At 52.7% G+C, this 72,089-nt stretch overlaps 1 long non-coding RNA gene across 1 annotated transcript; it reads left to right on the top strand.

The window, feature by feature from the left end:
* The first annotated feature begins 8,608 nt into the window (after nucleotides 1–8,608).
* Nucleotides 8,609–50,258, top strand: LOC144737880 (uncharacterized). The gene is made up of 7 exons (XR_013589094.1): nucleotides 8,609–8,804; nucleotides 9,622–9,782; nucleotides 14,109–14,310; nucleotides 42,303–42,329; nucleotides 44,183–44,209; nucleotides 45,855–45,937; nucleotides 49,804–50,258. It is a non-coding gene; the product is annotated as an uncharacterized LOC144737880 (long non-coding RNA).
* The last annotated feature ends 21,831 nt before the right edge of the window (nucleotides 50,259–72,089 follow it).

Raw genomic sequence — 72,089 nt, forward strand, 5'->3', positions numbered from 1 at the left:
AGGGTTCCGCCTCCCCCCTGTCTTTCTCCCTCTCATTTTTGTATTCGCCTCTCTCTCACTCCCCGATCCCGCCGCAGGCTGGCGGCGTGCTGGGAGGAGAGGCGGGCTTCGCTGGGGATCCACCAAATGGTGGATGGCGAGGAGAGGCTTCTGCAGTGACGCAGTCCAGACTTGAGGCTTCACATACTGACCACGAGTCCTCCCCTGCCTCTGCTTATACAGGGTGTTTGAAAAAGTTGGTCACGATTTGAAATCACTATATCTCTGCAAGCACGAACCGCCCATGAATGCAACTCTTACCACTTGAAAGGGCGAGGCATAGAGTTTCAAATGATTACCGCCAAATGCCTCTCCCAGTGCACAAACAGCCCCTAACCTTGTTTTATAAATGACACACTGCCTCAATATTGGATCGGTCGCACGGAACCTGAAGACTTGGCGGTACACTCTTGGCCCCAAGATCCCCAGACATCACATCCTGCGACTTTGTGGGGATACGTCAAAGACCGTGTTTTTGTGCCACCATTAGCGACTAATCTGGATGGCCTCAAAAACAGAATCACGGCAGCGGTGACTTCAGTGGAAGAAGACACTTTGAGAGGCGTTTGGGACTAATTCCACTATCGTCTCGATGTTGTCCGTACAGCAGGTGGAGGGCACATAGAGCATTTATAAAATGGTTAGTAAAACTTAATAACTCATTAAACCGTTTGTAACTTTTTGTTTAATTGTAACATGTTGCCATCGTGAAATTTTGAAATTGGGTTCATTTTTTTAAACACCCTGTATTCTTTAAGCTACGCTCCCTAGTGAAACGTTCCCGATGGTTCCCGCACGTTCCTCTTGATTCCACCCATTAGCCTTGGCGCAGGTATATCCCCGCTTAGGATTGGATACCCGTTATCCAGTGATGGCCGTGCAGTTACCATTTTCCGCCCACTAGATGGCGCTCTCATTAAATCACCCCCCCCCACCCCCAATATAGTTATGAGTAATGGAGAGACGCGGTAAAGGAACCCAGCGGTAAGTAACATAAGGCCATACCCAACAATGATGAAGGCGATAATATCAAGAATTAACTTTGAGAGTAAAATAAGTAAGACGAATGCCATAACGCAGGTAGAGGAATAACATGCGGCAACGTCAACTAAACCGAGGCGTTTTGGAACGAGTCCATGACGCCGCACCATCCGCGGTCGCCGTATCGCGGTCTGCATTGGCCGGCATGTCGGGAGGCAGGACCGCCGATGGAGGATTAGAAAGGTCCGTCGCAGTTGGGCTGGTCCGGGCGGGGTCGCCCGTAATGGTGGTCAAGGGTCCGGATGCTGTGGGCGGCAAAACAGAATCCCTCGGGGGATCACCCTGTAACCGCACCGGCCTCGGTTTGTCAGATACGTCAGACCCCGGCAGACCAATTACTGGAGATGAAGAAACGACATGCGGGGAAATTAACTGTTTCAACTGAGATGGGTGGACGAACCAACGACGACAACCCACCCGAATGCATACACATTGCGGACGTCTAATCTCAACCATCTCAACAGGACCGTGCCACGGATAATGTAATTTGGGAGAGATGCTAATGGGCACCTGAGGGCAATGTAGCCAAGCCCTGTCGCCAAAGGACCACGGCATATCATGGCCGGACCTGCGCGCACAACGCTCATTGCGCGCCTGTGTCTTTTTAGAATAAATTCTAGCTGCCTCCCGAGCCTCAGAAATCCGGCGCAAGGAGTTCTGAACATGGTCAGGGCAGGGTAGATTTCATGCCACCAACAGGTGCCCCCAATTGAGCATCTATCGGCGGCACATTTTCCCTCCCATACATAAAAAATGGCAAAAATCCCGTGGAAGCATGCGGGGCCAACCTGTACGCGGCAAGCACACTCGGAACATGCAAATCCCAATCGGCCTGTTTAGCATCCACAGTCTGACAAAGCATGGCGGGTCAAGGTCCGATATAGCCATTCGACCATGACATCGGTCTGACTTTCTTGGTGGCCAGTGCATTGCAAACATCGCGTAACAATTTAGAAGAAAAGTTTGGTCCGTAAGCATTTGTTCCGGAGCACCTTTGTCCATAACATAACCATTCAAAAACTCATCAACGATGGAGGTCGCCGATTGGTCAGGCAGTGGCCAAGCTATCGGCCACTGAGAAAAATATTCCACTCCCACCAAAAGATGTTTATTTCCCCTAGGAGTGATCAGAAAGGGGCCTATTACATCGAGAGCCACTAACTCGTTGATACGCGAGACCGAAATAGATTGCAGTGGCGGATGACACTTCTGCTGCGGCGGCTTCCTCCGAATACATTCAGGGCATGATCGGATTAATTTAGAAACATCGGCAATCATACCAGGTCAATAGTATTTTTTTGGACACCGCGGTGCAACAATTTTTCCCCGTGCAGCACGTGAATCAAGCCATCACAGAGAGCAACGGGAACGATGATCCGCCAGTGATCCAGCATATCATCCCTCCACATCAAAAGGCCGTCATGAACAGCCAATCGGCCACCCTCATCCAACACAGAAGACTTATGTGTGTGTTTGCTAGACGCCACAAAGTCCATAAGGAGTCGTCCAGCAGCTGCTTGCGCACCCACATGGAGTGCGGAAACCGCAATACATCGTCAACCGGAGCATCCACGCCGTGCATAGTTGGATCGGCCACTGGGGACATGACAGTTCACGGTAACGAGGCAACAGGTGCACAATGACTCGTTCCGGAAGAACATGCGCAGCAATGCACATGCGGCAGTCGTGACAGGGCATCCGCATTCCAATGCCGGGAGCCCTTACGATCAACCACATCGAACGAATACTCCTGCAATATCACGAGCAAACGAGATAGCTGGCCGGCTGGCTGCTTGGCTTTCAGGGAGTACTGGAGAGTCGCATGATCAGTGCGGACAATGAATATCCTGCCGTAGAAGTAGGGTCTGTATTGTCGTATAAAATAAACAATCGGCAATTCCGCAGGGGAGAGGACACGGCTGCCATAAGCGACCACCTTTTCAACACCGTTTTTCATTTGGGATAAGACAGCGCCGATGCCTGTATCGCTAGCATCAGTGTGAAGGGTAAATGGAAGAAAAAATCCGGATATTCAAGCGTGGACGCATCCGACAATCATTTGCGGAAAGCCATGAACACAGCTTCCTCCTCTGGACCTAATCTGAACCTCTGATTTTTAAGAGTTAATGCATGCAAGTGTTTAGTGACCATAGCAAAATTTAGCACAAACCGACGGTAATATGAAGCAAATCCGACGAAACTGCACACATCACCCACGCACGTGGAGGTTGACCAATCACGAACACATGCAGTTTTCACCGGGTCCGTGGCGATGCCGCCGGAAGTAACAAAATGGCCCAGATAACACACGGAATTTTTCAACAAATGACATTTTTTCGGCTTGAATTTCAAACTAGCAGAGCGCATCCTATCAAAAACGGAGCACAGGCGGCGGAGGTGCTCATCAAAAGTACGACTAAAAACAATAACATCATCTAAATAAATGAGGCAAGTGTCTCACTGCAACCCAGCCAAAACGAGCTCCATTAAGCATTGAAAGGTAGCCAGAGCCGAATTTAAGCCTATTGGAAGGCAATTAAACTGAAAAGTCCCTGAGGCATACGGAAAGCGGTTTTCAGCTTCGACGAGTCATCCAAAGGTAATTGCCAGAACCCGGAGGAGAAATCGAGAGTTGAAAAACATCGCGCCCCGGACAAAGTATCAAGGGAGTCATCCATGTGTGGGAGCGGATACGCGTCGGCCACCAAAACTTTGTTCAACTTGTGGTAATCAACGCAGAATCTGAGGTTACCAGGCTTATTATTGACGGCGAAATAATATCTGCGGCCAGCATGCCATTGACAGCGTGCTGCATGCGTTACTTCTCCCCCGGACTCAATCGATGCGAATTTTGACGGATGGGGCTGGTTTCCCCCATATCAATATGATGTGACAAAAGGGACGTGCGTCCCAAATCGAAATAGTTTTTACTAAAGACATCTGAAAATTCACACAAAGCGAACGCAACTTGTTCCGTTGCTCCGAGGACAAGGATACATTCTCCCCACATAAATCTGCGACCCATCGATCGTCCAAAATAGAAGAGGGATGAGTCGCACCCACCAATGGAATTGACTCAACCTCGTCGTCTTCCAAAAAGACGGTGGTGGCATGGGCCAACACCGTGCCAACAGAAACAACAACCGCCCCCCATTAAGAACTTGCATAAACGGGCCTGCTCGGAACGAACGATCGTCTTTGCGCCGACAAGCATCAGACCTTGGGTCGCAGTATTAGATGGGGTCAGAATGACCCCAGCCACCGCATTATCGCATCGTATCCCCTTACGATAACGCAACGGCACTAGCATTTGGGAACCAGGCAGAATCGCAACTGTGACATCAGCTAGCGCCTTCATGACGGCACACGGCAGCATTTCCAAGCAGCCCTGGTCCACTAGGATATTAACAGGCATCCTTCGAAGGAAATCAGCACCTAACAAGCAGGGCACGGCCAGCGACCTGGAGATCAAAACCAGCCCCGACGCAGCGACATCTCCGATCGCAATATGGGCGTCCACCTTGCCGATGATGCCCATGCTACCGCCGTTCACAGCAACACAAGCATCAAAGGCTGGACGGACTTGCGAAATGCAGATCGACAATAATTGAAAGATAACATCAGAAATAATTGGAGTGGAAGCCCCCGTGTCCACCAAGACGCGAACATCCACCCCCTGAATCGAACCAAGCACAGCCGAGGATCCCACATCCGCCACGACCACGCGACGCGCTAGATTTTTCCATTGCATAACCGAAACGGGCCATTCTCTAGCGACCGAACCCGAACACATAGTGTCAACACACGAACCACGATGCGAATGAATGTGCCCCGTGTCATGAGATGCATGAGGTGGTGAATTTGGCCGGGTGTCCGACGCATACCGACTCGCCTGTGGGGGAGGATGTTGAGCCGTCGGAGAGTTGTCAGGAGCTGGAGCAGCAGCCGAAGTCGGTGAACGAGGGCGACCCCGGCAATCTGTCGCATAGTGGCCCAACTGGCCACACCTGAAGCAGGTCACGGGTGGTCGTTGAGCTCCCCAGTCATCACCCCGACGTGGCCTGATGAACCCTCGGCGACGTGCAGTGTCGCCCCGTCTTCGATCCCAACGAGGAACTGCCGCCGCGAGATCACCCTCGGAAGCGTGTCTTCAGGCAGAATGTGTACAACTTTATTTGGTGACCAACCCTTAGGCTCCCCGTCCCGGCTAGGATCACCCATCCATACAGACCACCGCTGCAGGCTCTCGTGTGCGCGAAGGCATCTGGCGGCCCATCAAAACAACTGCACATAGTGACCGCACGCAGGCAGAACCACCCCAATGTCCCTTGCTAGAGCCAACATCCGTTTCATGACCAACAAGTCAAGGGCCTCTTGTTTAACATCAGGGTAGGCGGCCACAGCCAACGCCATCAGAGCACTACGGTAGGCGAGAGGAGACTCGGAGCTCCCCCGCCTCCATTGCATGAACTTTCGTCGAGTATCGGTAGGTGGTTCGTAGACTTCTGCCATCTCGGCATATGCATCTTTTTCTCAGGGGGAATCGACCTGAACACCGCCAGAGCCTCATCATCCAAGACGGTCGGCAGAGCGACCAACGCCTATTCCTCTGACCAATGTGTAGAGGTGTTACGGAGGGGGTGTTATAGAGTTGATACGGATGGGAAACAAACACACTGGGCGTGGCTATGTCTGTACGCGAGCAGGTGCTTACATCGACGTCCGCGCCGTTTAGCCTGGGGGGCTAATACGGCGCTGGGATCCCCCACGGCCCCACCCCTCAGGGCCTATGGCCTGGCCCCTCGCCAACCAGTCGGCAGCAGCCATCGCGGAGGCCTTTGTCCAGGGCTACGTCCTCGACTAAGGTGCTCCGGAGCGGCTGCTGACCGACCAGGGTAAAAAAATTTCGGCAAAACTTCTCCACGAAGTATGCGAGCTCCTGGGAACGAAAAAGATTCGTACCTCCCCATATCATCCGCAAACTGACGGGATGGTGGAGCGTCTGCATCGGACTATCACGTCCATGCTGTCCCAACAGGTCTCCGAATCCCAGACCGATTGGGACCTTCAGATTCTGGGGGTTTTGGCGGCATACAGAATGGCTCCCCATGCGGCGACCGGATTTTCGCCCTTCTTCCTAATGTACGGCCGCGAGCCTAACCCACCTGTTCCGACTCAGCTGCAGATCTCCACGCCGCATGGTAAATCTAAATTGACCGAACATGTTAAATTCAACATCGCTAAATTGACAGAGGCACGGGAGGCGGCCATGCAGAATTCGGAACTCCGCCAGAAGGCTAATGAGAGGCTCAGGCTGGGTCGGGCGCATGTGCTTCAGTGGAAACCGGGTGACAAGGCGTGGTTGCACTGTCCCCAAGTACCACTGGCGACCTCGTCTAAGCTGGTGCGGCCGTGGCGGGGGCCTGTGGAAGTGGTGCAGGTTTTGCGGCCACAATGTGTGCGTGTCAAATGGGGGAAGCGTCGGTGGTTCGTGCACCCCTCCAGATTGAAACCGTTCGTTGCGGCCCATGTTCCTACTTCACACACGCGTGGCCAAACATGTGAGGAGTCCACCAACTCCCGGAGTCCGACTTCGCTGCTTTCGCCTGACTTGACACCGACTGTTCCACCTCCAGGTGCACCAGGAGTGACGTGCTCACGACCGCCAACCCCTTCAGGGGGGGTCAGGGGTCGCTCAGCAGCGAAGCCAGACACTCTCACACCCAGACTGTTGACACCCGCCACTTGGCAAGCCGGGGCTGCCCCTTGTGACGGCCCCGCCGCAAGAACGCGCGCCAAAACGCGCAGACTTTTGTGAGGTCGGCCGTTGGGGGGCCCTTGTGGGAGGGCGTCCTGGGTACTTGTATATATGTTGGTTTTACGGGATGGGGTATTTATTCGGGGGGGGGTGTGTCGGGTTGTTGTTGTTGTTATTGTTGTTATTGTTGAAAGTTTCGTGAGGCACACACAGATTTGGGGGGCATGCATCTTTAGTGTGATTTTGTTGCAGCCGGGACGGCTGCGGGCTGTACAGGGGGGGTAATGTAGAGGTGTTACGGAGGGGGTGTTATAGAGTTGATACGGATGGGAAACAAACACACTGGGCGTGGCTATGTCTTTATGCGGGCAGGTGCTTACATCGACGTCCGCGCCGTTTAGCCTGGGGGGCTAATACGGCGCTGGGATCCCCCACGGCCCCACCCCTCAGGGGGGAAGTTGCTATATAAGGCAGTGAGCCAGAGGGCTCGGGGTTCAGTGTTCAGCTTTAACCAGAGAAGCAAGAAGACCTGCTAGATAGGCCCTGGGACTCCCTTGGATCGCTGTCCTTCTCAGGACCGACCAAGGCCAGCCAGTGGCGTGGCCCCAAGAGCCCAGAGCCGATGCTCTTGTAAGAGCCGGTCTGGGAACTCAGGGTGCCGTAATCCCAGCTTAACCAGGGCTGGGTTAGCTAGCCTCCCCTAGCCCGATAGTGGAGGACCTAGGAATAGGCTAGCTGTGACATAGGTTGTCGATCTCCCAGTTAGACGGGTGGAGGGGCCGATACCCCTCCAAGTGTTGTATATCTCGGCCTGTAGATACAACTGTGTTTAATAAATAAGTGTGCCTCCGACTACGTTGTCCAAGCCTCCTTGAACCACACTACAAATTTACTGACCGGAATGCCGCCTCGAACTGCCACGTAAAGGCGCTCCAATCGCCGCCAGCAGCGACAAATTCATTGACGTGCGGGAGCCAGCGGTTGCGCTCGGCCCCGTTACGTCCAACTGTAGGAGCGGCTTCCTCTGGTTGCGCACCACGCGGCTCTTGTGAAATGGCGGGTTCCTGCCGCGCCCTTGCCGCGCCGCCCCCCTCTGTGTCGCTCCCTCTCCCGGGGCTCCTCCCCTCCTGTCTCTCTCTCCTGGGACCCCCCCCCCTCTCTTTTTTCCCCAGGGTTCCCCCCCCCCCCTCTTTCCCTCTCCCCCCCCCCCCACTCTTTCCCTCTCCCGGGGCTCCTCTCCCCCCTTTCCCTCTCCCGGGGCTCCTCTCCCCCCCCCCCCCACTCTTTCTCTCTGCCGGGGCTCCCCCCCGTTTCCCTCTCCCGGGGCTCCTCCCCCCTCTTTCCCTCTCCTGGGACTCCCCCCCCCCCTCTTTTCCTCTCTCGGAGCTCCTCCCTCCCTCTTTTCCTCTCTCGGAGCTCCTCTCCCCTCCCCTCTTTTCCCCTCCCGCCCCCCCCCCTCTGTCCCTCTCCCGGGGCTCCCCCCCCCCCCCACTCTTTCTCTCTGCCGGGGCTCCCCCCCACTCTTTCCCTCTCCCGGGGCTCCCCCCCCCCCCTCTTTTCCTCTCTCGGAGCTCCTCCCTCGCCCCCTCTTTTCCTCTCTCGGAGCTCCTCTCCCCTCCCCTCTTTTCCTCTACCGGCCCCCCCCCCTCTGTCCCTCTCCCGGGGCTCCTCCCCCCCCCACTCTTTCCCTCTCCCGGGGCTCCCCCCCCCCCTCTTTTCCTCTCCCGGCCCCACCCTCTGTCCCTCTCTCGGAGCTCCTCCGCCTTGTTCCTCACCCTCGGCTCCTCCCCTTACAGTCTCTCTCCCTTTCACGCAGAAGGGAAGCGGCTTGCTTCGGAAGCCCTGCAGCAGCATAATATTCCAAACAAGGGCAGAATGTTTTTTCGGCTGGTCCCTGATTTCACGACAATGAAGCAGCAGCAGCAGCGCACGCTGATGATGATCATCGGCTTCGTGCTCGTTTTGGGTGAGTGCGCAGTTTTAACTGTCACGGCGCAGTCACACCGCTCGCACTGTCACTGCACCTCCGATTAGCACGTTTGCTTACATACATGCTGTATTCATGATCCCGCTGACTTTGGGAGCTCATACAACCGAGTATTGTGCGTGTCAACAACATTTAATTCGTTGAGCTGCTGTAGCAGCTCTTTATCAGAAGCGACTTGGCCATCACAAATGATAGCACCTCAACCACGTGGGCTCATCATCATCAAGTGGACATTCATAGTAGCAGCCAAATACTCTACACGCGTGACGTTGATTATAAATGTAGAGGGAAACCCCGGCGAAAATTCCGGGGAGAGACGCAAGGGTGGGGATCGAACCACGACCTCCTACATACCAGGCGAGGAAGATAGCATCTCCTAGCCACCGTAGCGGCCCAATATGAGACGGCATCACCCAAATGCTCCAATCCCTTTTACCCGGCTCCCAATTCAATCCCGGATCAATCTGAAGGTCGCAATCAACATCTGCAAGATCATCCACACACTCTCCTGCCTCTCCTTTCTCATCTCACTCCACTCTCCTCTACGCACTCTCTGCCCCAGCAGCCAAGAATTTCTACTCAAGCTCCCAGTCGATCTTGACTAAGTGAGACGTCGCTCTTTCTCCTCTGCTGCCCCCATAGCCAGGGACTCCATTCCCCCAGCTACCCATGCTGTTAACTCCCTGTCAATATTCCATGTATCCTTTATGGCAAATGTATGGATTCTGGCTACCCCTTGTATGGCTTGGAGAGGTTCCACTGTGTATACTTATGTTGTGGTTTGCCATCTTTACAGATTACACTACTCTCCTTGAAGCAGTGAACGTTTTCGTCACGGGCCCAGTGACGGTCAATCCTGGACAGAGCTTAAATCTTTCCTGCAGCTTCTCATCAAGTGCAGATCCTGGTCCACTCACTGAAATGAGCTGGAATTTAGAAAATGGTCACCAGCAGCAGGTGAGTTTAGTGATATGCAAGATTTTGATCTGGTTTTCCACAGAAGCTTAAGCGATCAATACTGTGTTTCATGATTTAAGTTTGGATCAGAATTGTGAACATGTTATGAGTGAATATCCCTCCAGAATTCCCGCTGTTGTGCTGAAGCAATAATATATTATGCACGTTTGTTCTCGTGACTACTTCATTAAATGGCTGTGTTGGGTGGAACAGGGTTTATGAGACGATCTAAGCCAAAAACTATATTCTGATTTTATTTTTATTCCTTGACTCGTGCATTATGCATGGCCACCGGTTTACATTTAATGGTGAAACATTTTAAATATTGCATTGACGGTTGGGAGGAGCGGTAGTGCAGTAGTGCTGCGGTGATCTGAGTTCAATTGCTGGCGACGGCTCACATCAGCGGCTAAGAGTAATACACGAACTGGTCCCGGGCACCCATCCTCCATCAACAACCCAGCACTGACCAGTGTCGTGAAGTATGATCAATCTCAGATCCCTTTCCCGTGAGCAACGCGGGGTGTACAAAGGCCTTCATCCAGCAGTGGATTGACAAGGGACTGCCACTGATGTATAATGCAGGCGTGTGTGGCTTGACAAGTGAGATAACACTGAGAAAATCGTCCGGTAAGGAAACTTGTTAAACGCTCGTCGCATTCCCATTGACTCCCTCCGATGTTAAAAGCTGAGTTACGTTTCAGCCCCACATTTTTTACCACTCTTGAATAGCTTTTTCGTGACAAAAAAATAACCACAGTGCAAGATCCCCCATATAGCCGATGATGTCACCTCCTTACAGCCACACATTTGAAATCAACACTCACAATATCGTATTGATGATATTTGATCAACCTGGAACCAATGCAAAACTCGATACCCTGCCACCAACATCGGTGACAGGGGTGTCATTGTTCATCACACGGCTGCCAAATAAGACATCACCGCTCGACTACAACCACACGTCAATTCCCAAATCATGGTCAGACGTGCTTGCGCTGCTGATTGTTCACCTGGAAAATCTTCCATTTGGCGAAGGGCTTTTTCCCAGACCACTTCAAAATGGTGCAGGTAACACCATTCCTGAAAAAGTTGGCTTGAGCAATAACCCAGCAAAATATCGCCAGATCTCAAAGCCGAGTACCATTTCAAAGATCATAGAGCACCTATGTGTCTGGGTTATTTCCCCATGACTGGAAAATTCAACCCATTGCAGTCGGTGTGCTGAAAGTTCCACAGCACGAAGACGGCCCTACTAAAGAATACTGATGACCGTCTACAAGATCATGGATGACCGGTGCACTGCAGCGTCGATTGGCCTCGATCTCTCAACTGCCTTTAACACTATCAACCATGAGATACTTATTGGGTGGCTAAGGTTTGGTGTATCCGGCACGGCACTGTGATGGATTGAGTCATTCCTACATGGTCGATCACAGTTCGTCAAGCTGGGTGATGAACAGTCATCGCCAATGCCATGCCAAGTGGGCATACCACAGGGGTCTGTACTCAGGCCCATTCCTATTTTCAACATACTTCTCTCCTATCGCCGATGTCACCTCACCACATGACATCAAGTTCCATCAATATGCTGATGATACACAATTGTCTACCGCAGTGAAGTCAAAGTTAGATACGGAGAGCCTCGGTAACCTCGAGAATTGCACGCGAGTGGTGCACGTGTGGTTTGCACGAAACAAAATGCTGCTTAATCCAAAACAATCGGAGGTTATCCTGGTTTTTTGTACCCGGGCTTAGAGGAAATAATTCGTGGGAGGATCAAGTTTGGTGGTCACAGACACCAGGATTCAGTTTGCTCCTCATCTAAAGAGCCTCGGCACCATACTCGACCAGAATGTCATTTGATCACCACGTGGAAAATATCGTCAGGTTCTGTAATTTTCATATCAGGGCTCTAGGACACATTCAACCACTATTGAGTCATGCCATAGCCAACACGGTGACGTGTCGCATAGTATCGATTAGGCTCGATTATTGCAACTCACCACTCCATGGGACATCTGGCAAAAACATTACCAAGCTGCACCATGTACAACATTCTCTGGCATGTGTCATGACGGGTACTACAGGACCGGACCATGTCCGTCCAGTGCTCGCCGAGCTGCATTGGCTTTTGGTTACCAAATTAATACATTTTAGGTCGCACGTATTCCAAACAAAGTGATTGCCATAAATAAACCACAATACCTCGCTACTAAACTCGTCAAGGAGCATAGACCATAACGTAAACTCGCTCATCCTTGCAGCAGTGGCAGCTTTTTGTTGGCCATTGAACAAAGACGGTGGTCACTGTATCATTGCGCGGTGCTTTCAGATGCGCTTCTGCAGCCGTCTGGAACGCTTCTTCCTTCCGATTTGAGGAAGCCACTAGGAGCGATGGTACACTTTTAAATCATCGTCTAGATTGAGAAACTCATTTGCATAGAACTTATTTTTGTTGTTGAATTTAGTTTGTTGTCCTTCTCCCGCACTTCCGATTAGCATGGTTGTATGGTGCGTAAGAAGTTGAACATACATACATATGTAGTGTCAGCGGAGCGGGAGGCAAGGCTCTTGAGGAGGCATCTTCTTTATTCGACAATCTCAGGTTCACAGGTTCGCCCTCGCTTCTCCCAAGTCGTCTAGCCTAGCCCTAACACAACCCTGACCGTGTTACACCGACGGCGCCGACAAAGACCGCTAAAAACTATCCGGCCGTGCAATATCTAGCGAAGATGGCAGCGACAAAAGCGATGAAGACGACAGCGTCGATGAGATGAGTCCACTTCCCAGAACCGGCAGCCATGAGCTCCCGCTCTCAGCTCATGTCATGCTACCCGGCGCGGCCTGGTTCCGCCCTGGCTAAGCCTCCCTTCTCGAACCAACTAGTGGGTTCCAGGGGCTTCCAGATAGAGTCTTCTATGACCCTTTCCCCAGTTCCTCCGCCCTGCCGACACACACCGCGTATATGCTCACAGGCATGTGAGCATATACCATTGCTGGACAACAGACAGCGCTATTACACTACACATATGTAATGACTCGGACAACTGGATCCTTGGAGCCTCTTTATTAAAGATACAGTGACTATACTGAGCCCGGACTTGGTTCTTCATGCTGTAGCTCGTCCCTTCCCTCGAACGTCCCCTCCCCTTGTGCTCTGCCCTTTTATATATTTCCAGTCCCCTTTCTCGAATGTTCCCTCACTTTATTTCCCTTAGCCAATCCTTGTCCTTCCCCTCATGGATCCAAAACATCGCCCCTTGTTTCCACTCTGGTTCCTGCCTATTCTCATTCAAACCTTTTCCTCCAATCAATTCAAAAGCCTGCCTTCCGACCAATCCCTGTGGTGGCTTCTTTCCGCCAATCGGAGACCTTGGTTTATATTTTAAATAACCGTTAGGCCGCACATTGGCTTGAGGTAATTTTCGGTCATTAAACATACATAGACTAAGACCCCCCTGTATAGCCTGAACAGATTGTTATCGAGTAGCACCTATGAAGGCTGGCACATCACATAAGGGGGTGAGTGGCCAGCACCACGCTTGCCCGCCTTTGTCTCCCCAGTGGTGATGTTTACACACCGTGCCAGGTCCTCATTTGAGTCCGAGCCAACCTATGGGAGGTGCAGGATCGGTTCAGATAATTGTCGCCGTCATTAGTCGTGAGCAGCAATCGAACTCGGGTCGCCGGGTTTGTAGCGCAACGTAGCGCCAACCGTTGCCCGACTCCTCCCCCACCCACCCAACGCTCTCCGTGCATCCACACGCGGCCCACTCAGCACGGAATAGCTGCTAAACCAACAGCTGTGGAAGTCTGGGTGGGTCCCCACGGGATGCTTCCGCTCGTTTCGTAAATAGGTTGCTTGTGCTTGTTAGTGCAGACAAATTGGGCCAAATAATTGCCGTATATTACCAGAGCATGTTTTTTTTGCATATTCACCACAAGTATGTGTGATCAATGCAGACATTATTCCTTGCAAAAGGTTTATTTTTGGTGTTTTAACATCTTAACACCTGTGTTATTGCCAGAAAGGGTAAAATGTATTCTTATACAAATTCAAATTGCTCGTTACGGTGAATTCTCGTAAAAATCATGCTTAGTTTAGCGGGACACAAAACATGGTCAACATTTTTTGTTCGTAGGCCCTTTAAGTTTTTGTAGGCCCTAGGCACAGTGCCGACTGTGGCCTATTGGATAATACACGGCCCTGCATCTCAGGTGTGTGTGTGTAGCACTAACCCGGTCTGTCTTCAGGTTTAGTCTTCCTCTTCAAGCCACCTGGTGTGACTCCATCGCCCTCTAATCATATCTCTCGTCTTGCAGATCTGCAAGTTTATGCAAAACTCGATGATGCCAATACCTGATGCCTTTAAAAAGAGCATGTCCTGCCTTCCTGACCTGGTCATGAAATCTCTGCAACTCTCCATCAATCCTGTCCAACACAATGACAGTGGAAGATATTTGTGTGAAGTGAGGAATGTGCCTGATGCCGAAGTCGGTAAAGGATCCGTCGACGTTTCTGTTGGTGAGTGCAGTTTCTGTGATTCTCTGATGAAGAGCATGTGTACTCTTTGGATCTTTCGGTGAAGTCACGTAGGTAGAAAAAATTATAGATCACGACGTTTCGATCGCAACACAAGCGACCGTCATCAGGTGAGACAATCACAGCAGGGAAACTGCTGAAGCAGGCAAGAGCTGCCGTGACAAGAAGCTATATAGGTAGGGTACGTGGGCGGGGCTAGAGAGGTAGGGGTTGGGGGTGGGGCAGAGCAAGATCTGCGGCGGGGACGGGAGAGCTCACCAGGGGGAGAGAGAGGGGGGGGGCAGAGCAAGATCGGCGGCAGGGGGGGCGAGTGGGACAAGGGGGGGAGAGAGAGCTGCCGCGACAGATCGGCGGCGTGGTGGAGATAGAGGGGGGGGGGGGTAGAGATAAGGGAGAGGAGGCAAGGGGTGGATAGAGGGGTGTTGGGGCATAGATAATCGGTGGTAGGGGACAGAGAGAGGCTGTGTTAGTGAATGTGGCTCAGAGAGTCGAGAATAGCTGTTAACATCGGCAGGCAGGAAGGGGGACATTACCACCAATTTTGACTTTAACGGGTTAATAACGTCCTTCCAATTATTGCTCAGTTTGTATCCCTCTTCTCGGTTGAAATTGTGTCTGTGTTTATATATCTGGATGGCTTCATGGACAGATCTTTGAAGGTAGCCCAAAGGTTTGCAGAGTACCTTGGTCTCGGAAAAAACAATGTCGTGTGAGCCCACCGCGTTAAAGTAGTGATCCGCCATGGCAGAGGTATTGGTTCTGCCGTGTCTCAAATCTGCTTTGTGTTCGCGAACACGGTCCGAGATATGTCGTAACTGGTGGTGATGTCCCCCTTCCTGCCTGCCTATGTTAACAGCTATTCTCGACTCTCTGAGCCACATTCACTAGCACAGCCTCTCTCCCCCTACCACCGATTATCTATGCCCCAACACCCCCCCCCCCTGCCACCGATCACTTTACTCCTGTCGCGGCAGCTCTCTCTCCCCCCTTGTCCCACTCGCCCTCCCGCCGCAGATCTTGCTCTGCCCCACCCCCAACCCCGACTCGGTGCAGCTGCGTGTGTTAACGTCTGTGCCCTGACAGGCCCTGCTATGCAGATGAATACTTTAGACTTCTTCTAGCACACGCCACAATCTTCGCAAAAAATAACGTCATTGTTAAATGCACAGCTTAATTCCTAGAGACCTATCCATGCCCTGATCAATGATAAAAGCACTCCGAATGATGCTAAGATGGTTTGAGCCTGGATAGTGATGGCAAGTAACAAGTGCCTGGATTTAACGTGGATAGGAATGGTTAATTGATGGGCAGTGCTGCGGAGACGTGCAGTATGACACATCCAGCTGTAGACTTCCCACTGCGACACTCATGTTCACTACTCACAGTGGTGGGAGTAGCTAAAAAAATAGCCGGGCCGGCTGCTGTGCTGCATATCTATTGCCATATGGGCCTGAACCCACAATCAGCAACGAGTCTATGTGTGCCATGGTTGCAGCTCACTGGATGATGATAACGATGATGATAGAGTGCCTGCCAGGGTACGGATTGGGGCCCATAGAATGTATAGTGTGAGTGTGTGCACGTGTCATGTAAATGTGGGGAGCACGTAAATGTGCCCCGGCAGCCTGTTAAGGCTATACGGGGGATCTTTAGTTGTGTTTATTCTATAAAGAAGGCCCTTTGCACAATACACAGCCTATTGTATATTTCGTGTTATGAACAACTGTGAGTGTTTTGGTTCATTGCCTTGGCGTGTCGTCTGCGGCTTTCGAAAAACTCCCAAAAAAATTCCATTTAATTTCTTATGCCGACCCCGCGATATATCGAAACCGCGATGGGGGAAAGTCGCGATGCAGAAGGGTCAACTAATATTATTAATGTGCGCCATCTGTTTCACTCACAGCAAACGTGAAAGATCTCCTGACGTCATTAGCAAGAGTTAAGTAAACTTTTATTTTACCAGGTCAAGCCTACTCAGCTATGTAGTAGCTCTTTTTCAGAAGTGAATTGTCTACAAATAACAGCAGCTCAACGAAGTGGGCTTATCATCATCATCAACACGTGGGAATTCATAGCAGCAGCTAAATAATCTACACGCGTGTTTCTACAAACTCACAAAAATCCAAAGACTCGTATGGAGACCCACAGAGACTCATAGAAACCCGCAGACATCCATACTTATCGAGGCTATAAACTATTTTACTTGTCAGATAAGGTCTACTGAGCTATATATCTCTTTGTAAAAAGCGACCAAGCCACAAATTATCACTCAACGAAGTGGCTTATCAGCGTTATCAACACGTGTAAATGTATAGTCACAGCCGCATAATCTAATCGCGCGTTGATTCTAAATGTGGGAGGGGGAACCGGAGGACCTGGAGAAACACCCACGATAAGTTAAACATGCAAACTCCGAATATACAGCGGTAGGCATCATCAGGGACCGAACCCACAACCTCCTCTATACCAGGTGAGTGAGATAACATCTCATCACTACCGTGGCGTCACGGTCCAAATTTTCCATATTTAAAAAAACTGACCTCACAAATCCCTTAATTTAGATCACAGACAGCAACAATCAATTGCCCCCTACTGGCAGACGAATACCCCACGTCACACATGCGAATGAGATTCATACTGGTTTGTTGAATATTCACCTAGTTAATCATAATCAGCTTTAAACGTAAACTCCACTTATCATCATACTCAATCATTGACCCACTCACCCATCATATCACTCACCCTCTCACCCACCCATTGATTCAGTCATTTAACCACTCATTCACTCGATCACCTACTCACCCACTCATTTACTCATGCACTCACTTGCTCACTCATCGCCTTTAACTCACTCACCTGCTCAACCACTCGCTCATCCACTTGCTCATCCACTCGCTCATTTACTAACTCACCCGTTCACCCACTCACCTACTCACCCATTTGGTCACTCACTCACCCACCCATTCAGCTGTTCCCCAACTCGCTCGCTCATGAAAATGACGCATCGCCATGTTAAACAAAAAACCATTGGCCATATGTTTCACTGCCTCATTAAATCGCATCCATGACTTGTCAGCACAGCTGCTGGCTCTTCATCTAATCTGGCTGGGTGGGCGTTGGGGAGGAGCCCAGACTCGCCAGGATGCTTTACAGCCTATGATTAGCGCGGTCGGCTTCGTACAGTGCCAAAAAACTTCTACATACATACAACATCCATATATACATAATACAACATCCATATAAGAATCTATATATATAAAATCGCAAATCTGTCTGTCTGTGTGTGTGTCTGTGTGTGTGTCTGTCTGTCTGTGTGTCGCCGGACCATACGCAGTTTCATTGGACGAAATGTGAGGGATTTGCGAGACACGATTGGTCCGTTTGGTTTATCACGGCGGTTGCCCCTGGCAACGGGTAGCGACGCATTCGCTGCGGGGTGGACGCCATTTTTAATTCCCGTTAAAAATATGCGCACGCATTAACACGCGACTCTGAGGTAAATTCATCAAAGTTTCACGTCCTCTTCACTCCCCCCCCCCACCCCAATGTGTGCAATTACTATTATAGGGTCGGTAGATAATAAAATTATAGCGATTAGACAGTATTATTGTAGCGCGAGGGGGGGGGGAACGGCACCCGTACCCAGCCTCAGCCGGGTGGGCAATTTAGGCGAGGCCGGAGGCTCTGCACGGTACTAGGCCTCGACACCCCACCACACTATAGGCCGTATATATTACTGCACAGCGGCCGAGGAGATCGTGGCTGGGGGGGGGGGGTAGCAGCCCATCTGTGTATATATGTAAGGCCACCCTTGGTGGACTCACACCTGCAGCATCCGAAAGAGTGGCAGGGGGTTGAGGAACAACAACGGGATCACGAGACCCCTCCTCCAGCCCGCCGGACACATCACGCGGCCGGCCCCTGCGAGATGAAGATGTATGAGTGCGTGGTGCGACATAGGGTTTCAGGCGCGAGGGGTGAACATACCAAGAGCGCCGTCCGCATGCGACCCTAACACACTGGTCCCGAACGACCCGAACAATGTCGACCGGGCCCCGCCAGGGCCTGAGCAATTTGGATAACGTCGACAGCGGCACCTGCGGGCATTGCAGCCATGCCTTATCCCCTACGGCCCATTTGTGCACCGCAACCCAGCGATCATACAGACGCTCATTCGCCCGTTGTCTTGCCCCGGAATTTTCCTGCGCGGCTACCCTCGCCTCGACCAACTTCCGAATATTGAACTGAACGTATTCGGACAGTTTCGAGCGCGACGCCGCAGTCTTGACCCGCAATTGCACCTCCATGGGGGGGTCGACATCCCTGCCATACATTAAGTAGAAGGGTGAATAGCCCGTGGCCGCATGAGGTGCCAACCGATATGCGGCCAAAACTCCAGGTATCCGCAGGTCCCAATCCAACTGTGTGTCATTTACCTGATGGCACAACATTGAGGTAATGGTACGGTGTAGACGCTCGACCATACCATCGGTCTGCGGGTGGTAGGGGGAAGTTCGGACCTTCTGCATAACAAAAAGGTCACAAACCTCCCGCAGAAGATTGGACGAAAAGTTATTTCCCTGGTCGGTCAGCAGCCGTTCCGGGGCACCCTTATCCAGGACGTAGCCCTGGAGAAACGCCTCCGCAATGGCTGCCGCCGACTGGTTGAGGAGGGGCCAGGCCATAGGCCAATGGGTGAAATATTCAACCCCAACCAGCAGTTACTTATTACCCCGAGCGGTGACAGGGAAGGGACCCAGAATGTCAAGTGCCACCAACTCGTTAACCCGGGACACCCGAATCGACTGAAGGGGTGGGCAAGCCGCCCTAGCCGGGTGTTTCCGGCGCGCATACTGCGTACAACTATTCAACAGGTCGGCGACATCGCGCGCCATTCCAGGCCAAAAAAAATCCAATTGCAGTGTAGCGAGCGTTTTGTGAATGCCCAAATGCAGGATGCGTTCGTGTGCCGCCCACACAGCTCTGCCCCGCAGAGCGGTGGGGACGACGATTTTGTACCACCGTGAGCTGGCGTCCCACGACATGAGGAGACCTTCCCGCAACATGACAGTACCAACACCCTCCTGGCAATTACCCCCTCGCTCCGCACGACGGCGTAACCTAAGGAGGGAACTGTCCTCCATCTGAAACCGTCCCCATTCGTCCAGGGGCAGATTGAGGAGCGAGTCGCAAGCGACCGACTCCTGCAAGTCCCCCCCGGGGATAGGTTCCATGTCGACCTCCCCTGCCGCCGCCATGGGAGAAGCCGGTGCAGTCCCCGTGCCCGATTTGCATCTCCCCGACCCCATAAAACACGCACACCCATCACCCGGAGGAAGGCGCGACAAGCCATCCGCGTTTGAATGTTGCGTACCCTTCCGGTACGTCACCGTGAACGTGTAGTCCTGTAGGACCTCGAGCCATCGTGACAGCTGGCCGGATGGCTGGTCTATTTTTAGCGCATACTGTAGCGCCGCATGATTGGAATGAACCGTAAAATGCCTGCCGTACAGGTACGGACGATATTGTTGAACAAATACGACAATAGCGAGCAGTTCACGGCGAGTGACGCAATAACGTTGTTCCGCCAGAGATAGGACTCTACTGCCGTAGGCAACGACCCGTTCGACCCCGTTGACAACCTGCAAAAGCACCGCGCCGATGCTGGTATTGCTGGCATCGGTGTCCAGGATGAAGGGCAACGTGAAATCGGGATAGCATAAGGGCAGGGCCCTGACAAGGGCATCACGAAGCGCCCTGAACGCCCTGTCCTCTGCTTCCCCCCAATGAAACTTGGCCCCCTTAGCCGTCAGAGCATGAAGAGGTTTCGCGATCGTCGCAAACCCCTCGACAAACCGGCAGTAATAGGAGGCAAAGCCTATAAAGCTGCGGACTTCCCCTACAGACGTGGGCGTGGCCCACGTTCTTACACAGTCAGTTTTAGCGGGATCGGTGGCTATACCCGTAGAACTGACAACGTGCCCGAGGTACCGCACCGATTCCCGCAACAAGAAACACTTCTGGGGTTTGAATTTAAGGTTGGCGGACCGCACCCTAAGAAACACAGCCCTCAGTCTGTCCAGATGTTCATCAAACGTGCGGCTGAAAATAATTACGTCGTCCAAATAGATAAGACAGGAGTCCCACTGCAGGCCAGCGAGGACCAGCTCCATAAACCTCTGGAACGTCGCTGGAGCTGAGTGTAATCCCATGGGTAACCGATTAAATTGATAAAGGCCCTGTGGCGTATGGAACGCGGTCTTAGGTTTGGATGCCTCGTCCAAGGGCAGTTGCCAAAACCCGGACAAAAGGTCCAAGGGGGAAAAGTACCGCGCCCCCGCCAAGGCATCGAACGACTCGTCCATGCGAGGAAGCGGATACGCGTCCGCCAGCGAAACCTTGTTGAGTTTCCGAAAATCCACACAAAATCTCAAACTGCCATCATGCTTTTTAACGAGCACAATCGGCGCACCCCATGGGCTGTTGGAGGGAGCCACAATGTCCGCGGCAAGCATGTCGTTCACCGCCAACCGGACATGTTCTTTCTCTGCCGGACTCAATCGGAACGGATTTTGCCGAATGGGAGCGGAATCCCCCGTATCAATGTAGTGTTTCAATAGATTAGTGCACCCAACATCAAATTTGTGCTTGCTAAAAACAAAGGGGAATTCACGAAGTAACATGCGCAGTTTTAATCGCTGGGACTCAGAAAGATGTTCAGCCCCCGAACAGAGAGCATCCATCCAACCCTCATCGACACCCGACTGCGTCCCAGACCCCGGTGCATCACTGACATGAGCCGCGACGGAGTCAGTGTGGAGCGGCAATGACGCATGTGCAATTACAGCCCCTTGGTGCACGACCTTCGTCCGCAACCCTGCATTCAACACCTGAATGAAGGGCTGCCCATCCTTAGGCACAAGTGTTTGCGCCCCCACCAGCTCCAACCCTCGTACGGCCGTATTGGAGGGAGCCAGTAAAACCCCCGACGTAGCGTCTCCTCCCAGAGGTTTCCGTAACTGAAGCGGAATTAGCATTTGCGCACCCGGCGGAATTCGCACGGTTTGAGACGCCATAGCCGGAACAGTCGCGCAGGCCGTGCGTAGCCGGGTTGGTGAGGGCAGGAACGCCATCCGGCGACCCGAAGGGAGCTCAATGCAGCCTTTGTCGATTAAAATTTTGATGGGCATTCTTCCCAAGAAGTCCGTACCCAGCAAACAGGGAACGGCAAGGGCTTCGGAGACCAAAATTGGGGAGGGGCCTAAGGGAGGGGGGGCGATAGTTAAGGGGGCTGTCTGCCTGGCTACCTAAAGTCAAGTTATTTTTTATACATACAGGTAGGAACAACAGGTTCCACACTGCCCACCAGGGATTATTTGTCTGTCTGTCTGTCTGTCGTGCATCTTATTCGCTGCGTTAACTCTCCCATGCCACTCGAGGCCATCTTGGTGCCAGTCCTTTCCCACCCCACCACCTCTGTGCTCTCTCCCTCCTCCACCGATGGTGCTTCAAACAATGGCGAATAGGCTTCAACGTAAATATTAAGAGTCTTCTATTAAGAGTCTTCAAGGCGGTACGTGACTCCACAGATATTTGCTTTATCACTAAAAACACCATGAGTATATTGATAAGCTTTTTTCTCGTATCTCTTGATGCAGAATAAGCTGCCTATGCACATATAATATCGTATTGTAAGTTAGAGTACTGGCGAAGCGTACTCAGTGTTTTGTATCTCCTGCACTTTTATTATCGATTTGTACCGTTTGCTTATGGAATATTGTATTGATTCCTAAATCATGGAATCTATAATCTTCTACTTTTTGAGTACTTGATCAAACTGCTTGGCGCATGGCACGCATTTTTACAGACGCATGTTACAATGTCATTGTTCTGATCATTATAGATACAATATAAACAATATAATAAACGTACACCACTTGGTCAAGCCACTGCTAGATGAAGGCCTAACCACGCCATGTCAGTCATTGAGCTTGTTTTGACCATACTTCACTCCGGTCATTGTGGGTGTGCTGAAGATTGGTAATGGTTTTTTTAATAGGCTTTTGTGCATGCAATTATCGCAACACCCTTAAAAATTCAATGAACATCCCTAACTGGACATGTGTGCATGGTGGCAATGGCTGCCTGTGGCCATGTTTACAATTCAACTGGAGTCCCCCCCACTCCCAGCACACTTTCCAGTTTTTCAATTAATTGTGATAGATTTACAGTCATTATTTCATTATTTTTAATTCATTTTGACCATCTCTATTTTAATTCATACAGTAATTTTTTGGTTACTTTACTTTCTCCTCAATGCAACATTGCAAAAATGCAAGTAGAGTTTTAATTAGGCTTGGCCAAGACACATCGTGGCTAAAAGGGATAATAGCAAGTGGACAGAACTTGGGATGGAATGTCAACCGATGGAGAAAACACGTGTGAGAAAATAACCACCACAGAGATGAAGCAATGAGATCATCTCATGCGCATGAGCTGGGTGGATCACAAGATCATGAGGGATGGTGACAATATCGGGGAAAATATTGGGGAACCTTTTCTCCCAGCAGTAGATTGAGCATGGCTGATGATGATGATGAACATTGCCATGTAATGTACATGCATTGTAAATAATCTAATCTCACGTGACTTGTTTATTTGTCAGGAGAATAGTCAATTTCAGTTAATGAATTTATTTTACGTGCCTACTCAACGCTTTGGGTAGTTGCTACATTTGTGGGTAAGACACGAGGTTGCCATTTCTTAATTTGAAAAAAATAGGTTTGGCATTTCTTATTTATAAATTATTCTGACATGATACATACATCGTGCGTGTGAAAAAGGATAATTGACAGTATTTTATTATTATACAGCTATTATTGACAGTATTTGAATCTTATACAGGGAGGAACAACAGGTTCCACACTTCCCACCAGGGATTATTTGGCTGTCTGTCGTGCATATTTTTCTGTCGTGCACTCTGCGCAGTTCAGTGACTGTGACTGTCTTGGCATATTGCAGTTTGCTTGACTGCAAAAGTTTTCTGGCGCGATCGCCGACGTTCAGTGCAACCATCGGCGGTGTGGAGAAAGTGGGGATGTTCGCAACCATCGGTGACGTCTGGCCACAGTACGGCTGCGGGCGCACAATAAAGGACGAGATGCCCGAAGAGCGTGCTGCCCGACTGGAGCGTGCGTGCGTCTCGTTGGCTGCCCGACGTGCCGCGCCCCAGACGCCCGAAGAGCGTGCTGCCCGACTGGAGCGTGCGCGTGTCTCGATGGCTGCCCGACGTGCCGCGCCCCAGACGCCCGAAGAGCGTGTTGCCCGACTGGAGCGCACGCGCGTCTCCTTGGCTGCCCGACGTGCCGCGCCCCAGACGCCCGAAGAGCGTGCTGCCCGACTGGAGCGCGCGTGTGTCTCGGTGGCTGCCCTACGTGCCGCGCCCCAGACGCCCGAAAAGCGTGCTGCCCGACTGGACCGCGCGCGCGTCGCGAAGGCCGAGAAGCGACGCGTCAGCGTCCATACTGAGGACGCCATGCTCGCGTCTCTGGCCGAGACCGCTCTCGCTGAGCAGGAACCTAGTGAGGAGACCGTCAGGTTCCTGGCGAAGTCGCAAAATTTCGCGAAGGATCCGCGTCTGGCGCTGCTGTATTTCCACCTGTGCGCAAACCATCCCGACGCCTTTGTTTTCAATGATGAGAGCCTGCATGGGCCTAACGGACCCGCGGTCTGCGAGCGGATCCTGCGAGCCATTGGCGGCGCGGTAGGCCACGCTGTGCACTGTCAGCGCAGTGCGGCTGCCCGTGACCCCGGCACGGGGCGCATCGCGGCGTGCGCGTCGTGCAATGAGTTTCTCTTTGAGGCCAATAAGACCATCGTCGATGCCTGCCCCGTCGAACAGCTTCCCATTGTGTTCTGCCTCACCAATGAGCAAGTCGCCGAGCAGTGCACCCTGCCGGAGCATCTCGTTCAACGGCATGTCTCCGTGCTGCGCGTAAACGACGTCCGGTACCATCTCAATCCGGATCTCGTGCCCGACATCAACAACGTCGTCCTGTGCTCGACCTGTGCGAAAAATCCGGCCAATCACAACTTCAGCCTCTACAACGGGCACGACTATGGTCGGCGGGGGTCGCTGCCCAAAGTGAACAGCACGACGCTCAACGCGATTTTACCCGCCCGAGCCTTCAATATTGACATCTTGATAAGGGCCAGCCACTCAACGGGGAACGCCATTTGTTTCATGCCACACGGTCCTGTCGAGGTGGCCAACGTGCTGCCCCGGGTTTCCCCGGTGCAACGCCCGCAGGTGACCTTTCTCGGGCCGCGCGACGCCTGGTGGAAGGTGCAGGCTCGTTTCCGCGACATGTACAACATCGACGTCACCGGAGCGTGCCAGTGGCTCGAGTTCTGGACCGGGGTCAAACATCCACGATTCGACGGCATTACCATCGACAATTCCTCCGAAATGCGCCGACGCCTGGACGAGGAGGGTGCCGCCATCGAGAACGACGCCATCTGCAATGACGATGTTGACGTCGCTGCAATGAATGCGCACGTCGACGATGACGACGTCAACAACGACATGCCAGAGTCGCCGGCCAGCAACATGGGCTGTGACCTTGTTCACGCGGCGGTCTTGCCCAAACAATCTCTCCTCAGTGGCGGCGTCAACCTGGCGCTGCAGGCGCTGAACTACATCATTCACCCCGACGACAAGAATGCCGGAGATCGTGTTCCCTCTCCTATCATGGTGGTTTCACGCGGCGAAGACCCAATCGTCGAGTGGGACGAGAACGACGTCCTCATGTCGGCGGTTTTCGCGTCTTTGTTCCTTCTGGGCAAGGGATTGTCCAAGGGCTCTCTCAACAAAAAGTTCCTGCGCCATCTCTTTCTCTACTACGATGGCCGGTTCGAGGACCCGCTCTTCATTGCGACCGTGTTCAATCAGCTGCAGCGGCATACATGCGTCTGGCAGACGGCGCGCATAGGCGCCAAACAGGCTTCGCAACTTCAGAAACTCGGCGAGCTGGCCAATTCGTCGGCGTTCCGACAATGCCTGCTCTGGGCGCACGACAACCCGCTGTCAGATGAGGCCAAGAAGCTGAACGCCAAGGTGTGCCGCATCATGTCCATGGTCGGATCGACTGTCCCGTTTAGCCTGTTTGAGCGCGAGGCCACACGCCCCAAACTGGCTGCGATGCGTCTCAGGTACGGGATCGGGAGTCATTTTCTGACGGGGTCGCTGCCCGAGTTTGAGGACTTATCCGTCCTGCGCCTGGCCATCATGCGCGATACTCGCCAATGGAACAACGTCAACTGCCCGCTGCAGCGGACAGGTTTCACGCGCGCCGACCTGCCCGACGATTTCGTTTCCAACGCCGGCGCGAGGATGGCAGTGACGCGTCCCCATCCTGCTCTGGCCGCAATGTCTTTCGCCAACCACATGCGCATCCTGCTCGATGACGTCGTATGGTGTCCGATGGCTGCGCATACTCACGTCTCGCGTGACTACTTGCAGCGGGAGCGCGGCGCGTATCTCAATATTGCCGCCGTCAGTGGCGTGATTGAGCCGCAGAAGGCCGGACGGCTGCATTGGCATCTGAATACATACAGCTCGGTCCTGACGCCATCGCTACTGACTCGGTTGGCTGCCACGCCAACCGACGTTCAGATCGTCATCGGCAACATTCTCGACAGTACGGCTTGTACACACCTGGCTCCTGTTGTGCGCGAGTGGTGCGACGGGATTGTCGCACAAGACAGCAATGTTGCGCGCCCGCGCGCTGCCGACCTGAATGTGCCGGATGCGATGGCCCACTACGGCGAGTTCGTCGCCGTGGGGCAACGCAAGTCCGCCCTGTCGCAGCACCACAAACATGGATTTTCCTGCGAAAAGCCACCGAAGGGCCTGTATATGTGCCGCTTGTGCATGCCACGTGGCGTTCATGAGGAGCATACCTGCCCTCTCATGATCGCTATGCACAAGCGCCCGGAGCACAAGGACAATCAGCATGCCATTCTGGTCGGCCTGCCCGTCGATCAAGCAATGCTGGACATGATTGACGGCCCATACGACCCGTTGGGCGGCCAGCTCATCCGCCCGCATCCTGTTGGCCCGATCGTATGGGAAATGCGGCGCCCTGCGACCAATGCGATGCTTGTAGAATCGAACCTGATCACGACCAATCTGGTCGGTTGCCACAACAACTCGTACGTCATTAGCGGTCAGGATGCCGGCGAAGCCATCGAGGAGTACGAGGCGGCGTATATGACGAAAGAGGGCGCTCCTTTGCGCCAGGCCGCTGCTGTGCTCCTGTCCGCCCTGGACGACATTGCGCAACACCCAAGCGTGGCCGACGACACAGGCACGGCACACCGCATGGGGAAGCACTTGGCGTCGCGGACGGTCAACACGTTCACCGGCGCCCACCAATGGTCCATGCCCTTGATGGTACATGCCCTGCTGGGCGCCACGTCAGAATTCCAGACGGAAACATTCCGGTACGTCTTCCCACACGCAGCTGTCGCCTACGTCGATCGGCAATTGGATCACGCCATCGACAAGGACGGCGAAAACGACGATCCTCCGGCGCCTGATGTTGACCCGCCTGTCGATGACGACCAGTTCGTCGACGAGGCCCTGGACGCCCTGGTGTTCGCTGTCGATCCTGACGATTAGGGCGATGGCAGCGTCGGCGGTGCGACAGCGTACAAGCTGCCGTCCGGAAAAGTCGTCTTCATGTCGCAGGCCGAATCGTATGACAACTGCGGGATTCACTTTGCCGAATACTCGGCACTCGAGTTCGAGAGCATCGTCGAGCTGGTCCCTAATAAGCAGCGCCTTGCTGCGGCTCAGCCTGCCGGGGCGGGTCGACCTGGTCGGCACGTGTTTGATCTGGGGCCCAAACATCCTCTGTTCACTGAGTATAACGTCATTCGCCTCAAGATGCGTACCGCTGTTCTCGCCGGCCGACCGCCGCCGTCGTTTCCGGGGAACAAACCTGACGATCCCGCTCGAGTCTCTGCATGGAAGCGCGATCTCGAACCGTTCGCCAAATACATCCTGGATCTGCTCGTACCATGGCAGAGTGCCGACGAGCCACGGTTCGACCGCAACGGCGACAGTCTCGCCGAGATGATTCATGCATGGGATCGGCGCTCGGAGTCCGTCGTCAATCGACAGCGCTTCCGATCTCTTTACCACCTGATGTCGAAGCAGCATCGGAGCAGTCGCAACGAGCTGATCACCAGTCTCTGGAGGCAGCGCAATACCGACTACTGGGCCACCATCCGCATTGGCAAGTCCAGGGGCCCTGGCCTGCGACCTGACAACGCCGACGGGGACAGGGATGCCGAGCACGCGGGTCGTCTCTGTCCGTCGGAGATGTACGAGCTAACCGCAGCAGCAGCCAGCCCCGATGTTCAGCGACGAGCGTCCCATGTGGAACTGACGGCTTTGTGCGATGAGCTCTTCAACGATGCCGTTCTCGTGAGTGCCCACCAACTCGCGGCTAGCCACAGACCGGCGCCGTCGGTGCCGGTGTACGCCCCGCCCGACAACTACGATTTGCTGCACGGCGAGGGGGCCGCTGATGACGTCCGACTGTCGCTGAGCGACATGCGCAAACAGATCCATGCCCTCGAACCGCACCAAACCGATCACGGCGACGTTGGCGCCACCAGTGGCCGTGGAAGAAACGGTGGCCCTGTAGATCTGATGTTCCATGACGAGGCCATGGTCAAAATCGGGCCGTGCTTTCTGACCGATGGCCAGTACTGTGTCGCATCGGAAATCGTCGACGTGCCTGGACAGAAGTTTCTCATGATGCACGGCGGTGGTGGCATCGGGAAGAGCGTCTGCATCCGCAAAACCGCCGATGAAATCACCTCACATGGCGGCACAACGGCCTGCTGCTGCTACACCGGCGTCTGTGCCTGCCCGCTGCCCCAGGGGCAGACTTTTGCTGCCATGTGGAAGTCGTTCGTCAAGGACCTGAACGCCGGCCAGCTGGTGGACTTGATTTTCAACGTCATCGGCGGCGACAGTTTGTGCCTCGTCATCATCGACGAGGTCATTATGCTGCCGGCTGCCTTCCTCGTACTGTTGGACCACCGCCTGCGCTCAATGTACAATCCGCGTGTGGTTTTCGGGGGCATCTCCATCCTCCTGGTGGGCGACTTCATACAGCTGCCGGTTACATGCGGCCGCGATTTATATCGCGTCATGTACGGCGCCGTGTCGTCGGAAGACCTGATGGTGCGCTCCCTATTCGAGCGATTCCATGTATTCGAGATGACTGAGCAGCTCCGGGCCGCTGGCTGTCCGGATCATTGCCAGCGCCTCCAGGGGATGCGGGCGCTACCGCGGCGTTACCCGACGGGGACCCGCTGGACGGATGTCGACTGCGCCTTCCGCCCCATCACCGACGACATAATCGATGGCCTGACGGCACCGATTACCAAGACAGAGATCGCCGCAGATCCGGCCTGGCTCACGGAATCCACGTGCCTGACGACAAGCAATCGCGATCGGGCCGTCATCAATGCTGCACGTGCTGTACACGTCGCCGTCGCCACGGGTCGACACGTTCTGCGGTGGCGTCGGCGCCTGAAGCGCGACGTTCATGTCTCACTGCAGTCACTGCTCTACCAGGAGAAAGACAATCCCGAGCTGTTCGGGTACTTCGTCGCTGGCTGCCCTGCCCAGATCCTTGACAATGGCAACGGCAACGTCGTCTACAATGTCGCGAATGGCACGCCCTGCACGCTGGTATCTGTCGCGTGGGACAATGCGGACGAACGCCGCGCCACCATCGCCGCCATACGTGCTCAAAGCGACAGCGGCGACAATGGTGTCCGCCGTGTCATTGACGTGCCGATGCCGCCTGACCATATCATTGTCTCCGTGCATGGGGTCGATGTGGCCGCATGGCCGCATCATCTCAACGTCGCCCCGCGCGATGCTGACGGTGGTGTCGACGCGGTCCACATCCCGATCGGACTGATCAAACTCAAGCCGAAGACAATCCGGATCGGCAAGGTCACGGTCGCCTACGAGATGCACGTGGTCGACCTGTCGTTCGCAATCATCACATGGAAATGCCAGGGCGCGACGTTCGCGTACATCATCGCCCTGCTGGAGCCAAGTTGCGCCAGCCCGAATCTGTCATTCGAGTTGCTGTACGTGATGTTCAGCAGCGTACGGCAGGCGTGTCGATTCCGTTGTTTTCCTTTGGTGCTCTCGTTCCGGAAGGCGCACCTCAAGACGTTGCGGCCAAATATACATTCGACGAAATGGCGAATGGACATTGGCAAAAACGGCATGTGGCAACCACGCGCGGGACCACAGGCTCGCAAGCCACTCGTCCCGCGCGGGAAACGGTCGCGGCCGGAGGAGCCAACGCCGCAAGAGTCTGCTGTGGCGGTGAAGCGGCGGAGGTCCAAACCAAGCCCGCCTCCGCCCGATCCGCTCATCCTGCACGGAAAACGGTCGCGGCCAGAGGAGCCAGCTCCGACGCCGCAAGAGTCTGCTGTGGCGGTGAAGCGGCGACCAAGCCCCCCTCCGCCCGGCGTCACTCCACGTTGTCCGCCCCCTGTCTCGGTCGAACACGTTGTTTTCGTTCCGGGGTACGGAAGGCTGTTCCCGAACGACTTCCGCTGCTTACAACCTGGCCAGTGGTTGAACGACACCATCATCAACCTGTTCGGGCAGTTCTAATGCCTGCCGCGAGCGGCATACGTCCACCTGTTCAACACGTTCCTGTACACAAAGTTCTTGGCGGGCCATCTCAATGACTTGAATTGCGTCTTCGATGGCGTGTCTTCCAGGCCGGTGTGGATTGGCACGCGTTGTACACGCAGGAGGCGGCGCCACAGCACAGGCGCGACCTGCTGCAACAGCTAAATGAACTTAAAGACCTACACCAATAAATCAACAATCATCATCTGATGCAATAGTAACAGCTACAACTTCCAACACGACTAGGGTTTCCAACACGGATCGCACGAATGCGCTGTCCAACCAAGTTCCTACCTGCCCACTACGAAGGAACGTGTTTAAATAGACAGGAAGGACAAGCTTGATTTGGAGCTTTCGTGACTGCAGGAATTATTATTTGGTTCTTTCGGTAAAGTCACGTAGAAAGAAATATTAAATTAAATAATAGCAGACGACAATCTTGATTTAAAGCTTTCGTGACTGCAGGAATCCATACTCTTTGGTTCTTTCGGTAAAGTCACATAGGTATAAAATAACATTTATTTTATTTATTTTATTTCATACCTACGTGACTTTACCGAAAGAACCAAAGAGTAATAGCATACGACGTTTCGATTGCAACACAAGCAATCATTATCAGGTACAAATAAAAGAGAAAACAAACCTAGTAAACTTAGAAATATAATGCAATACAACACAGAGAGTCGGATAACATAACAGTCAACACTCTACCTGGTTGATTACATTCTTCCAAAGATAAGCAGAGAGAGATAACACAGAGACACACAGAGAGAGACATACATAGGCACACAGAGAAACAACGACTCTGTTTAGAGGCCTTAAATAGAGAGAGAAGGACAAAGAGAGAGGGGGGTAGAGAAATTAGCATGTAAATGAGAGATTTGGAGCTTTCGTGACTGCAGGAAATAATACAGCAACAACACGAGGACAGAGAGAGAGAGAGAAAACAAACTTAATCAAACAAACTTAGTAACATTGGGAAATGTAATCCAATGCAACACATAGCGTCGGTCAACACACAATTAACGCATATCTTGGCTGATTACGTTCTTCCAAAGAATGCAGAAACTGACACACACAGACCCTGACACACACAGACCCTGACACAGACCCTGACACAGACCCTGACACACACACACAACCACCGCCCTTCGCCGCCAAGTCGCGGTCATGTCACTACTGTGCCAGGCTATGTCCACGTTAAGGCCACGTGAAGTGTCGAACGCCCACTGACAGGTCACAGGGGCAGACCCAGGTGCCATGGGTCGACTGACTGAAATGACTGCCGATGCACCACCTGTGCCCCCCTACTGTGGCCTACTGTGCCAACACACAAACATACTGACATAGACACATACTGACATAGACACATACTGACATAGACACATACTGACATAGACACATACTGACATAGACACATACTGACATAGACACATACTGACATAGACACATACTGACATAGACATGTAGTGGTGGTGTTGACGTGCGCCGACTGTGACAGTGATGGATCACGGGGCGGCGCGAGGTGCGGGGTTGGGCACGCGTTGTGGGCGTGGTGTGGACGCGCGCGCCGGGAGTGACAGATGACGGGGCGGCGCGGCGTGGGTGCTGAGGCACGCTGAGATGTGGGAAAACAGGATCGTAGCCAGCGCCCAGTGATTGGTCGAATAGGATGGGTGCTCGCAGCGACGTCCGCAGGTGGGGTATAAAGGGGGACGCGCGAGAGCACTCGGGGAGAGTTACCCAGTTGAAGACCAGAAGACGGAGCTGAAGACCTAGTGCCCCGAGACCCCTAGTCCCGCCGTCCTTGTAGGGACCGGGGCCCTGTGTGGCTCGGAGGCGAGACTGTGGGACCCGGGGTCCGACGCCCACGTGGGTCGGGCTGGGGACCCACAGTCAAGACGGATACCCCGGGCAGGGAGTGTCCCGAGTAGCTCAGTGGGCGTTAGTCGCCAGGGTAGCTAAGTGGGTGTTGGTCACCCGAGTAGCTCAGGGGCGTTAGTCGCCGAGTAGCTAAGTGGGTGTTGGTCACCCGAGTAGCTCAGTGGGCGTTAGTCGCCGAGTAGCTAAGTGGGTGTTGGTCACCCGAGTAGCTCAGTGGGCGTTAGTCGCCAGGGTAGCTAAGTGGGTGTTTGTCACCCGAGATACTAAGTGGGTGTTTGTCACCCGAGATACTAAGTGGGTGTTTGTCACCCGCGATACTAAGTGGGTGTCTGTCACCCGAGATACAAAGTAGGTGTTAGTCACCTGTGAACGAGTTTGGTAAAATAAAGAGTGTGTTACCCGTGAAGTCGTCTCCCGCCGAGTTACTACATTACAACTGGCGTCAGAAGTAAACCTGTCTTCAAGAAGTATGGACACGAGGAAGACTACCCGTACCCACGAGCGAGGTCGGGACGACGACGGCGTACCGGGGACACCATCCTCGGGAGGAGAGGACGAGGAGTTGCCGCCGATGCAGCACTTCGCGGTGATGGCCGACGCTCCGCTTGCCTCCGACACCAGCCTCCAAGACGCGCACTCTTGGCAGACATCTCTGTTCCGGCGAGCGGAAAAACGGCTGCGGGGTTGGTGGAGAAAGCGACGTTGGAGGGATCCCGCCAAAAGGCGCTTCGCGCCAAAAGTCTAGAAGTTGCCGCCGTTTTTGAGGGGCCGCCATCGATTGGCGGGAAACACGGACACCACGTGGCCGGAGACCTCCGCTCAGCGCAGCCCACGTCATCAGCGCGCGCCGGAGCTCTCCATTTTGCGCCTGACAACCGAGCTGACATTTTACACAACTACAGCGGAGCGCGGGAAAATCTCTCCGACGTCGACGACGATCGGGTCCTCCAGCAAAGATTGCCCGCGCTGTCGGCGTTCAAGGCGGATGGGGGCGACTGGGGAGCCTTCCAACGAAGGTTCCTCGCTCATCAGGAGATGTCGGGGTGGTCCGACACCACTGCCCTGCGTGCGTTGCCAGCGATGCTCGACGACGACGCGCTTGCAGCCTTCACATCTGCTGCAAGGTCGTCCCGCTCTACGCTCCAGGCCGCACTACACCTGATGGCGAAGGTGTTCGGACCGCCCTCCACGTGTCGCCACCAGTTCTACGATCGGCGGAAGGTGGCTGGAGAAACGACGCTCGCCTATCGCACGGCACTGCTCGCCTTGGCGGACGCAGCTTTTCCCCGCATGGATAAGGAGGGGAAGGACGCCATGGTGACGGAGCAGCTGCTGGCGTTGGCCCACGAGTTGGGGGTCCCCATCAATGTGGCGGACGAAATGGATATCTGCTCCCTGGCGATCGCCACGAGCATTCACGCGTACGAGGTCCTCAAACGCAAGCCGGGGGTCGTCTGCAAATGGGCGGGGAACGCGGCACTGGCCGCCACGATCGCCGAACCTCAGCCAGCTGCGGATCAGGAGCAGGCCTTCGCTGCATCGCGTCCGGGGGAGTGGAGAACGGGAGGTCGTTCGCCCACACGTTCATCCCGCAAGCTGGAGCAACCGAAACCTACGACGTCCCTCGTCGTCTGCTACAACTGCGGCCTTCGGGGCCACGTCGCAGCCGGGTGCCGGGCCCCGCGTCAGCGCGCCACAGGACCACGTCGGGACGACGACCAGGCCCACAAGTCATCCCAACAAAACCCGGCAAGTCGCGGCACCTCACACGTTCGGTCCACAAACACGGCACATTCGGGTCGCCGCTTGGCGGTGGGGGGTTCGCGGCTGGGTGCCGGGGGTTCACTTCGGCGAGGGGGGTCCGTACACGGCCCGCAAGCAGTCGAGTGGTCCGAATTGGCCCACAGGATAGTGGCTGCGTCGGCCGGGTCGTCCGTGGTGACGGGGTTTATTGACGGGGTTGAGGTCCGGGTGCTGGTGGACACGGGTGCGTCGGCCACTATCATCTCGGACCTTATTTATAACATTCTTCCCGTCCAAAGTAGACCTCTTCTGCCAGTAGACGTGCCATTTTATGCGGCGAATGGGGGATCCCTGGGGATCATCGGCCAGATTCGGGCCACTATTTGCATTGGTGACATCAAATTGGCGGGCCCTATTTTTGTATCATCATCGCTGGCCGTTCCCTGTTTGCTAGGTACGGACTTTTTGTCCAAAATGCCCATCAAAATTCTTATAGATCAGGCCTGCATTGAGCTTCCGTCAGGTCGGCGGGTTGCGTTCTTGACGAGCCCTACCAAAATACGCACGGTTTGTGCGACGGTGCAGGCGCTGGCAACTCACACTGTACGGGTGCCCCCGGGATCACAAATGTTGGTACCCCTTCGGTTGAGGAAACCACTCGAGGTGGGTGCGGAGGCACAGGGGGTGCTGTTGGGGCCGTCTAACAGGGCCAGAAGGGGCCTCGATTTAGCGGTTGCTCAAACCATAGTGAGAGGGGACAGTGAGCCGTTCGTAATGGTCTTGAATACGGGCTCGCGGCCGGCCGTAATTGCGCAGGGAACGGTGCTGGCTCACGCCGCGCCGCTACCCGTTGAGGAACGGCTCGTGGCTCAAGCAGATTTCACTGTCGAGTCGCATCCTCCAAGTGATGAGGGGACTGAGTGGTTGGACTCGTTGTGTGCCGGTTCGGCTAACTTGTCCAAGGTGCAATTGGGAGCATTGAGGGGTTTGCTACTCGAGTTTGCTGACGTGTTCAGCAAACATAAGTACGATATCGGCTGCACTGACCTGTTGCGCCACCACATAGCTACAGGGGACGCGGCCCCTATTCGTCAGAATCAATTCCGGCTCAGCCCAGCCGAGAAGGAGCATGTGCAATCGGCGGTTAATGATATGTTGGCGGCCGATATCATTTCGCCCTCTTCTAGTCCGTGGGGTGCTCCTATTGTCCTAGTAAAAAAAACAGGACGGGTCCTTGCGGTTTTGTGTCGATTTCCGCCGCTTAAACAAATTCTCGATGGCGGATGCGTATCCGCTCCCCAGGATGGATGAGTCGCTGGATGCCTTGGCGGGAGCACAGTTTTTTTCCACACTCGATCTGCTTTCCGGATTTTGGCAATTGCCACTCGATAACGAGTCTAAACCTAAAACCGCTTTCCGGACACCTGGTGGCCTATTTGAATTCAACCGGTTGCCCATGGGCTTACATTCCGCTCCCGCCACGTTCCAGAGACTCATGGAATTGGTTTTGTCGGGCCTCCAATGGGATACCTGTTTGATTTATCTCGACGATATCATCGTCTTCAGTCGAACTTTTGAGGAGCACCTCCAGCGACTGAGAGCGGTGTTCCTCAGGATGCGTTCCGCTAAGCTTAAATTTAAACCGGCTAAATGCTTTCTGCTTCGGGAATCGGTCAGGTATTTGGGCCATATCGTGAGTCGTTCAGGGATCTCGACGGACCCTGCTAAGACGCACTGCGTCAGCTCATGGCCAACGCCAACCTCGGTCACGGAGGTTCGCAGTTTCATTGGTTTCGCCTCCTATTACCGTCGTTTTGTCAAGCAGTTTGCCACCATAGCCAGGCCCCTGCACGCTTTGACGGCTAAGGGTGTGCGGTTTCACTGGGGGGCGGAAGAGGAGGCTGCGTTCTGCTCCCTTCGTGACGCCTTGGTGCAGGCTCCCCCCTTGTGTTACCCCGATTTCACACAACCGTTTTTGCTTGACACAGATGCCAGCAACACGGGTATCGGGGGGGTGCTCTCACAGGTGGTCGGGGGGGTTGAACGGGTGGTCGCCTACGGTAGTAGAGTTCTTTCCCCCGCCGAACAACGCTATTGCGTAACTCGTCGTGAATTGTTAGCGATTGTGTTTTTTACACAGCAATTCAGGCCGTATCTTTACGGCCGTCATTTTACGGTCCGTACGGACCATGCGGCTCTACAATACGCTATGCGCGTGGCACAGCCATCGGGCCAATTGTCCCGATGGTTGGAGGTCCTTCAGGACTACCAATTCACGACGATTTACCGCAAGGGATTGCGACACTCAAATGCGGAAGCCTTGTCGCGGTTGCCACCGTGCACGGACTGCACATGTTTGTTGGGATCGGCGCGGTGCAAACCCCCGGTCGCCGGCACCCCGGGAGTTGCGCTCGCCGCCACTGACACGCCGGGAGTCGACGCCCCCACGGGGAGGGATTCGCTGTTGTCGTTGCCCCTCATTGAGTGGGGCCGTCTCCAAATGTCCGACGGTTCCCTACTTACGCTACGTCGAAAAGTTGGCGCTCCCGAGGTAGGGGATGCGCGGGTCGGTTCCTGGGTGTGCAGACAGGGCCTTTTGATGAAGTGGGACAACATGTCCCGGCGTCACGTGCTCGTTGTGCCTGTTGCTATGTGGGGTAGGGTCGTTCTGGCAGCTCATGAACGGCTCATGCATCTGGGTTTTCACAAAACGCTCGCCCTAATCCAGCGAGACTATTATTGGCCGGGGATGGGTAACGACGTGGCGAATATTCTTAAGGGATGCGTAGGGTGCGCCAAAAGAAAACCGCCACCATTGGCAGCTAATCCACCGCTGCAATCCATTCAAGTTTCGCGCATAAACGAATTAGTTGCGTTGGACATCTTGGGGCCCTTTCCTGCTACACCAAGGGGAAATAAGTTCCTGCTGGTTGGCGTAGAATACTTCACCCGATGGCCCATGGCATGGCCACTCGCCAACCAGTCGGCTGCAGCGGTGGCGGACGCCTTCGTCCAGGGCTATGTTTTGGACAAGGGCGCCCCCGAACGCTTGCTGACGGATCAAGGAAATAATTTTTCGAGCGTTTTGTTGCGCGAGGTGTGCGACCTGTTGGGTACAAAGAAAGTGCGTACTTCGCCCTACCACCCGCAGACTGACGGGATGGTTGAGCGTCTGAACAGGACGATTACGTCTATGTTGTGCCAACAGGTCTGCGACGATCAGGTTGATTGGGACTTACAGGTGCCGGGGGTACTCGCGGCCTATCGAATGGCCCCTCATGCGGCGACGGGGTTTTCCCCATTTTTTCTTATGTATGGGCGGGAGGCCGATCTGGCCATGGACGTCCAACTGGGGATTTCCCAGCCACGTGCAAAATCAAAATTGGCAGACCACATCAAATTTAATATCGCCAAATTGACTGAAGCGCGGGAGGCGGCGAGGTTGAATTCGCGGTCTCGGCAAATTGCGAACGAGAGATTGCATGGGCGGAGGGTGCATACGCATGATTGGAAACCAGGCGATAAGGCCTGGCTGCATTGTCCACATGCACCGTTGGCTACGTCCCCCAAGTTGTTGAGACCTTGGAGGGGACCGGTGGAAATTGTGCGGGTTGCACGACCCCAGAGTATACAGATTAAATGGGAAAAACGCCGTTGGTACGTGCACCCCTCCCGACTGAAGCCCTATGCGGCACCGTGTGACCCCGTTCTGTGCCGTAACGACCGGGCGTGTGATGTGACCGTCGACTCGGGGAGGGAGGTGTCGCAGGCTGATCCTCACGTGTCTCCACCTGACCCACCCCCAGGTGCCTCGGGCTTGACGGCTGCTGACCGTCGGGAGCCTGAACCCCGCGGCACGCACGGGTCCTCGATGCCTGGCCGATGTCTTCCTGAACCGCCGGCACCACCGGACGTTCAACCGCGTCTGGTGCCGTACGACGGACCGGCAAGGCGGACTCGGGCTAGGGCACAACAATTTTCATGAAGACGTTTTTTTCGACACCGAGCTCGCCCGGTGTTCCCCTCTGCCGGGGTAATGTCCCGTTGTAGGGATGCTCGGAAAGAATGGGACGCTGCACGAGTCGAGAGAGAAAAAAAAAAAAAAAATGTTCCATTTATTTTTCTTGCCGCATACACATTGCTATTGTCACTCGCCGGATTGTATATATTGTTCTGTTGTCGCGGTGGCATTGGTTGATGGTTGCGGATGGTAGTGTTCGCGTTGTGTTGGGTTGTTACGTTAGTTGTTGTTCTTGTTGTTGTGTTGTGTTACGGGGCACACAGGGGGGTTTGTATATTTTTATAGCAGCCGGGTCGGCTGCGAGCTATGTGGTAGGGGGTGATGTAGTGGTGGTGTTGACGTGCGCCGACTGTGACAGTGATGGATCACGGGGCGGCGCGAGGTGCGGGATTGGGCACGCGTTGTGGGCGTGGTGTGGACGCGCGCGCCGGGAGTGACAGATGACGGGGCGGCGCGGCGTGGGTGCTGAGGCACGCTGAGATGTGGGAAAACAGGATCGTAGCCAGCGCCCAGTGATTGGTCGAATAGGATGGGTGCTCGCAGCGACGTCCGCAGGTGGGGTATAAAGGGGGACGCGCGAGAGCACTCGGGGAGAGTTACCCAGTTGAAGACCAGAAGACGGAGCTGAAGACCTAGTGCCCCGAGACCCCTAGTCCCGCCGTCCTTGTAGGGACCGGGGCCCTGTGTGGCTCGGAGGCGAGACTGTGGGACCCGGGGTCCGACGCCCACGTGGGTCGGGCTGGGGACCCACAGTCAAGACGGATACCCCGGGCAGGGAGTGTCCCGAGTAGCTCAGTGGGCGTTAGTCGCCAGGGTAGCTAAGTGGGTGTTGGTCACCCGAGTAGCTCAGGGGCGTTAGTCGCCGAGTAGCTAAGTGGGTGTTGGTCACCCGAGTAGCTCAGTGGGCGTTAGTCGCCGAGTAGCTGGGTGGGTGTTGGTCACCCGAGTAGCTCAGTGGGCGTTAGTCGCCAGGGTAGCTAAGTGGGTGTTTGTCACCCGAGATACTAAGTGGGTGTTTGTCACCCGAGATACTAAGTGGGTGTTTGTCACCCGCGATACTAAGTGGGTGTCTGTCACCCGAGATACAAAGTAGGTGTTAGTCACCTGTGAACGAGTTTGGTAAAATAAAGAGTGTGTTACCCGTGAAGTCGTCTCCCGCCGAGTTACTACATTTCAGACACATACTGACATAGACACAGATCCCCCGTATAACAGACTGTAGGGGCAAGTGCTGTTAGCGAGCACCTATGAAGGCCGGAACGGTACACGAGGGGGTGGGTGGCCAGCACCACGCCCGACCGCCTTTGTCTTCCTAGTGGCGATGTTTACACACCGCACCAGGTACTCATTTGAGGCTGAGTCGACCTAGGGGAGGTCCAGGACCGGTTCAGATAATCGTCACTGGTGTTTGCCGTGAGCGGGAATCGAACCCGGGTCGCCAGGTCCGTAGTGCAGCGCGCTAACCGCTACACTACAGCTCCCCTGACATAGACACACACAGACACACACACTGACACAGACACACACATACACACACAGACACACACACACATAGACAATGACACAGACACACACACACTGAAACAGGCACATACATAGACACATACACAGGAACACACAGACAGACACACAAAGAGAGACACAGACGGGTACATCCCACGCCAACGAGCTGCAGCACGCCTCGCATACAGTGAGCCTCGAGGACGCTTCTGGGCACAAACAGCGTCTGTCCACTGTCTCCATCTGCAAGGGATCAACAGACGCCTCGCCGAGCTGCGTAGCTCTTTGTCAGACAAACACTCTGAACGCGGCAAACACTCTGAACGCGTGTTTCTACAGACTCATAGAGACCCAGAGACTCATAGAGACCCAGAGACTCATAGAGACCCATACAGACTCGCAAATACCGAGTGATTCATAGAGACCCACAGAGACGCATACATATAGAGACCAATACAGACTCGCTGAGACCCCAGAGCCTCATAGATACCCATACAGATTCACAGATACCCAGTGATTCATAGAGACCCACAGAGACCCATACTCATAGATACCGATATAGACTCACAGAGATCTATAGAGACCCATAGAGACCCACAGAGTGCCACAGAGACCCATACTCGGAGACCGATACAAACTCATAAAGACCCGTACTCAGAGATCCATAGAGACTCACAAATACCCAGAGACTCATAGAGTGTGTGGGTGAGTGAATGGGTGACTGTATGGGTGAGTGTTTGGGTGTGTGTGCCCACTTCCTAGGTGCTCACTAACAGCACTTGCCCCAACAGTCTGTTAAGTATACAGTGAAGGAAAAAAGTATTTGATCCCCTGCTGATTTTGTACGTTTACCCACTGACAAAGAAATGATCAGTCTATAATTTTAATGGTAGGTTTATTTGAACAGTGAGAGACAGAATAACAACAAAAAAATCCATAAAAACGCATGTCAAAAATGTTATAAATTGATTTGCATTTTAATGAGGGAAATAAGTATTTGACCCCCTCTCAATCAGAAAGATTTATGGCTCCCAGGTGTCTTTTATACAGGTAACGAGCTGATATTAGGAGCACACTCTTAAAGGGAGTGCTCCGAATCTCAGCTTGTTGCCTGTATAAAAGACACCTGTTCACAGAAGAAATCAATCAATCAGATTCCAAACTCTTCACCATGGCCAAGACCAAAGAGCTCTCCAAGGATGTCAGGGACAAGATTGTAGACCTACACAAGGCTGGAATGGGCTACAAGACCATCGCCAAGCAGCTTGGTGAGAAGGTGACAACACTTGGTGTGATTATTCGCAAATAGAAGAAATACAAAAGAACTGTCAATCTCCCTCAGCCTGGGGCTCCATGCAAGATCTCACCTCGTGGAGTTGCAATGATAATGAGAACGGTGAGGAATCAGCCCAGAACTACACCGGAGGATCTTGTCAATGATTTCAAGGCAGCTGGGACCATAGTCACCAAGAAAACAGTTGGTAACACACTACGCCGTGAAGGACTGAAATCCTGCAGCGCCCACAAGGTCCCCCTGCTCAAGAAAGCACATATACATGCCCGTCTGAAGTTTGCCAATGAACATCTGAATGATTCAGAGGACAACTGAGTGAAAGTGTTGTGGTCAAATGAGACCAAAATGGAGCTCTTTGGCATCAACTCAACTCGCCGTGTTTGGAGGAGGAGGAATGCTGCCTATGACCCCAAGAACACCATCCCCACCGTCAAACAATGGAGGTGGAAATATTATGCTTTGGGGGTGTTTTTCTGCTAAGGGGACAGGACAACTTCACCGCATCAAAGGGACGATGGACGGGGCCATGTACCGTCAAATATTGGGTGAGAACCTCCTTCCCTCAGCCAGGGCATTGAAAATGGGTCGTGGATGGGTATTCCAGCATGACAATGACCCAAAACACACGGCCAAGGCAACAAAGGAGTGGCTCAAGAAGAAGCACATTAAGGTCCTGGATTGGCCTAGCCAGTCTCCAGACCTTAATCCCATAGAAAATCTGTGGAGGGAGCTGAAGGTTCGAGTTGCCAAACGTCAGCCTCGAAACCTTAATGACTTGGAGAAGATCTGCAAAGAGGAGTGGGACAAAATCCCTCCTGAGATGTGTGCAAACCTGGTGGCCAACTACAAGAAACGTCTGACCTCGGTGATTGCCAACAAGGGTTTTGCCACCAAGTACTAAGTCATGTTTTGCAGAGGGGTCAAATACTTATTTCCCTCATTAAAATGCAAATAAATTTATAACATTTTTGACATGCGTTTTTCTGGATTTTGTTGTTGTTATTCTGTCTCTCACTGTTCAAATAAACCTACCATTAATATTATAGACTGATCATTTCTTTGTCAGTGGGAAAACGTACAAAATCAGCAGGGGATCAAATAGGGGGTCTTTGTCTTTGCCCACCTGAGGAGGAGTTGGAGGCACTGCTGCTGAACCTGGAGCGTGCCACTAAGAGGTGGGGCCTTACCGTCAGCCCCACCAAAACTAAGCACCTGCCTGGGTATTTTGTGTCATCAAATTCTCCACCCCCTCAACTCCCCATTGGTGATGAGTGGAGAGTTTTCCATACCTGGGCAGTGTGCTTATGGCCAGCTCCAGTTTGACAGTAGAGGTCTCACTCCGAATAAGTCGAGTGGCATTATCTTTTGATTGGCTGCGTAACGCTGTGTGGAAGCTACCTGGTCTGTCACTCCGCACGAAGCTTCGGGTCTTCTCGGCCACGGTCATGCCTTCCCTTCTCTATGCTTGTGAAACGTGAACCTCCCTAATGGAACATCTGCACTAGTTATACCTCCCTAATGGAACATCTGCACTAGTTATAAACATTCAGGCTGGCCTGCCTATGATCTATCCTGGGTTTAACCAGGCTGGATTGTGTGCGGAGCTCACAGATCCTTGAATGATATTGACACATTCCCATCGGTGAGCTACTCTGACAGGCAAGGCTGTGTTGGCTGAAGACATAAGGACGCACAAATTAATTTCAAAGAAACCGAACTGAATTGTCCTATGGGTATGCCGCGTGATTTACCGTCCACGTGATGTGTCTCCAATGTGTTTCTGTTTACAGAGAAAGATTCCTCCCACAAAGGAAGCGGTGAGTGATGCCCAATTTCAACAGCACGATGCAAACATAAACATACACTCACATCGTAGCCTCTCCTTCCCACCTTTGTCTCCATGTAATAAACAAAACTGTTTATTTTGTATGTACGTATGTATGTGTGTTGAACTTATTTGGCAACGGTGCTAGTTGGAGATGCGAGGTAAAGAACAACAAACTATGAGTCTCTGTGTGAGTCTATGGGTCACTTTGTGAGTCTATGTGTCTCTCTGTGTGAGTCTATGGGTATCTGTGTGGTGGTGAGTCTGTGTCTCTCTGTGTAAGTCTATGGTTCTTTGTGTGAGTTTGTGGGTCTCTGTGTGAGTCTGTGTCTCTCACTGTGAGTCTGGTTATTTGTGTGAGTCTATGGGTCTCTGTGCGAGTCTATGGCTCCCTGTGTGATGTGTCTCTGGGTCTCGATGTGAGTCTATGTATATGTGTTGAACATATTTTGCACCGTACCTAGCCAACCGTCATAATTGGAGGTGTCCTCGAGATAATTTCAAGGCCAAACCGCACACCCTGAGACCTCATGGGTCACCCAACCACCAAGCTAGCAGGCTGGCTGCCTTAACGCTGGCGAGACGCTAACTACCTCGCCTGGTATACAGGAGGCGTGGGTTCGATCCCGACCCTGATACTGCTGTATATTTGAGTTGGGCCCTCCGGTTTTTATGCGTTTTTATTTGTTGTTGTCGTATCCTCAAATCTTGTAACTCTATTTTTACCCACTTCCCAATGTGGTATCGACTGCGAACTTGGTATACTTATGTCTTACTAATGACAATACTATATTCTATCCCTAAACATTTTAAACAATATTTTTTTTATATCTTATGTTTCGGCTTGGGTCTAATTGTCCACGCTCAACTAACGTTGGCTGTAAATCCCCACGGTCCCTTGCGTTATGGCAAGCTTTGCGGCCACTTCCTGGAATCGTGGAGTTCTGCCATTACGAGTAGGGTACATTTCATTAAAGCGTGTTTAAAAAAAAAGTATTTTTTAATGTTACTTAGAATCGATGTCGCCACGTGTTTGGGGTATTTGACCTCGCGGTGATAATGAGCCACTTGGTAGAGCTATCCATTGTTATGGCCAGGTCGCTTCTGAAAAATAAATTAATAACTCAGTGGGCTTTGCTTGGTACGATGGGGATGGTTCAGTGTTGTATTTGGATGATTCGTCTTCCTTTCTTGTACGTTGCACTCCTATCGTGATTGTGTACCGTGTGCTTGTTGTAACGTTCTTGCCCCTGTGCTCCTACTAGACATCTGTGACAAAAGAGCTTCATAGCTCCTCGGATTCCTCCTCCTGCAGTCTAAATAAACATTCTGACTCTGACATCATTTGCGATGGTCCAGGGTCGCTTCTGAAAACGAGCTACACATTTGCTCAGTGGGGCCTTACACCTGGTGAAATAAAACCAGTTTGCACTTTTTGGTTTTAGGCAGAGACCAGATTTGGCCTCAGATGACTGCGCCACTGTTCTCTGTAATGGCCTCCAGATGTGTCCATTTGTCACGCAAACAGGGCTTAAGCAGGGAAGTTCACAGTGTGTTTGTGACTCGCACACAGATAGTTTAGCACCGAGGCTTTCACAACCAATATTATTCACAATAAAGGTTTTTGGGTTTGTCACGTGAACAACGCGTCAATTAGTTACTACTTCAACCCACTGGTGTGTTGGAGAATAAATCCACAACAGTTACAATTTGAGTACAGTGACATTTTACTGGTAATTGCATGCAGCATCATCTGAATGAGACTTCGCGATGGCTACATCATGTGATTCATCGTCCGCGTGATGTGTCTCTGTGTGCATGATGTGTGTCTGTCTGTGTTTACAGAGAGAGATTCTGGCAACAAAGGAAGTGGTGAGTGAAAGCTCATTTCACTGCCGCGCTACTTCTGCATACAGAGACAAAGATCCCCTGTGTAGCCTTAAAAGGCTGTTGGGGCAAGTGTTGTTAGTAGTAGCGAGTAGCAGCAGCAGCAGCAGCGCCTATGAAGGCCGACACTGTGGAAAACGAGGGTGTGGGTGGACAGCACCACTTCCGGTGAAGTCACCGAAAGACAAAAATAATAGGTTTCTATCTATTCTATGGGTATCTATGCGTTTAGCCACGGTGGTGAGATGTTAACTACCTTGCCTAGAATACAAGAGGTCGTCGGTAGTTCGATCCCGACCCTGACGCTTACAGTATATTTGGAGTTCGCGTCTCTCTCTCCCCATGGTCACATGAATTTTTGTCCGGGTCCTCCGGTTTGTCCCCTAATAATTTAGAATCAACATCACCACGAGTTTAAAGTAGTTGGCTACTGCTATACATTTCTATGCAATGACAATGATAATTTAGCCACTACGTTTAGCTATCATTTGTGAAAGCCAGTTGGCCTTACACACGGTGACAAAAAAACAATGTCGAGTTGTAATAAGTTTTCATTTAGGAAACACAAATACCGACTGGAATCAGGGCCAGGAGGACGAAGAAGCATCCTTTAAAACCCAATTTCGCAATGGCGGAGTTTTTAGTTGAGCAACCGTTAGATTTATCATCAAGCATCAAGTTTGCTTGCCCGGAATTCATTTTGGGGGAAAAACCCCTCAGTGGGTTTTGGGGGTATTTCAAAAGTCACTGGTGGTGGGTTCGGCGGTTTGACTTATCATGGATTCGAGCGTTGTTATCGCACAGAGGCACCTGCTGCCACTTCCTGTGCTCATTTCCTGTAACATTTGTAGATGACACATTTAGTTTTTTTACCAAAGCGTAAGGCCCCACTGAGCTGCGAATAACTTTTATTCAGAAGCCGCCACCCTGGCCATCGCAAATGATTAGCTCAACGAAGTGGCGTGTCGTGTAATATTGTACGCGCCGTACACAGCCAACCATGCTAGTCGGTGTGGTTTGTCTCCTGGTCTTCCGGTTTTATCCGTCCACGTTTAGAAATATGTGGAAATGTATAGCAGCCAAATGACTAAACGTGTGACGTTGATTCTAAACGTGGAGGGGAACACCCGGAGGAACCATAGAAAAATCCACATGCCAACGGGGAGAGAGGCATGCAAACTCCAAATATACAGCAGGCGTCAGGGTCAGGATCGAACCCACGACCTCTTGTATTCCAGGCGAGAGAGTTAACATCTAGCCACCGTGGCACCCCTGACTGGGATGGTGATGGTGGTGGTGGTAGTGGCGATCATGGTGATTGTGGTGGTGGAGGTAGTGGTGGTTATAGTGGCGGTAGTGTAGTGGTTAGCACGCTGGACTACGAACTCATTGACCCGAGTTTGTTTTCTGCTCATGACCAACACCAGTGACGATTATCTGAACCATTTCTGGGCCTCCTAGGTCGACTCAGCCTCAAATGAGTACCTGGTTTAGCGGTGGCGAGTTAAAAAAAAATAATTTGAATAAATCACCGCCACCACCATCATCACTACCTTCATAGGTGCTGCGCAATAACAGCCCTTGCCTCTACAGTCTGTTAAAGGCTACATGGGGGATCTTTGTCTTTCAGGGTCACATGACGTCAACTGTCTGCTGCTGTTGCTATTGCTGCCGATTCCATTGGCTAGAGGAACAGCCTACGGCTAGATACAAGTAAGGACCCCCTGTGTGTCTCTATGTGTCTCTTTATGTGTCCATGTGTGTGTCCTGTGTGTGCGCAGGATGGTAATGCTGTGGTGAATGTGAGCAACACCATGCAGGGGAGGCCAATTCCAAAATCGGCTATTCCCCTCATGGCGCTTGTAGCCACCACAGCGGCCAAATGGGGGCTCCAGATGAGTGTGAGGGGCTTATAACCCCTCCACCTTCAATTAATTACCACAAAACCACGCGATTAATATCTAGCTAAGCTTGTGCCGGAGGCCCCGGGGAGACAGACGTCTATGACGTCTCCTGGCCAAACAGCATTTGACAAAAGCCAGGAGACTGAATCATTACCCTTGGGATTCCTCCAGAAACGCAAAAAGACGCTGCGGCTGCCCACGTGGAATGTTCGAATGTTCACTGTTGAGGGAGAGGCTGCCACTCCTCTGTCGGGAATTGGACCAGTGCTGCCTGGATATCTGTGGTATTCTGGAGGTCCGGTGTACTGGCCCTGGCTCCTGCAACCATGAGGGGTGGACAATCCTCTACTCCGGGAAGGAGACTGCTAAACAACAGGAAGTGGCTCTTCTTCTGAACAAAATAATGATGGGGGCGTAGGAGCATGGCCTGTGAGATGTGGGAAGCTGTAAGCCCCAGGCTACTGTGGGCTCATCTTTCCATCAGCCAGAGGTGAGGAATGGTTGTGGTGGGTACTTTTGCCCCCACCGAAGACGAACATCAGTAGAGGTATGCAGGCAAGGCCAATGCCTTCTATGACCTCCTGTCACAGGTGCTAGCTAAAGTGGCCCTTCGGGATAGAGTCATCCTGTTGGTTGACTTTAATGCCTGAGTTGGTCATGATGCTGGCATCTGGGCTAGAGTGATTTGAACAACAACAGTAGAAGGCTGCTAGACTTTTGTGCAGTCCATTGGGGATGTAATTACCAACACGCTGTTCCAGCATCAGTGCATCCATACAACATCATGGATGCATTCTGGGTCTAAGCAAGAACATCTGCTAGACTATATAGTGACAAAACAGCGGATGCGGGCGAATGTCCTTAACACCAGCGCCTACCGTGGAGCTGATCTGCCCACTGACCATCGGCTTGTCATCTGTAAGATGCGCTTGCCATTCTTCCACTTTGGTGGTAGGTGTACATCTAGGACCCCATTCAAACCCACAGTGGCCTGGTCTCAGCTAGCTGATGAAATTTGCAAACAAGAATTTCATCATCTCTTGCAGTTGGGGTTGGCATCGTCCCCTCCTCCTGATGCCGAGGGGAAATGGGTAAAGTTTAGGACTGTGACTCATAAAGCTGCAATGGCTGCTTTGGGTACACGGTCTAAGCCTTCCAGCCATTTTGGCTGATGGAGGTGGTGTTCCGGCTGGCTGAGCAAAGCGACAGGCCTAACTAACACTGTCTACAGCATCCCGTGTCAGAGAAAGAGGTTTTCTGCAGCATTCGTTCGTAGGTTTGGAGAGCCATGAGACGCTGCAAGGATGGGCGGTCGCGGGTTGCTGAGGAGATGGAGTCTGTCTCAGCAGTCCGCGATCACAAATCACTGTTTAACTCCATTAAAAAAGTAACTTTCAGTACCACACCTATCACCATCATTAGGGGAAAGAAATGTGTGCAGATTTTCTGAGCATTTCTGAGGTCTTGGGGGCGGGGAAATCCCTCAGCCTGGATAACATCGCGAGGCAAAATGGGGGTGGAGAGGCTTGCTAAACCCCAAGGTAGTTTCAGGAAAGGGTGGCCTTGCACAGATGCCAAATTTTCTGTCCGTCTACTACAGCAGAGGTGTAGGAAATTCCAACAGGACCTACATCTCTGCTTTATTGACCTGGTCAAGGCCTATGAAACCATCAGTAGGCCTGGGCTCTGGGTTGTTCTTCGTGCTTCCGGGGCCATGACTGTGCTCACAATCATTAAGGACATTCATGATGGTGGGCAGGCCCGGGTAAAACGACGTGGCTGGGAGTCGGAGCCATTGCCTGTTCACATTGGGGTGCGACAGGGATGTCCTCTGGCTCCCACATTATGTAACATATGTTTTGACCACATAATTCGTGAAGCTTTCGATGGCTGTACAGGAGGAATTTCCATACTGTATAGATACAATGGGAGGATCATCAACATTATGTATGCTGATGATTTGACGATTGCTGCTCACTCAGAGGAGCAGTTGGAGGTGCTGCTGATGAACCTTGAGTGTGCCATGAAAAGGTGGGGCCTTACCATCAGCCCCACTAAAACTAAACACCTGCCTGGGTATGTTGTGCCATCAAACACTCCACACCCTCAGTTCCTCATTGGTGATGGGGAAATTATGGAGAGATTGGAGAGTTTTCCATACCTGGGAAGTGTGCTCATGACCAGCTTCGGTTTGAAAGCAGAGGTCTCACCTCAAATCAGTCGAGCGGCATTATCTTTTCATTGACTGCATACCACTGTGTGGAAGCTACCTGGTCTGTCGCTCTGGAACGAAGCTTCGGGTCTTCTCTTGCCCTCCCTTTTCTACGCTTGCGAAACGTGGACCCCCCCTATTGAAACATCTTTGCTGGTTAGAAACATTTAGGCTAGCCGAACTACGATCCATCCTGGGTTGAACCAAGCTGGATTGTGTGAGGAGCTCACAAATCCTTTAAAGATCGGTGAGCTCCGGCAGGCAAGGCTGTGTTGGCTGGGTCATGTTGCACGTATGCCTAAATATATTTTGTTCAGCCGGATAGAGGGGGCTAAATGGGCGTGGCACGGGCTAGAGAAGAAATGGGTTTGATGTGGCACAAGAGGATGTGGAGTTGAGTGGACTTGCCGATGACTGGTACCAGCCGTGTCATGATCGGCCTCTGTGGAGGAGGCTCGTGAAGGACGCTACTGGGCAGTTGGAGGCAGTTGCTCTCCAACAACAATGGAGGGCCGGGGAGCGATGCTCACAACAACGAACAGTGCGCCGGGTGGCTAAAACACAGCAAGTATGCACAGTCGGGAGCACAGGTGGTGCATCGGCCAGTCATCTCAGTAAAGCAACTCATGGCATCTGGGTCTGTCCCGTGACCTCCTGTCAGCAGGTATTCGACACTTCACATGGCCTTAACGTGCACATAGCCTGGCACAAGCACCGTGGTGACGTCACCGCTACTTAATGACGAATGGCGGTTGTTCTTCTTGTTGTGTGTCAATGTCATTATCCCTACTCCAGCCCCTGTCACCACCCCAGCCCCTGTCACTACCCCAGCCCCAGTCACTACCACTACATTTTAACCAATACCATCCAAAGTACAAGTTTATGATGATGTATAATTGTGATAAAGTGCCGGTGCTGCTTTGTGAATCTACACGAGACGAGATCACATATGATGGCTTAGCAGCAGCCAAATTCTGTCATGCGTGGAGATACATAGAGACTCATAGAGATGCATATAGACACACAGAGAGTAAGAGATATGTAGAGATCTATAGAAATACACCGAGACATATAGAGATACACAGAGACATACAGATGCATAGCGACCTATATAGCTACATAAAGATACATAGAGATACACAGAGACCCATAAAGATCCATAGAGACCCACAGAGACACAGAAACCCATAGAGACCCACAGAAACACAGAGACCAATAGAGATGCATAGAGACGCATAGAGACCCATTAAGGCCCGTAGAGACCCACAGAGACACACAGAAACGCAGAAAACCATATACGCACAGAAACACAAAGACCTATAGAGATCCACAGACCCACAGAGAACTGTAGAGACCCACAGAGGTGAACGCGGAAAGACAGCTCGGTGGCCTGCCACCTGGCAAAATAAAAAACAAATAGAATGACATCAACAAAAACTCTTTCAAATCATTCTCATTCACAGGCTGCCGGGGTAACAAGGAAGGCTTCGGTGATCTCCGTTACCCTGCTATTGATACGAGAGCACGAGTATATGTATGGTGTATGTATCGTGTGTGTGGTGTATGTATCGTGTGTGTAAAGTGTAATCATGTTGTACGTATGTGTTATACATAGAATGTAGTGTATAGTAGTGTGTATGTTGTGTGTATTTTAAACTTTGACACCGAATGTAGCCAACCACGCTGATTGGAGGTGCGGGGAAGGAAAACAAACTATAACAACACCAACAAGCAGCAGCAGTTCTAAAGCAATGGATATAGATGATGACGGTTTAAAAATCGCCAAAAGGCGTACAGTTAAAAGACAACGCACTATCAGAGTAATGATCGCTCAGGGTAAGCATCTACATCACGAGGCCTCCTTTGCCAGGACCAAAATATAATTATAGGTTTTTCCCCTTTTTTTCTGGCAACAAAACTGAAACCTTTTTACAAGGAATAAAAGAAAGCCGTCTCTGGTGTGGACCAATCAGTTCAAGGACAATGCATCATATTATCAGAGTGTGTTTTTTGGTTAATGCAGACATGATTCCTCGTAAAAAAAGTTTTCAGTTTTGTTGTCAGGAAAAAAGGGGAACAACCCTATTATTATTATTATCAAACTATTTTGTTTATTGTACCACTTGTACGGCCCCGCCGAGCTGCTGTGTAGTCGCTCTTGTTCATGTAGTGTAGTAACTCGGCGGGAGACGACTTCACGGGTAACACACTCTTTATTTTATCAAACTCGTTCACAGGTGACTAACACCTACTTCGTATCTCGGGTGACAAACACCCACTTAGTATCTCGGGTGACAACCACCCACTTAGCTACTTGGCGACTAACGCCCACTGAGCTACTCGGATGACCAACATCCACTTAGTATCTCGGGTGACAAACACCCACTTAGCTACTCGGCGACTAACGCCACTGAGCTACTCGGATGACCAACATCCACTTAGCTACTCGGCGACTAACGCCACTGAGCTACTCGGATGACCAACATCCACTTAGCTACTCGGCGACTAACGCCACTGAGCTACTCGGGACACTCCCTGCCCGGGGTATCCGTCTCGACTGTGGGTCCCCAGCCCGACCCACGGGGGCGTCGGACCCCGGGTCCCACAGCCTCGCCTCCGAGCCACACAGGGCCCCGGTCCCCACAAGGACGGCGGGACTAGGGGTCTCGGGCACTAGGTCTTCAGCTCCGTCTTCGGGTCTTCAACTGGGTAACTCTCCCCGAGTGCTCTCGCGCGTCCCCCTTTATACCCCACCTGCGGACGTCGCTGCGAGCACCCACTTATTCGACCAATCGCCGGGCGCTGGCTACGATCCTCTTTTCCCACATCTCATCGTGCCTCACCACCCACGCCGCGCCGCCCCGTCATCTGTCACTCCCGGCGCGCGCGTCCACACCACGCCCACAACGCGTGCCCAACCCCGCACCCCGCGCCGCCCCGTGATCCATCACTGTCACAGTCGGCGCACGTCAATACCACCACTACATCACCCCCTACCACATAGCTCGCAGCCGACCCGGCTGCTATAAAAATATACAAACCGCCCTGTGTGCCCCGTAACACAACACAACAACAAGAACAACAACTAACTTAACAACACAACACGACGCGAACACTACCATCCGCAACCCTCAACCAATGCCACCGCGACAACAGAACAATATATACAAACCGGCGAGTGACAATAGCAATGGACATGCAAAAAGGAAAATAAATGGAAATTTTTTTTTTTTTCTTTCGACTCGTGCAGTGTCCCCTTCTTCTTCCGAGCGTCCCTACAACGGGACAGTACCCCGGCAGAGGGGAACACCGGGCGAGCTCGGTGTAGAGAAAAAACGTCTTCATGAAAATTGTTGAGACCTAGCCCGAGTCCGCCTTGCCGGTCCGTCGTACGGCACCAGACGCGGTTGAACGTCCGGTGGTGCCGGCGGTTCAGGAAGACATCGGCCAGGCAACGAGGACTCGTGCGTGCCCCGGGGTTCAGGCTCTCGACGGTCAGCAGCCGTCAAGCCCGAGGCACCTGGGGGTGGGTCAGGTGGAGACACGTGAGGATCAGCCTGCGACACCTCCCTCCCCGAGTCGACGGTCACATCACACGCCCGGTCGTCACGGCACAGAACGGGGTCACACGGTGCCGCATAGGGCTTCAGTCGGGAGGGGTGCACGTACCAACGGCGTTTCCCCCATTTAATCTGTATACTCTGGGGTCGTGCAACCCGCACAATTTCCACCGGTCCCCTCCAAGGTCTCAACAACTTGGGGGACGTAGCCAACGGTGCATGTGGACAATGCAGCCAGGCCTTATCGCCTGGTTTCCAATCATGCGTATGCACCCTCCGCTCATGCAATTTCTCGTTCGCAATTTGCCGCGACCGCGAATTCAACCTTGCCGCCTCCCGCGCTTCAGTCAATTTGGCGATATTAAATTTGATGTGGTCTGCCAATTTAGATTTTGCACGTGGCTGGGAAATCCCCAGTTGGACGTCCATGGCCGGATCGGCCTCCCGCCCATACATAAGAAAAAATGGGGAAAACCCCGTCGCCGCATGAGGGGCCATTCGATAGGCCGCGAGTACCCCCGGCACCTGTAAGTCCCAATCAACCTGATCGTCGCAGACCTGTTGGCACAACATAGACGTAATCGTCCTGTTCAGACGCTCAACCATCCCGTCAGTCTGCGGGTGGTAGGGGGAAGTACGCACTTTCTTTGTACCCAACAGGTCGCACACCTCGCGCAACAAAACGCTCGAAAAATTCTTTCCTTGATCCGTCAGCAAGCGTTCGGGGGCGCCCTTGTCCAACACATAACCCTGGACAAAGGCGTCCGCCACCGCCGCAGCCGACTGGTTGGCGAGCGGCCATGCCATAGGCCATCGGGTGAAGTATTCCACGCCAACCAGCAGGAACCTATTTCCCCTTGGTGTAGCCGGAAAGGGCCCCAAGATGTCCAACGCTACCAATTCGTTTATACGCGAAACCTGAATGGATTGCAGCGGTGGATTAGCTGCCAATGGTGGCGGTTTCCTTTTGGCGCACCCTACGCATCCCTTAAGAATATTCGCCACGTCGTTACCCATCCCCGGCCAATAATAGTCTCGCTGGATTAGGGCGAGCGTTTTGTGAAAACCCAGATGCATGAGCCGTTCATGAGCTGCCAGAACAACCCTACCCCGCATAGCAACAGGCACAACGAGCACGTGACGCCGGGACATGTTGTCCCACTTCATCAAAAGGCCCTGTCTGCACACCCAGGAACCGACCCGCGCCTCCCCTTCTTCGGGAGCGCCAACTTTCCGACGTAGCGTAAGTAGGGAGCTGTCGGACATCTGGAGGCGGCCCCACTCAATGAGGGGCAACGACAACAGCGAATCCCTCCCCGTGGGGGCGTCCTCTCCCGGGGTGTCAGTGGCGGCGAGCGCAACTCCCGGGGTGCCGGCGACCGGGGGTTTGCACCGCGCCGATCCCAACAAACATGTGCAGTCCGTGCACGGCGGCAACCGCGACAAGGCGTCCGCATTTGAGTGTCGCAACCCCTTGCGGTAAATCGTCGTGAATTGGTAGTCTTGAAGGACCTCCAACCATCGGGACAATTGGCCCGATGGCTGTGCCACGCGCATAGCGTATTGTAGAGCCGCATGGTCCGTCCGGACCGTAAAATGACGGCCGTAAAGATACGGCCTGAATTGCTGTGTAAAAAACACAATGGCTAACAATTCACGACGAGTTACGCAATAGCGTTGTTCGGCGGGGGAAAGAACCCTACTACCGTAGGCGACCACCCGTTCAACCCCCCCGACCACCTGTGAGAGCACCCCCCCGATACCCGTATTGCTGGCGTCCGTGTCAAGCAAAAACGGTTGTGTGAAATCGGGGTAACACAAGGGGGGAGCCTGCACCAAGGCGTCACGGAGGGAGCAGAACGCAGCCTCCTCTTCCGCCCCCCAGTGAAACCTCACACCCTTAGCCGTCAAAGCGTGCAGGGGCCTGGCTATGGTGGCAAATTGCTTGACAAAACGACGGTAATAGGAGGCGAAACCAATGAAACTACGAACCTCCGTGACCGAGGTTGGCGTTGGCCATGAGCTGACGCAATGCGTCTTAGCAGGGTCCGTCGAGATCCCTGAACGACTCACGATATGGCCCAAATACCTGACCGATTCCCGAAGCAGAAAACATTTAGCCGGTTTAAATTTAAGCTTAGCGGAACGCATCCTGAGGAACACCGCTCTCAGTCGCTGGAGGTGCTCCTCGAAAGTCCGACTAAAGACGATGATATCGTCGAGATAAATCAAACAGGTATCCCATTGGAGGCCAGACAAAACCAATTCCATGAGTCTCTGGAACGTGGCGGGAGCGGAATGTAAGCCCATGGGCAAATGGTTGAATTCAAATAGGCCCCCAGGTGTCCGGAAAGCAGTTTTAGGTTTTGACTCGTTATCGAGTGGCAATTGCCAAAATCCAGAAAGCAGATCGAGTGTGGAAAAAAACTGCGCTCCCGCCAAGGCATCCAGCGACTCATCCATCCTGGGGAGCGGATACGCATCCGCCATCGAGATTTTGTTTAAGCGGCGGAAATCGACACAAAACCGCAAGGACCCGTCCTGTTTCTTTACTAGGACAATAGGAGCACCCCACGGACTAGAAGAGGGCGAAATGATATCGGCCGCCAACATATCATTAACCGCCGATTGCACATGTTCCTTCTCGGCTGGGCTGAGCCGGAAGGGATTCTGACGAATAGAGGCCGCGTCCCCTGTAGCTATGTGGTGGCGCAACAGGTCAGTGCAGCCGATATCGTACTTATGTTTGCTGAACACGTCAGCAAACTCGATTAGCAAACCCCTCAATGCTCCCAATTGCACCCCGGACAAGTTAGCAGAACCGGCACACAGCGAGTCCAACCACTCAGTCCCCTCATCACTTTGAGGATGCGACTTAACAGTGAAATCTGCTTGAGCCACGAGCCGTTCCTCAACGGGTAGCGGCGCGGCGTGAGCCAGCACCGTTCCCTGCGCAATTACGGCCGGCCGCGACCCCGTATTCAGGACCATTACGAACGGCTCACTGTCCCCTCTCACCATGGTTTGAGCAACCGCTAAGTCGAAGCCCTTACTGGCTCTGTTTGACGGCCCCAACAGCACCCCCTGTGCCTCCGCACCCACCTCGAGTGGCTTCCTGAACCAAAGGGGTACTAACATTTGCGATCCCGGGGGCACCCGTACAGTGTGAGTCGCCAGCGCCTGCACCGTCGCACAAACCGTGCGCACTTTGGTAGGGCTCGACAAGAACGCAACCCTCCGACCTGACGGAAGCTCTATGCAGGCCTGATCTATAAGAATTTTGATGGGCATTTTGGACAAAAAGTCCGTACCTAGCAAACAGGGAACGGCCAGCGATGATGATACAAAAATAGGGCCCGCCAATTTAATGTCACCAATGCAAATAGTCGCCCGAATCTGGCCGATGATCCCCAGGGATCCCCCATTCGCCGCATAAAATGGCACGTCTACTGGCAGAAGGGGTCTACTTTGGACGGGAAGAATGTTATAAATGAGGTCCGAGATGATGGTGGCCGACGCACCCGTGTCAACAAGCACCCGGACCTCAACCCCGTCAATGAACCCCGTTACCACGGACGACCCGGCCGACGCAGCCACGATCCTGTGGGCCAATTCGGACCACTCGACTGCTTGCGGGCCGCGTACGGACCCCCCTCGCCGAATTGAACCCCCTGCACCCAGCCGCGAACCCCCCCCCGCGAAGCGGCGACCCGAATGTGCCGTGTTTGTGGACCGAACGTGTGAGGTGCCGCGACTTGCCGGGTTTTGTTGGGATGACTTGTGGCCCTGGTCGTCGTCCCGACGTGGTCCTGTGGCGCGCTGACGCGGGGCCCGGCACCCGGCTGCGACGTGACCCCGAAGGCCGCAGTTGTAGCAGACGACGGACGTCGTAGGTTTCGGTTGCTCCAGCTTGCGGGACGAACGTGTGGGCGAACGACCTCCCGTTCTCCACTCCCCCGGACGCGATGCAGCGAAGGCCTGCTCCTGCACCGCAGCTGGCTGAGGTTCGGCGATCGTGGCGGCCAGTGCCGCGTTCCCCGCCCATTTGCAGACGACCCCCGGCTTGCGTTTGAGGACCTCGTACGCGTGAATGCTCGTGGCGATCGCCAGGGAGCAGATATCCATCTCGTCCGCCACGTTGATGGGGACCCCCAACTCGTGGGCCAACACCAGCAGCTGCTCCGTCACCATGGCGTCCTTCCCCTCCTTATCCATGCGGGGAAAAGCTGCGTCCGCCAAGGCGAGTAGTGCTGTGCGGTAGGCGAGCGTCGTTTCTCCAGCCACCTTCCGCCGATCGTAGAACTGGTGGCGACACGTGGAGGGCGGCCCGAACACCTTCGCCATCAGGTGTAGTGCGGCCTGGAGCGTAGAGCGGGACGACCTTGCAGCAGATGTGAAGGCTGCAAGCGCGTCGTCGTCAAGCATCGCTGGCAACGCACGCAGGGCAGTGGTGTCGGACCACCCCGACATCTCCTGATGAGCGAGGAACCTTCGTTGGAAGGCTCCCCAGTCGCCCCCATCCGCCTTGAACGCCGACAGCGCGGGCAATCTTTGCTGGAGGACCCGATCGTCGTCGACGTCGGAGAGATTTTCCCGCGCTCCGCTGTAGTTGTGTAAAATGTCGGCTCGGTTGTCAGGCGCAAAATGGAGGGCTCCGGCGCGCGCTGATGACGTGGGCTGCGCTGCGCGGAGGTGTCCGGCCACGTGGCGTCCGTCTTTCCCGCCAATCGGTGGCGGCCCCCCAAAAACGGCGGCAACTTCCAGACTTTTGGCGCGAAGCGCCTTTTGGCGGGAATCCTCCACCGTCGCTTCCTCCACGACCCCCGCAGCCGTTTTTCCGCTCGCCGGAACGGAGATGTCGGCCAAGACAGCGGCGGCGGCGAGTAGCAACTCCGCCAACCGGCCGTGCGCGTCCTGGAGGCTGGTGTCGGAGGCAAGCGGAGCGTCGGCCATCACCGCGAAGTGCTGCATCGGCGGCAACTCCTCGTCCTCTACTCCCGAGGTCGGTGTCCCCGGTACGCCGTCGTCGTCCCGACCTCGCTCGTGGGTACGGATAGTCTTCCTCGTGTCCATACTCCTTGAAGACAGGTTTACTTCTGACGCCAGTTGTAGTGTAGTAACTCGGCGGGAGACGACTTCACGGGTAACACACTCTTTATTTTATCAAACTCGTTCACAGGTGACTAACACCTACTTCGTATCTCGGGTGACAAACACCCACTTAGTATCTCGGGTGACAACCACCCACTTAGCTACTTGGCGACTAACGCCCACTGAGCTACTCGGATGACCAACATCCACTTAGTATCTCGGGTGACAAACACCCACTTAGCTACTCGGCGACTAACGCCACTGAGCTACTCGGATGACCAACATCCACTTAGCTACTCGGCGACTAACGCCACTGAGCTACTCGGATGACCAACATCCACTTAGCTACTCGGCGACTAACGCCACTGAGCTACTCGGGACACTCCCTGCCCGGGGTATCCGTCTCGACTGTGGGTCCCCAGCCCGACCCACGGGGGCGTCGGACCCCGGGTCCCACAGCCTCGCCTCCGAGCCACACAGGGCCCCGGTCCCCACAAGGACGGCGGGACTAGGGGTCTCGGGCACTAGGTCTTCAGCTCCGTCTTCGGGTCTTCAACTGGGTAACTCTCCCCGAGTGCTCTCGCGTGTCCCCCTTTATACCCCACCTGCGGACGTCGCTGCGAGCACCCACTTATTCGACCAATCGCCGGGCGCTGGCTACGATCCTCTTTTCCCACATCTCATCGTGCCTCACCACCCACGCCGCGCCGCCCCGTCATCTGTCACTCCCGGCGCGCGCGTCCACACCACGCCCACAACGCGTGCCCAACCCCGCACCCCGCGCCGCCCCGTGATCCATCACTGTCACAGTCGGCGCACGTCAATACCACCACTACATTCACAAGCGACCCCCTGACAGAGAGATGCAGACTACAATTATACAGCAGCTTCCATCGTCAGGGTCAGGATCGAACCCACGACCTCCTGTATACCAGGCGAGCTAGCTAACATCTCCTAGCCACCATCGTGATGATGAAAGAGAGACAGAGAGACGCAGACTCCAAATATACAGCGGCAGCAGCCATCGTCAGGGTCAGGATCGATCCCACGACCTCCTGTATACCAGGCGAGCTAGTTAACATCTCCTCGCCACCGTCGTGATGATGAAAGAGAGACCGAGTTAACATCTCGCCACTGCGGTGCCTTTTAATTATGGGGGGGGAGGGGCTTAGTTCGACGCATAATCCTACAGGAGGATCTCATAATGCACTGCTTTGAAGCAAAAGCTACCGGACCATGAAAATGGTGGCGATGACGACGATGATGACCAGATGCCAAAAAATATCTGACTACGCAGGACGAATCCATGATAAAAGTGGTGCTCATTGCACACACAAAGTGCTCGCCACAACAACACCTCACCGCTGGCCTCGTTAAGGAGCATAAACGGCCATCACGCGAACTCTGGTGGCCATCATCGTGCGGCGCTTTCGGATGCGCTTCTGCGGCTGCCCGGAACGCCGTCTCCCCTTCCCATAGTAGGAAGCCACAGGGGGCTATCCTGCACTTTTAAATTCAACGTCTTGATTGACAAACCCATTTCTTTAGAACTGCTGCTTGTTGTTGTTTAGTTTGTTGTCCTCTTCCCGCACCTACAATGAACACGGATGGTTATGCACGGTGCCAAAGAAGTTCACATGCATACACATAACATACAACATACATAATACAACACACACATATGTACAACATACATACAACATACATACAAACGCTGTTGGATCACAAGAAGAGTAGCCGTAACAATGACGGTCTGGATAACCAATAAATAAGCAAGTGCACGTCTGATTATATCACAACGTAAAGTAAAATTCTATTTAATCCAACAGAGGCGGCGGGCTAGGCATCTCTCCACATAATCAATGCAGCCATATCTGACACATCCCATCAGCCGCATGAACGATATGTGAATTCCCTCGCCTGGTGTGCAAGTGGTCGTGGGTTCGATTCAGACCCTAATGCCTGCTGTAGACTAACGCGTCTGTGTCTCTCCTTTCTCCCCGTGGTGGTCACTGCGTGGATTTGTCTCTGGGTCCTCCGGGTTTTCCCCTCCACGTTTAGAATCAACGTCTCTACGTATTCACGCGATGATAAGCCACTTGGTTGAGCTAACTAAACTAATACTAAACTATTTTTTATTTAACCAGCTCATGCCCCACTGAGCTATTTAGCTCTTTTTCAGAAGTGAACCTGGCTATCACAAATTAGAGCAGTTCAACGAAGTGACTGATTATCGTCATCGTCGCGTGGCAATTTCCGCAGCAGCCAAATTTACTAGACGCGTGGTGACGTTGATTCTAAATGTGGAGGGGAAAAACCCGGACACGGAAAAAAAAACACGCAGTGGACACCACAGGGAGAGAGAGAGAGAGGCAGACTCCAAATATACAACAGGCATTAGGGTCTGGATCGAACGCACGACCTCCTGCATACCAGGCGAGGGAGACAACACCTCCTAGCCACCGCGGCAACCCGCTGTTGCTGTAACGTGGATTTCAACCACTTGCTAAGCAATGCGTTGGCAATTCAAAAGGGAGCCATTTCGCTGAACTCCTAATGCTTTGACACCATACCAAAGATAAGCTATGTGATTAAACCTCTCGCAATTTCCCATGATATGCGATTAAGTTATTTTAATATACGTTTTCATGTTTGTGTTGTGATGTGTTTGGGCCGTGTCTGCGTAAACCCAATCGGCTACAGTGAGAACCGGGCACACCACCTGGGGGTGATTTAGTCCCACGATAAGATATTTGCACTAACCATCACTGAAGGTCGAATAGGAGATAACCCTTATCTGCTATAGGCTCAGTGCAATATCGATCTTTTCTTATAGCTATGGTACATTTCACAATGCGACGATTTCCACAACGTGCCTGGCCTATTCGTTGTCCGTGCTTGTGTTGCTTGACGATTGACAAAATAAAAAAATGCCTCGGAGTCTTTTCGGAGTTGGGGGTTCACTCAACTGAAACTGTTTATGTTAGCAGCTCTCTCAGGAGCGACCCTGGCTATCAACCAAGAGGCTATCAACCAAGAGGCTTATCAACCAAGATGCTTATCAACCAAGATGCTTATCATTATCACCATCATCGTGTGGGAATTCATAGCGGCAGCCAAATACTCTTAAATGCATGGATATATAGAGAGACATTAAACAAACTTTTATTATACAAAGTGTAAGGCCTACAGAACTGCAATGCAGCTCTCTTTCAGAAGCAACCTGGCCATCACGAATGATAGCTCAACGAAGTGGCTTATCATCACGTAGAAATTAATAGCGACAGGCAAATTCCTGCGAATGCGTGATGTTGATTCTAAATGTGCAGGGAAAACCAGAGGACCTGGAGACAAATGCACGCAGTGACCACCGCGGGAAGAGCGAGACGCGTAGACTCCAAATATACAGCAGCAGGCGTCATCAGGGTCGGGATCGAACCCACGACCTCCTGCATACCAGGCAAGGGAGGTAACATCTCCCAGCCACCACGGCGTCCTAAACAGGAAGGGGCGGGGATACAATTCCGAATCTGTGTATAGAGAAGTGATTGCTTCAACCTTGAACCTGAAATGAAAGCAGACAATGAAACGAGTGTAGCGAACGGACGTGCGTGTTCATAATCCAAGGTGCTTGGGTCAGAACGCGTACATGAACCCACCACCATCACTCGACACAGCCAATAAGTGAGGTTTGTCACGTGGAACAAAAGGTGCAAATTAGTGACTTCAGCAGCAGCACCACCGGAGAAACCCCACTAGTTGACGTTTACGAATCGAGTTAACGACCTGCATCGACGCTGGTTGGTTACAAACAGAACAAATCATCGGGGAAAGATAGGCAGGGGGCGAATAACCCATGCATCACTTTGAAAGCGGTGCAATCTTGATCGTGACAATGATTCTGGACTGAATTGGACTCGTAACTAAATTGGCACATTCAGTTGCACGTGACAAACCTCACTAATTGGCTGTGTCGGGTGGTGGTGGCGCTGGTGGGTTAACGACACCATTACATTTACGCCACCGACAACAAAACAGCCTTTTGTTACGAGCAATAAGGGTCGCGAAAGCCCTGTGACTGCGTGATAAACAGGCTCATGCGTAACGAGGTGGCCACGACTACAGGCTGAGCTCGCCTCCAGAGAGAGGGTTGGCCTAAACGGTGGAAAATTCGATCGACTCTTAAGTGCTTCAGCAGAGGAGTGTTTCATTACGCACTGTGCTGGGATATGGTGACGTGTGTGCGGTAGTGGAGTCGTTAGCACCCTGCGCTATGAACCTGGTGACCCAAATTCAATTCCCGCTCACATCTGAACCAGTCATGGGCCTCCCCTAAGTCGACTCAGTCTCAAATGAGTATTTGGTGTGGTGTGTAATAAACATCGCCACGGGGGAGACAAATGCGTCCGGGCGTGGTGCTGGCCACCCACCCCCTCGTGTGCCGTGCCGGCCTTCATAGATACGACTCGTTAACAGCACTTTTCCCTCCAGTCTATTAAGGCGATGCGGGAGATTTATCTTTGTGATCTTGAACTCAATGCTGAACAGCTGGATGTAGAATGGCGGTGATGTTAGCGCTCTGTAACGTGACACACAGGGGTATTGTTTACTTACGTCTTCATTGTGACTTGCTTACCTATCCTATGTCTCCCTGCTGGTGACATATGGTCAAACCACCCCCTATTACCAACGCGGTGTTGGGGGTGGGGGTGGTGCCCTTCACTTTCCGCAGTGAAGATTGACAAAGGGGCGCAGTCTGTCGTTTCAGGCGACGACTCTTCTGCAGAACCGTCGGGGAGGGTATGCAGAGAGATCATTGGACGTATGTACGTTATATGTATAATAGTAGGTTTTTACCCTTTTAACTGGTACAAAACTGACTGTCAGTTTTGTACCAGTTAAAAGGGTAAAAACCTACTATTATATTTTGCCACTGGTAAAAGAGATCTCATAGTACGTTATATGTAGTATGTGTGTTGTATGTATCTACGCATGTTGAACAGTACTTGCCCCAGTGGTTTGTTAAGGCTACACGGGGCATCTTTGTCTTTGGCGGGGGAGATTTTTATTGTCTAACCGGTAATTGCGTGGGGGAAAAAAAAGGTCAATAGAAAAGCACTCCCGCTTTGTGCGTCACACGCAAAACAAAGAAAGCCATCGCCAGTTTCCGCAGAACTGATTCGACTTACTGCATTGTCATCGTCGAAATGAATTTTGAGCAAAAACAAGTAATATTTAAAAAAAAACTTTTTTTAAAAACACGCTTTAATGAAATGTACCGTATACTAGTAATGGAAGAACTCCACGACTCCAGGAAGTGGCCCCGAAGCTTGCCATAACGAAAGGGACTGTGGTCAATTACAGCCAACGTGAGTTGACCGTGGACAATTAGATCCAAGCCGAAGCATAACATATCAAAAATAATGTTTTAAAATATATGCTTTTTAATTTTTATGATAGAATATAGTATTATCATCAGTATTAAATAAGTATACCAAGTTTGCAGTCTATACCACACTGGGAAGTGGGTAAAAATTGAGTTGCAAGATTTGAGGATACAACAACATACAGAGTGAGTTTAATAAACGCGTGTAATAATAAGTGACAAGTGCAGACAGGGGCGCGGTCTGCCTCTCCCTCATCTTCATCCCGCACAGCTGCTGATGTTGATGCAGAGAAACAGCCAGGCACGGACTGGCCAACGGGGTGAATGACCATTTAAATATTTGATGTGCCTATAATGTGTACGCGTCATTGCTTATTTACGCTCTCTCAGCTTGCCCTCACGTTCCCAGAGATATCGGCAGCACCCAAAGGTTCTTCATCTCTGCTTTTGGAGCCAGCCCCAAATGGGTCCTAAATGAGATCACACGGCAACACCGCAATGCCAACACCACGACTGTACAACGCGTAGTGGTGGTAGTCGTAGCAGGAGGCTTTCGCGACAAATATTCACAAGAGGTGTCTGTGCGTGTTAGATCGCGTGAATATTAGATGCGTCGTTAAAACACTACACTACTATACATTACTACACACTACACGACTACACACTGTACTACTCTCTCTTAAACGCGTGGTGTTGTTGAGTCTAAACGTGGAGGGGTAAAACCGGATGACCCGCAGAATAATCCACGCAGTGGCCAGGGCGAAAGAGAGAGACGCAGACTCCAAATCTACAGCAGCAGCAGCAGCAGGCGTCGTCAGAGTCGGGATCGAACCCACGACCAGGCGATGGAGTTAACATCTCCTAAGTTGGACACAGACCTCTGGGACTCGTTCGCAAGTCCCTGTAATCCAACGCGGGCACCATCTGGACAAGGCGAAGATTTACAAATGGCGAAGAACAGATGTTAAATTAAGGGACCGTCACAGAAACGACCCCTCTCTTTGTGCCGATTTGTGTCCTCTCTCTGTGTGCCGTTGTGATGTCTTGTATGTCTGTCTATAGTTTTCTAGTTAGATTTTTGTTGCTATTTCTTTTATGCCTGATGATGATTGCTTGTGTTGCAATCGAAACTTCGTAATATGTTATTTTAATTTATTATTTTATTTCTAGACGTGACTTAACCGAAAAGAACCAAAGAATAATTCCTGCAGTCACGAAAGCTCCTAAATTAAGATTAAACTACGCACGGTCTGTTCTACAATAAAGGACTGTATGTGATGTTTACTCACTCACCCACTCACGGTCACGCACGCACACACCCACTCACTCATTCACCCACCCACTCACTCACGCGCTCACCCACTCGCTCATCCACTCACTCACTCACGCACTCACCCACCCACTCACTCACGCGCTCACCCACTCGCTCACCCACTTACACAATCACCCAAACACTCACCCACTCACTCACCCACTCGCTCACCCACACACTCATCCACTCGCTCACCCACAAACTCAATCACCCACACACTCACCCACTCCCTCACGCACTCACCCACTCGCTCACCCACACAATCACCCACAAACTCAATCACCCACACAACCCACTCGCTCACCCACAAACTCAATCACCCACACACTCACGCGCTCACCCACTCGCTCACCCACTCACACAATCACCCAAACACTCACCCACTCGCTCACCCACTCGCTCACCCAAACGCTCACCCACTCACACAACCACCTACACACTCACCCACTCGCTCACCCACACACTAAATCACCCAACCACGCCCTACTCACTCACCCACTTACCAAATTACTCAACCACTCACGCAGTCACTCACCACACACTCACCCACTCGCTCACCGACAAACTCACCCAATCACTCACCCAATCACACAGTCACTCACCCACTCGCTCATCACACACACCCAATCACCCACACACTCACCCAATCACTCACCCACACACCCAATCACTCACCTAATCACTCACCCACTCAGTCACCCACCCACTCGCTTACCCACACACTCAATCACCCACACACTTACCCACTCGCTCACCCACACACCCACTCACCAAATCACTCACACAGTCACCACACACTCACCCACTCGCTCACCCACACAATCACCCACACACCCACTCACCAAATCACTCACAGTCACTCACCACACAGCCACTGTCACCGACACAATCACCCACTCACCCAATCGCCCACCCACACACTCACCCAATCAATCACCCACTCGCCCATATACTTACCCACTCGCTCACCCACACACTCAATCACCCACACACCCACTCACCAAATCACTCGGTCACTCACCACACACCCACACTCTCAACGACACACTCACCCACACACCTACTCACCCAATCACTCACCCACTCACAGTCATTCACCCACTCACACAGTCACTCACCCACTCGCTCACCCACACACACACTCACCCACACACTCACCCACTCACTCACCAAATCACTCACACAGTCACTCACCCACACACCCACTCGGCTCACCGACACTCACCCACTCACTCACACACACTCACCCACTCACTCACACACCCACTCACCCAATCACTCAACGGACAAAGATCCCAACCCCATAGCTCCGCCCCTCACCCCCCAGAGCCCCGCCCTGCACACTCCTTGTAGCCCCGCCCATCAACACCCCATAGCCACGCCCCTCACTTCTCCAGAGCCACAACCCTCCAGAGCCACGCCCCTCACATCCAACCCCAGCAGCAAGTTCAAGTTCATTTATACTGGTAGGAACGAAGTGGACCAGCCTACAATAGATTATATCGTCCGTCCGTTTGTCCGTCCGTCCGTGTAGCAACATCGCCCCCTACTGCAAACACTTGGCATGACCCTACAAAAACCTTTAGACTCTGTGACGCTTTCCTAGCTAAACAAGTGTAACATCTAACCTATATAATTCATTCTTTGTCCGTCCGTCCGTCCATCCATCTGCGTACGCTCCCTACCGGGGGATTTAGCTCTCGGACCGTGGGGTTCGGCGAGATTAAATTTCGCAGGTGGGCACGCCCCCGGCCCCGCGGTAAACTTAGGCATTTCCGATTTTTCGTCTCTAAACTTTAAATCGGACCGATTATCGATTTAGTGCGATTTATCTTTATTTATTTATTTAACGCTTTATTTATTTATTTACTCTCGCCGGCCGGCGCGGACCACGGCGGTTGCCCCTGGCAACGGATAGGAACGCGTTCGCTGCGGGGTGGACGCCATTTTGAATTACCATTAAAAATATGCGCACGCATTAACACGCGATTCTGAGGTAAATTCATCAAAGTTTCACGTCCTCTTCACTCCCCCCCACCCCAATGTGTGCAATTACTATTATAGGGTCGGTAGATAATAAAATTATAGCGATTAGACAGTATTATTGTAGCGCGGGGGGGGGGGGGTTAACGGCCCCAGCACCCAGCCTCAGTCGGGTGGGCAATCTAGGCGAGGCCGGAGGCTCTGCACGGTACTAGGCCTTGACACGCAACTCTGTCAGGCGTCGACTTTGTGGTATAAACTCGATATACCCAGCGTTGCCCGGGGGAAAAATACATTTAAATCTTCTGAAAACTTTAAAACATAACATTCCAATGAAAATACAACTGTGTAATTAAATTCTAGATTTGAAGCTTTCGTGACTGCAATGATTCATATTCTCAGGTTTTTTCGGTAAAGTCACGTAGGTAAAAACATTAAAATTAATGAAAGTAAAATAAAACAAAACAAAATAAAATTCACGACGTTTCGGAGGCAACACAAGTCTCCGTCATCAGGTGGGACCGTCACAGCCGAATTAGCTGCATCAAGTGAAGCAATGATTCAAGATGTAATCCCTTATAAGCAAGTTGAAGGGAGGTGGAGAGGGGGGGGAGAGCTTATCAGGCTGTGGTAGCCAATGAATGGAAACGTATCGGGAGGGAGGAGGAGCGGTGATCAAAGACTGCACGCAGTGCTCAACACAATGAATGGAGACGTGTCGGGACGGAGGGCGAGCGGCGATCAAAGACTGCACGCAGTGCTCAACACAATGAATGGAGACGCGCCGGGACGGAGGGCGAGCGGTGATCAAAGACATCACGTAGTGCTCAACACAATGAATGGAAACGTGGCGAGCGGTGATCAAAGAACAATGAAGAGATTACTGTTAAACACTGTGGATGTTAACACTCGGTGAAGTAAAAGTGTTAACATCCACAGTGTTTAACAGTAATCTCTTCATTGTTCTTTGATCACCGCTCGCCACGTTTCCATTCATTGTGTTGAGCACTACGTGATGTCTTTGATCACCGCTCGCCCTCCGTCCCGGCGCGTCTCCATTCATTGTGTTGAGCACTGCGTGCAGTCTTTGATCGCCGCTCGCCCTCCGTCCCGACACGTCTCCATTCATTGTGTTGAGCACTGCGTGCAGTCTTTGATCACCGCTCCTCCTCCCTCCCGATACGTTTCCATTCATTGGCTACCACAGCCTGATAAGCTCTCCCCCCCCCCTCTCCACCTCCCTTCAACTTGCTTATAAGGGATTACATCTTGAATCATTGCTTCACTTGATGCAGCTAATTCGGCTGTGACGGTCCCACCTGATGACGGAGACTTGTGTTGCCTCCGAAACGTCGTGAATTTTATTTTGTTTTGTTTTATTTTACTTTCATTAATTTTAATGTTTTTACCTACGTGACTTTACCGAAAAAACCTGAGAATGTGTAATTAAAACTCTAAACCCGACCGCGCCAAGAATCGATTCTCTGAATCGCGACAAGGAATCGAAGGTTGTAGATTCACTTAGAATCGCCTTATTCCCGTTTAATATAAGTTGGTTATAGAGTTGATATAAACTGCTACGAATGGAAAATCTCCGGCGTTGACCGGGGCTAAAATATAATTAAAAACTCCTGAAAACTTTAAAACATAACATACGAATGCAAATAAAACTCTGTAAATTAAAAATAGAAACCTCCTATGCGCCAGGAATCGATTCTTTGAATTGCGCAAAGGAATCATCGAAGGTTGTAGATTCCTTTAGGAGCGCCATTAACGTGTGGTGAGGGGGAGAGTGGTGAGTGAGGGGGAGAGTGGTGAGTGAGGGGGAGAGTGGTGAGTGAGGGGGAGAGTGGTGAGTGAGGGGGAGAGTGGTGAGTGAGGGGGAGAGTGGTGAGTGAGGGGGAGAGTGGTGAGTGAGGGGGAGAGTGGTGAGTGAGGGGGAGAGTGGTGAGTGAGGGGGAGAGTGGTGAGTGAGTGGTGAGGGTGGTGAGTGGTGAGGGTGAGTGGTGAGGGTGAGTGGGGAGGGTGAGTGGCGGTTGTTAGTGATGATTAGTGAGGGGTGAGTGGTGAGGGTTAGTGGTGAGCATGAGTGGTGAGGGTGAGTGTTGAGCGTGAGTGGTGAGGGTGAGTGGTGATTGTTGAGGGTGTGATTGGTGAGGATGAGTGGTGAGTAGTGAGGGTGAGTGGTGAGGGTGAGTGGTGAGTGGTGAGGGTGAGTGGCGGTTGTGAGTGGTGATTAGTGAGGGGTGAGGGTGAGCGTGAGTGGTTAGGGTGAGTGGTGAGGGTGAGCAGTGAGGGTGAGCAGTGAGGGTGAGTGGTGATTGGTGAGGGTGTGATTGGTGAGGATGAGTGGTGAGTGGTCAGGGTGAGTGGTGAGGGTGAGTGGTGAGGGTGAGTGGTGAGGCAGAATGGTGAGGGTGAATGGTGAGAGTGAGTGGTGAGGGAGAGTGGTGAGGGTGAGTGGTGATGGTGAGGGGTGAGTGGTGAGGGTGAGTGGTGACGGTGAGTGGTGAGGGAGAGTGGTGAGGGAGAGGGGTGAGGGTGAGTGTTGAGGGTGAATGGTGAGGGTGAGTGGTGAGGGTGAGTGGTGAGGTTGAGTGGTCAGGTTAAGTGGTGAGGGTGAGTGGGGAGGGTGAGTGCTGAGGGTGTGGTGAGAGTGAGTGGTGAGGGTGAGTGGTTAGGATTTGTGATGATGGTGAGTGGTGAGGGTGAGTGTTGATGTTGAGGGTGAGTGGTGAGGGTGTGTGGTCAATAGTAAGGGTGAGTGGTGAGAGTGAGTGGTGGGTGGTGAGGGTGAGTGGTGAGGTTGAGTGGTGAGGGTTAGTGGAGAGTGGTGAGTGGTTATTGGTCAGTGGTGATTGGTCAGGATGAATGGTGAGTAGTGAGGGTGAGGTTGAGTGGTGAGGTTGAGTGGTGAGGGTGAGTGGTGGTTGTGAGGGTGAATGGTGAGTGGTGAGGGAGAGTGGTGAGGGTGAGTGGTGATGGTGAGGGGTGAGTGGTGAGGGTGAGTGGTGAGGGTGAGTGGTGAGGGTGAGGGGTGAGGGGTGAGTGGTGAGGGTGAGTGATGACGAAGAGTGGTGAGGTTGAGTGGTGAGTAGTAAGGGTGAGTGGTGATGGTGAGGGTTAGTGGTGAGGGTGAGTGGTGAGTGGTCAGTGGTGAGGGGTCAGGGTTAGTGGTGAGGGTGAGTGGTGATGGGTGAGTGGTGAGTGGTGAGGGTGAGTGGTGACGGTGAGTGGTGAGGGAGAGTGGTGAGGGAGAGGGGTGAGGATGAGTGTTGAGGGTGAATGGGAGGGTGAGTGGTGAGGGTGAGTGGTGAGGTTAAGTGGTGAGGGTGAGTGGGGAGGGTGAGTGCTGAGGGTGTGGTGAGAGTGAGTGGTGAGGGTGAGTGGTGAGGGTGAGTGGTTAGGATTTGTGATGATGGTGAGTGGTGAGGGCGAGTGTTGATGTTGAGGGTGAGTGGTGAGGGTGTGTGGTGAATAGTAAGGGTGAGTGGTGAGAGTGAGTGGTGAGGGTAAGGGTGAGTGGTGAGTGGTCAATGGTGAGGTTGAGTGGTGAGTAGGAAGGGTGAGTGGTGAGGGTGAGTGGTGGGTGGTGAGGGTGAGTGGTGAGGTTGAGTGGTGAGGGTTAGTGGAGAGTGGTGAGTGGTGATTGGTCAGTGGTGATTGGTCAGGATGAATGGTGAGTAGTGAGGGTGAGGTTGAGTGGTGAGGGTGAGTGGTGGTTATGACGGTGAGTGGTGAGTGGTGAGGGTGAGTGGTGAGGGTGAGTCAGAATGGTGAGGGTGAATGGTGAGAGTGAGTGGTGAGTGGTGAGGGGTGAGGATGAGTGGTGAGGTTGAGTGGTGAGTAGTAAGGGTGAGTGGTGATGGTGAGGGTTAGTGGTGAGGGTGAGTGGTGAGGGGTGAGTGGTGAGGATGAGTGGTGAGGTTGAGTGGTGAGTAGTAAGGGTGAGTGGTGATGGTGAGGGTTAGTGGTGAGGGTGAGTGGTGAGTGGTCAGTGGTGAGGGATCAGGGTTAGTGGTGAGGGTGAGTGGTGATGGTGAGGGGTGAGTGGTGAGTGGTGAGGGTGAGTGGTGACGGTGAGTGGTGAGGGAGAGTGGCGAGGGAGAGGGGTGAGGTTGAGTGGTGAGGTTAAGTGGTGAGGGTGAGTGGGGAGGGTGAGTGCTGAGGGTGTGGTGAGAGTGAGTGGTGAGGGTGAGTGGTGAGGGTGAGTGCTTAGGATTTGTGATGATGGTGAGTGGTGAGGGCAAGTGTTGATGTTGAGGGTGAGTGGTGAGGGTGTGTGGTGAATAGTAAGGGTGAGTGGTGAGAGTGAGTGGTGAGGGTAAGGGTGAGTGCTGAGTGGTCAGTGGTGAGGTTGAGTGGTGAGTAGGAAGGGTGAGTGGTGAGTGGGGAGGGTGAGTGGTCAGGGGTGAGGGTTAGTGGTGAGGTTGAGTGGTGAGTAGGAAGGGTGAGTGGGGAGGGTGAGTGGTCAGTGGTGAGGGAGGGGTCAGGGTTAGTGGTGAGGGTGAGTGGTGAGGGTGAGTGGTGAGGGTTAGTGGTGAGGGGTGATTGGTGGTGGTGAGGGTGAGTGGTGAGGGTGAGTGGTGATGGTGAGTAGTGAGGGTGAGTAGTGAGGGTGAGTGGTGATGGTGAGTGGTGATGGGTGAGTGGTGACGAAGAGTGGTGACGTTGAGTGGTGAGTAGTAAGGGTGAGTTGTGAGGGTGAGGGTTAGTGGTGAGGGTGAGTGGTGAGGGTGAGTGGTTAGGGTTTATGGTGATGGTGAGTGGTGAGGATGAGTGGTGAGGGTGAGTGGTGAGGGTGAGTGGTGAATGGTGAGTGGTGAGGGTAAGTGGTGATGGTGAGTAGTGAGGGTGAGTGGTTAGGGGTGAGTGGTGGGGATGAGTGGTGAGGGTGAGTGGTGAGGGGCAGTGGTGAAGGTGAGTGGTGAAGGTGAGTAGTAAGTAGTGAGGATGAATGGTGAGTGGTGAGGGTGATTAGTGAGTAGTGAGGGTGAGTGGTGAGGGTGATTAGTGTGTAGTGAGGGTGAGTGGAGAGAGAGAGAGTGAGTGGTGAGCGTGAGTGGTGAGGGTGAGTGGTGGTGGTAAGCGTGAGTGGTGAGGCAGAGGGTGAGTGGTGAGGGTGAGTGGTGAGGCTGAATGGTCAGGGTGAATGGTGAGAGTGAGTGGTGAGTGGTGAGGCTGAATGGTCAGGGTCAATGGTGAGAGTGAGTGGTGAGGGTGTTTGGTGATTGGTGAGTGGTGACGGTGAGTGGTGAGGGTGAGTGGTGAGGGAGATTGGTGAGGTAGATTGGTGAGTTGTGAGGGTGAATGGTGAGGGTGAGTAGTGAGTGGGAGTGGTGAGTGGTGAGGATGAGTGGTGAGGGTGAGTTGTGAGTGGTGAAAGGTATTGTCAAAGCCCACCGGGCTTTGACAATACCTTAGTATCTGTGTATATATGTAAGGTTATTAAGAAATATATTTTTCACCCGGGCAACGCCGGGTACTTCTGCTAGTTCCCTTATAATTCCCTCAGATAGCTTTTAATTAAAACATTTCAATTAATGGGGCTTTCCTGGCTAAACAAGTGTAACATTCCCTTATAATTCCCTGAGATAGCTTTTAATTAAAACTTGTAAATTAAAATTTAACTCACAGCGGCCTAAAGCCTACAGCTAGGCATAAAGCCTCGAACAACGCCTCAAACTCTCCCTTCGTATCGTTCCCCCGCGTGTGTGAAAGGGAGTTAATGTTTAACAATGTTACATTCCCTGATGTTTTTTAATAGAAACATTTAAATTTAAAGCTTTTACATTAAAAACAACTCCCTACCCCCGCCCCCCCCTCGTCGGCGGCTCTCCAGCCTAGAGCCAGGCCTGGGAATCTCTCCCCCGCTAGGGGTGTATTGGGCGGGGCTACAGCGGCAGGGGGCGGGGCTACGCGGGGCTGGGCGGGGCAACAGCGGCAGGGGGCGTGGGCACGAGGTGGAGGGCGGGGCTACGTGGGGTTGGGGCGGGGTAACGGCGGTAAGGGGCGGGGCAACGAGCTGGGGGCGGGGACACCGAGATGGGGCGGGGCCACGGGTGGCCGGGGCGGAGTTACGCGGGTGGAGGGTGGGGCCACGGGGCATCCACTTATTGGTGGCCATTTTTTGCCATTTCATTTTATTATAGCCATTCAATTGTTCGTTCCTACCAGCCCACCCCGCAGGGTCCTGTTTAGGTATAGCCCTGTGAGCCATTCGGCTCTTGAATCGGGTGCAACCGCAACAAACAAAAAACAAAAACATGAACAAAAACATCTTAAAGTGAATATGTGACTGAGTGCAAACAGAAAATACAAGAAAATACAGCAAAATATTGCAGAAAAAAACACCGTACACCAACGCTGTGTGCAAAATCCCAGTGGAATGCAAGTCAAACAACAACAACAACCACA

The sequence above is a fragment of the Lampetra planeri genome, chromosome 74 (genome assembly GCF_965212315.1).
Source record: "Lampetra planeri chromosome 74, kcLamPlan1.2.h2, whole genome shotgun sequence".
Classification (NCBI taxonomy): Eukaryota; Metazoa; Chordata; class Hyperoartia; order Petromyzontiformes; family Petromyzontidae; genus Lampetra; species Lampetra planeri.